This window comes from Pituophis catenifer, unplaced genomic scaffold (genome assembly GCF_029215685.1).
Source record: "Pituophis catenifer annectens isolate HBS135680 unplaced genomic scaffold, rPitCat1.0.hap2 SCAF_9, whole genome shotgun sequence".
NCBI lineage: Eukaryota > Metazoa > Chordata > Lepidosauria > Squamata > Colubridae > Pituophis > Pituophis catenifer.
The window spans coordinates 883,348-953,811 of record NW_027256889.1 but is presented as its reverse complement, the minus strand read 5'-3'; the positions used below and the strand labels follow the sequence as shown (position 1 = coordinate 953,811).

General features: G+C 50.9%; 1 protein-coding gene across 1 annotated transcript; it reads left to right on the top strand.

Moving 5' to 3' along the window:
• Positions 1-22,679: 22,679 nt before the first annotated feature.
• Positions 22,680-56,068, top strand: LRFN1 (leucine rich repeat and fibronectin type III domain containing 1). The gene is made up of 3 exons (XM_070949594.1): positions 22,680-22,730; positions 51,210-52,616; positions 55,189-56,068. Exons 2-3 carry the CDS (start codon positions 51,241-51,243, stop codon positions 56,066-56,068), a joined length of 2,256 nt encoding a protein of 751 aa, XP_070805695.1. The 5' UTR covers positions 22,680-22,730; positions 51,210-51,240.
• Positions 56,069-70,464: the final 14,396 nt, after the last annotated feature.

The following is a 70,464-nucleotide window of genomic DNA, read 5'->3' as shown; positions in this document are numbered from 1 at the left end:
TTTGCTGGGTTCTGTGCCTTATGAATGCGGAAGGAAGCTCCTTCCGTAGATTTTGACATGCACTTTGTCAGCATGTTTCGCATTGCAAGAAGCAGCTGTGCATTTTCAGATAACAATGAAGGCGTCTTCACACGAACACTGGATTCAGTCACTGGATTCACTGGAGTTGGAAATCAGAGTCTGAATAAACATTTTCTTGTGGTGATTCTTATCCCTCTTTAGTGCCCAAATGACCTGAAGTTATTTTCAAAAGTTTTAATTGGAATCTCTGCCTCAGGAATCTGTAGCCCCTTTTAGGTAGCCACGGATTCATCCTTCGTGGTTTGGGTGTTGCATTAAACCAGGATTTTTATCATGTTTGTTGAACACAGGGTGATGTCTTCAGGCTTGGAGTTCCCGGGCAACCGATTTTGACGGCTCCAGTTATACATGCCAGTTGCCAAGCCTCGGGATTTTGATCAGGTGACCACGGGGAGGCTGCCACGGTCGTAAAGGTGAAAAAATGCTCCCAAGTCACTTTTTTTCAGTGCCGTGCTAACTTCAGTCACGAAATGAACGGTTGTAAGTCAAGGACTGCCTGTTTTTACATGGTTTTATATCCCTTTGTGGTGTGTTGTCCAGAGTCACCTTTGGCGAGGTGGGCTATATAGGATAGGATAGGATAGGATAGGATAGGATAGGATAGGATAGGATAGGATAACAGAGTTGGAAGGGACCTTGGAGGTCTTCTAGTCCAACCCCCTGCTTAGACAGGAAACCCCCTAGCATATAAATTTGATCAAATCAATCAATCAATCAATCAAATCTCCAGGGCCAGACCCACAGGGTGACCCTCTGTGCGTTACTCCCAGCCCCTGTTCTGCTTCCTCTGGAGAGCTGGAGACGTTTTTAAGTTAGGAGGATCTGCGTTGGGGATCCGCTTTTCTTCGCTGTGAGAAGTGGGGGAAAAGCAGAGATCCGGAATCCGGATTGAAACCGCCTCTCGAAGCGGCAAAGCGCAGCAAAGCGCACCTGTCCGGCGCGAAGCCGGAGCAAGCCCTCCGCCCCGCCCCGTGTCCAATCGTCTTCCGCTCCGCCTGCCTCATTTGCATAGGCAAACCGACCGCGTGAATATTCCGCAGGTGAGCGGCTTTGCAATCAATTGCGGAGCGCGAGTCCCCGCGTAACTTTACACGCCCGTTTATCGGACGGCACGCGGCGGGGCTAATGAAGCGCCGGCTAAGGAATTTTGGTCCTTATAAGCCAAATAAGGCTTGAGCGTCGTTGGAGGACGACGCTCAAAAGGGCGGAAAAAGGGAGATTAAAGATGAACAGAGTTGGGAGGGACCTTGTAGGTCATCTAGTCCAGCCCCATCTAGTCTTTTTTGGAAGGACCCTGGATTTTGGGGAAGAAGAAGAAGAAGAGAAAGAGGGATTTGGTTCGGGGAAAAGACAGTGGATCACCTGTGGTTAATTCTGGGACTCTCTCCCGCCAAAATGGGGCCCGGACTGAGGGTAAGCCACTTCAGAGCCAGGATAGGGCTTGAGAAGAGGGGATGGGGATGATAGGGAGCTTAATGCTGATGATGCCCACGGAGCTGGTTGGGAATGCCTCTCAAGGCTGGGAACTTGAAGATGTGTGGACTTCAACTCCCAGAATTCCCTAGCCAGCCTCACTATATACTCTTAACTTTCCTTTTGCATCCATTTTCCACTTGGTGAGGACTCTCCCTGCACTTTCCTTCTCTTGCCTGTCTCCACATCAGGATTAATTGGATGCTTCTCCGGTGGTAGCTGAGCCTGGGGCGTTTCCCCTGATCCTTCTGGATATGCCAGGACTGCAACTCCCAGAATTCCTAGGCAAAAGGGACAGTACTAGAGGGGGAATCCTGGGAGCTGCAAACCCAGCATACCCGAAGGGCTCCAGGTTGGGGAAAGAGCACTGCCTTCTTCACCTCCACCAAGTAAAGGTACTGAAGAAGTAGCTCCAATCTTTGTGTAGGCTGTGGTCATGTTATTGACATGGATTGCCTTAAGTGGCACCCCAAGATGGCTGTTGGGATGGTGCCCCTGGGGTTTTGCCTTTGTGTGGGTGCGTGGTGGGAGAGGGAGGGAGAAAAAGAAGAAGGAAAGGAAAAGAAAAGAAAAGAAGAAAAGAAAAAAAGGAAAGAAAGAAAGAAAGAAAAGTCTAGCTTTGAGGGTTCCGTTTGAAGTGGCTGAAACAGAATTCCCCCAGAGTTTCATTCTTGCCTCTTGCAAGATCCATGGTCAAGGATTCTGACCGGCTGCCCTTCCAAACGTGACCCAGCTGGAAAAAAATCCGCGGGGAGGGGCTCACATGAAGCCAAGCTGGAGCTGCCCTTGGAAGACGGAAAGGCTCCTTTCCTCCCTGCAGGGCGAGTGTGGGAGGCTTGCAGTGTAGTCCAGGCACGGATGGAAGGGCTGGGCGTCAGCATGATGTGAAACCTATGTGGATGTGCCTGTGTGTGTGTGTGCGCGTTGTTGCACCTGGAGACCCCACTGTTGCTGGGTGGCTCAGGAGCGTTTACCCTGCAAAGTTGCAGGCTCCCCCCCCACCCCCACTTTTGGGTGTGCAAAGAAGGTTGCACAAGAGGGGGATGGGTTCCTTTTTGCTGCAGAAGGCAGAGCTGTTCCAGATTTCACACTTCTGGGGCGTGTTATTCTCCTCCTCTTGATTAAGCGAGAGTTGTTTTGGGGGCTGGATCAGGGCCACAGTTTGGTTTCTTCCTTAATTCTGTGGTGCAACTCCTCCTCCTGGAGGGGGTGGGTAGGAAATGAGAACCACAAGTATCTCTGTGTGTCTGTGTAGCATTTCCTCCCAAGCAGACTAAATTAGGCAAGACCGAATGAGCCCGCAAGATGGGGACAACCCTTCCGTGTCCACGTTTTAGGTTTGCAAACCCCAAACCCCACTTGGTCCCCGCGATTCCCAAAGCAGAGCTGGGGAAGGTAGACTGGCAAGGGAACCAGGGGGTCACAGGATAACGGAGCTGGAAGGGACCTTAGAGGCCTACTAGTCCAACCCCCTGCTCAAGCAGGAAATACCGTTTTCAGACAAATGGCTGTCCCAGTGAAGTTTCCCCCCCCCCTAGTTACATAGACGTCATCATCCCACTCTTCGGTGGGGAGGGAGGGAGGGAGGGAGGGCCTGGGCGATCGAGGGCCTGTGTGCCTCCTCCAGAGGACCATTCACCACTGAAGGTCTTCTTTCTCGCAAGGTGGCCCCCTAGCAAGGGGTTGGAGGAGGGTGTGCTCCTGTAGGGTGTCTGTCATCGGAAGTGAAGTGCATTTCTTCTGGAGTCTCCCCTGCTGGTACTTTCTCTGCAAAAGAGAGTGACAGCCGTTCTTTCCGCTTAATGTGGTGAGACTAATTGGTTCCACAGGCCTTACCCCAGAGGAGTGATTGGGGAACGGGGCAGGAATTAACACCGATTAAATCTACAACGCTGAGGCTGGTCCAGCTTTTAAAGCAGAGTTGCTCAAAGTGGGCCACTTGAAGATGGGTGGGCTTCAACTCCCAGAATTCCCCAGCCAGCCTGCTTTAAGACTGGTGGTGTCAGTAAGGAAAGGTCTAGGATCGCTTGTAGAGGATTTATGATCGCAGCCTGTACAACAAGAATCTGGTCAGCTAACGGTCAGAACTAAATTGGCACTGGATAAGAGTTAATGGAATTCAAGGGGCTTTGGACTTTTGTGGGAACGCAAGGATTCCAAACTGATAACACCTTTAACTTCACCCCTCTAACTCTGCCTCCTCTTCTCCTACAGGAGGACTTCAACTCCCAGAATTCCCCAGCCATCCTGCTATTCTCTTATATAAAATGTTTGCCGTGCTGAGAGTCTCACAGGTATTATAAGTATCCAGGTTTTACATTTTTAGTATGGCATAAGTAACAAAATGATGTTTAAAATCCGCATCAACCTTTCCTTTATGGTAGCACAAATATCCATGGCACCCAAATCTCGAGTCACGTCCTTCTAACCCCAAAAGTCTGTTTCTCAGCAACGTCCATTCTTCCCTCCATACTAAATCGCAAGCTGCAAAGTATAATTTCAAATTGAGTAAATCCAATCCATTTTTTTTCTCTTTTACTTTTTGCAACACCATATATTTAACTCACGTTTTTTTCCCCTGCCACACAATTTCAATATATCTTTCTGCCATTGTTTAATTGGTACATTAGATGTCAAAACGGGTATTGTCTGAAGCAAAAAAAATAACGTTCTAGGCAAAACATTTGTCTTAATCATGGAAACTCTCCCCAGCGATGACAATTGTGTTTGCTCCCATCTTAACATATCTTTTTAAAATTTCATTTCAAGTCTTAACATAATTATTTTGAAATAAGAACAATTCATATTTGCATATTAATACCCAAGCATTGGATCTTCTTCTCAACCTTAAAACCCATTTTATTCATCAATTCTGTTTGATCTTGTATCTTTCAATTTTTTTGCCAACATCTTTGTCTTCTATTTGTTAAAACCTCTTAAAACCCGCTAATGCACCAAATTCTTTAAGTTTTCCCATTAATATTTAAATTCCCTTTAAAGAATCTTCTAAAACCAGCAGCAGGTCATCTGCAAAAGCCTTTAGTTTACAAGTCTCTTGTTAAATCTTTATAGCCTTAATCCTCTATTCTTATTATATCTCTATTCAATATTTCTAGAACTAAAATAAACAAAAGAATAGACAATGGGTAACCCTTCTTGTTCCTTTTTGTATCTCACGTGGTTTAGTTAAATCCCCATTAACCCTAATCCTTCTGTGAAATGTATATTGTGTATTTTATCCATTTTATAACCTCTCCAAGTTTATATCTCCCAAATTTTTTAATAAAACAATCCAATTCAAATTATCAAAAGCTTTTTCTGCATCTAAAAACTTAATACAACTTGTTTTTATGTGGCTGTTTCCAATATTCCGGAATATTGGACACAATTTTAACATTACCTTTTAATCATATTTGAATTAAAAACTTTAATGATCTTCATAAATAAATTCTTGTAAAATTCTTTTCAATCTATCAACTACCATCCTTGTGAGCAATTTATAATTGTTACTAAGGAATGATGTTGCTTTATAACTTTTTGTACTGTCTGTTGTGACCTCGGCTTACTGAGTCATTACAAGACACAATTAGTCCCCCAAAAAACCTATTTTATTGTAACAGCTGAGAATTATGTTCATTCCCAGCTGAGTCCAAATTAGTTGCAAAAAAAGTCCTTCGGAAGAAGTCCTTTGGGATAATCACCAATCTTTATCTTCTTTGACACCCTGCCAAAGGCCTTAGTTGGCAAAGCCCCACGGAGTTCAGAAACAAACAAGAGATGCCAACTGGAAACAGAGTTAGCAACGTTGCTTTCCTGCAAAAGGCCCAAGTGCCTTTTTTTCCTCTTTTAAGCCTTATGGGAGGGGCCAATCATCTCCTGGCCTTACTCCCGAGTTGTCCCTTTTGCTTTAGCTGCTCTTGCCTTCTGGCAGCTCTGTACATGCATGCACTAGAAACAGGCTCCTCCCGTTCCTCTGCCTCTCTGCTGTCCGCCTCTGGAGGCTCCGGAGTCCGCGCATCGCTCCCAGATGGCCCTGGCCCCATCTCTGCCTCCAACACAGAGCCCTCATCTGGGCCTTCCCCAGACTCCAGGACTGGCCCATGTTCCTCCCCAGCCTCCTCACTGTCCGACTCCGCTACCAGCTCCGCAGGCTGCTGGCGGACCACAACACTGTCCTTTTTTGAGCACTAATGCAAAATTTGTGTCTTTCGAAGTCTCAGGCATCTTTCCTCCCTGTAAAATAAAATTCTTCATGTTTTGCAAAGCTTGTAAAAGTTCATCCTTAAAGCGTTTATAGTAAAAACCTGAAAATTGATTTGATCCAGGCACTTTTCCTCATTTAATAATTTTTATAGCTCCAGAAACTGTTATTATTATAGATTTATTCATAATCTTGTTTCTCTGAAATTTTTGGTAATCTTTGTTTTTTTCAAATATGCATCTATTTTTCCCATGTCCTCTATACAGATGGGAATAATACTGATGAAATGCTTTTCGTATTGCTGTATTGCTTGTTAATCCAGTCTCCCTCTTGTTCACTATTTCCTTCCTCCCTTCTTTCTTCCTTTCTCTCTTTCCTCTCTCCATCTCTGTCTCCCTCCTCCCTCCCTTTCTTTTTTCTCTCTTTCCTTCTTCCCTTCCTCCCTCCATCTCTTTCTTTTCTTTCTTCCTTCCTTTCCTTCGTCCCTCCCTCCCTCCCTCTCACTCTCCCTGGCCGACTCCCTGGGGCCCTTGGGGCCCTCTGCTCCTTGCTGGCCCTTGGCAGATTTCCAAGGCAGGCCAGGCTTTGCATGCCCCCTCCGCCCCTTCCTGCCTGGCCCACATTCTCCCTGGCAGCAAGAGGACTGACAGTTCAGGTGTTGTTTGGGGGAGGGAACTCCCACATGGTTCCTGCTAGTCAGCCCAGCAGGATGCCAAGCCAGAAAGGGTCTGGGGGCTGCGGTCTGCCTTTCCTTCCACCCCGAGCTCTTTATCAGAGGGCAGCATCCATCCAGATGGAAATAAATCCGTGAATACTCCTCCCCCCTCTCCCAAACTATTCTCCTGTCTTCTCTGGAGAGGCTGTGAAGAGCTGAGCGAGTCTATCGCAGAATCTGGGTCAGGGACTGGCTCCGTCTCTGCCGAGATGCTTTGGAGAAGCTGCACGTTGCTTCAGGGAGAATCGCTTGTGCTTGCTGAGCCTGGAATGAAAGGGAGAGCCGTGGAGGACAGGGGAAGCAAGGGGGCCTCTGAGCACAGGCAGAGGGCCTCTCTGGCAGCTGAGGAGCAGATGTCACTGTCAGACCTGCCCCAACGTAGACATTTAGGAAAGAAAGACCCTTGACTCCATTCGGTTGAAGTAATAGGTTCTTTTACTAAAGTTAAGCGGTTGCAGCAAAAGTAAAGCTAGTTCTGAAGGTTCCCGCATAAAGGTTACCTTTTCCCTCCCTTTTTACTGGCCCTCCCCTCCTTGGCCATCAGTGTCCAATAGGATGCCTTTATGATGTTTTGGGCTCGGAACTTGCTGCCTCTCAATGCAGTTTCATATTCAGTTCCCAGGCCAGTTGTCCTTGGAGGCTGGTTTATTTCGGTTTGGCACCTCTGGTTCTTGTCAAGGTGTCTCCCCTCCCACCATTTGCCTTCTCATTCCCAGGCCCACATCTTACTACCCCAAATTCCTTCCCCCTCCCTTGCGATTTATGGCAGGATGGCAGCGAAGCGAAGGAGCTGGAGAGGGCAGCCACGTTCTGTCTCTGACAGAGCTCCTGCGGGTAGGAGACCCTTAAGATGCAATGACCCCGTGGTCACCTGGGGTTGTTGTGGGTTGCACCTTCCAGAAAAGTCTCGGGGACACTTCGCTTGCGACATATACAGCCTCGCCTTGCACCATTGTGTTTAGCCGTCCTCTCTAGCTCGCTGCCCCTCTGCGTGCTATTTATTTAAGATGGAAGATTTTTTTTTTTACAAAATGGAAAGGAAAGGGTACATATCCACACCTGAACCTTATCCACACATCACACTAAGACTAAGCCATCATTTGTTTAACTAAGGTTTACTGAATACATTATGGTTTGGCTGGTTTCATCCAATGCGCCAGGCAGGTAAAGTACGGTTCTCTAAATCGGACTGCACAGCCGGCTAAACAGAAGACAAACAGCCACTTTGAAGGAGCAAATCTAATCATGCGGAGGATTGGGGGATCCTGTAAACTTTAGCTCCGAGCTGCAGCCCATCAGGTGCCGTTCCATTCACCTTTAAAGCCCCTCGTGGCTTGGGACCAGCTCACCTGAGGGATTCTCTCTCCCCTGTCAGGCATAAGAGCCTTGGTGGCGCAGCAGACTAAAGTGCTGTTCAGTAGCACCAGCTGCCTGCAATTACTGCAAGTTCAAATCTCACCAGGCTCAAGGTTGACTCAGCCTTCCCTCCTTCCGAGGTAGGTAAAATGAGGACCCGGATTGTAGGGGCAATAAGCTGACTTTGTATAAAAAAAGAACACCGCTTGGGGGGGGGTGGGCGAAAGCCCTACTAAGCAGGTATATACAAAAGTATGAAGGCTATTGCTTAACACATTGTAAGCCTCTCTGAATCTCCGGAGAAAGGGCGGCATATAAATCAAATCAATCAATCAATCAATCAATCAATCAATCAATCAATAGCAACCAGAACAGCTCATAAAAGGCTAAAGTAAGCAACTGTATTATTCTCGACCTGAGTTACAAAAATATTCCCAAATTGCTCATCTTCTCCTGGGAATGACCAGATAAGGATCCATGGGTTTTGTGGGGTGGTTACGTTTATGCCTCTTTCAGCTGCGCAAGGATTCTAAGCTAGGCCCTCACTTGGTGCCTCCTTCCAGCCTAACTGGCACTTTCCCAACAAATACCTGTCTGATTCAGCCAGGCAGGACAGGCAGGCTCTGGGTCTCCTCCTAGGGCTGGAAGGGGCCTTGGGGGTCTTCTAGTCCAGGCCCCCTCTCGAGCGGGAGACCCTCTATTACTCCAGACAAATGGCTGTCCAGCCTTTTCTTGAAAATCTCCAAGGACCCCGGGCTTCATAGCTGTGAGCTATCAAAAGTGTGTGGAGGAGAGGAGATTGTTCGATTAGTTTCATAGATGGGGGGAATGTGGTACCTTCTTCCCCCAGCAATCCATTCCAGATAGTTCAACCTCAGCTGGCAGCCTTGACTTCTGCTCGCCTCCCTGTGGACCGGTGGAGTTGCAAAGCAAGGGGGAGGCAGGGGGCTTTCTCCGGCCAGACTTGAGGAACCTTTAACCTCTCCTATTCAGCTGCCTTTTTTTTATGGCTGAACGTCGACACAAAGCATTGTGCGAATTCAGCTGCTCCCGCTGAGGAAGGCGCTCCGGTGATTTGATCCTCCGGCCCTTTCTTGACACTCTTTGCTTTTGCAAAAAAAAAAAAAAAAAAGCCACTTGGAGGCTTTCAATTGCCGGAAGAGACAGGGTCTTTCTGTCCACCTCCCCCCACCCCCCACCTCTTCTTTCTGCCAGCTGAAAAGCAGAGAGCCCGGAAGGAGGGCCGTCTTTTCATGAGTGGAATTCCACAGGGAAGGCAGGTGGCCCTATAATAGAGGGGCTGGGATTCCTTTGGCACCTCAAAAGCTCAGAGAGAGAGAGAGAGAGAGGGAGCGCTTTTCGACAGAGATGTTCAAATTTCCAGATATTGATCGGGTTTATTGTGTTCGCAGCCCCAGCGCCATTCTTGGGGATGAGAGTGGGGGGGGGACAAAAGGCAGGCCGAGTGGAATAATGCTGCAGAAGCCGTTTCCAACCAAGAGCTTTAGAAATGCCGAAGGGATGCGATTAGTTCTGAGCATCAGTGGGGCCCTCTCTGGCTTGATGGCTGCTCTTTTACATTAATTGCAGGTAGTCCTTGACTTACGAATACTCATTTAGTGACCGGACTTACAACGGAACTGGAAAAAGTGACTGATGACTGTTATTCACACTTACAACGGTTGCATTGGCCTGGGGTTACGTGATCCCCTTTTGCGACCTTCAGCAAAGTCAATGGGGGAGCCGGATTCACTGAACAACCATGAGACTATCTTAACAACCGCAGTGATTCACTTAATAACGGTGTCAAGAAAGATCACCAAAATAGGAGAAAATTCAGGTATCAACTGTCTCGCTAAGTAACAGAAATTTTGGGCTCAGTTGTGGTTGTAAGTCAAGGAGTACCTATAAATGAACTGATTTGCCAATTCAGTCTAGAGATTGTTTTCTTAGCCTGGTTTCTTCTTACAAATAAACAAAATGAACCCAGTGCCAAAGTGTCATGTTAAGAAAATCGGAGTAATTGAGGGCAGGAAGCAAGGAAAACGTTTTCAAGATGTTTAAATCCCCAGGAAGAGTTGTGTGCAGGTGAGCGAGCGCAAAAGAGATGGGAAATTTGCACCCTTGCAATCATCATCTACGGTCAATTGAAGTAAGAAGACCTGATTGATCATCGCTTCCCCTTCTGTTTATCTCTGGATTATTTTGATTTGGTGTCAAACATGAAATCTCCTAAGTGGGCAAAACTGTCAGATGAAATTATTAGCTAACTAGAGTTGCACGCCAATTCTCCAATATTATTTGAGACGTTGGAGACTCGGGGTGGGCTGTTTTTTTCTCCCCCTTTGGTAAACATCCTGATTTTTGCCCTCCAGAAATTCATGTCAGCTCCGAATAGGCCTAACTAGCCAAGATAAATATTGACATGTAATACAGCTGGATGTTAGACACGCAGTGTCTGCCAAGGATTCCTATCTGTTGGACATCTGGCAAGACCTCCATAGGAGAGTTGGCAGGAGGGGAGGGGGGTTAATTTCAGCCTTCCTTTTAATCCGTTTAGATGGCTCGTGCAGACCCGGCCCATGCCGGGTGACCCACGGTGGGGCATCCCTGGAGCTCTCAGAATAACAGAGCACCCCCATCCTGTCTGCAGAGTGCAACCCTCCCCCCCCAACCTTCTACTAGAAGGGTGAATCCATCAATTCCCCAGCCCTCCAGCAGGTGGCGCTGTCCTGCTTCCCTCCATCCCACGCTCTGGCTAAGGTTACCTAATTAACCTGCTGGGGGGTCCTGGAACAGCCTTGCAAAGCAGGCTGCAGCCTGACAGGTGAAGCAAGACTGGGAAAGTCTAGAACTGGGTGTAACCTGGTTTTTTTTGGGGGGGGGAAGAAACGGAAGAGGCACAAGAGGGACTGGTGTTCTTCCTCTTTAAGAAAGGAAGGAGCTGATTTTCCAACAGCTGCCCAGGCTGCTCTCCCCCTCGCCCTCCCCCCCCCAGTAGACAATGGGAAAATAATACCTGAGAGAGAGAGAGATGACCTTGATTGCTAATTACAGCCCAGAGGCTGAGATTGGATGCTAATTGGCTCCACTCTCAGGGAAGCTGCAGGCAGATGAAAAGGCCCCTTTGTGCAGGCTCTCCTGTTCCATCAAAGGCCCATCGGTGGATTTGCTCCCCTGCTTTCCCCACCACTTTCTCTGGGCTTTGGGGAAGGGGCCTAGGAGGACCCTTTGGCTACCTCCGGGATAAAAAGGGAGTGTATTACGGTCCCCATAAAGGAGAAGATTTGTAGCTCAGGGTTGAAATGAGGGGCCCTTGGTGCTCTCTGAGCTGGGTGGTTTTCTTCCAGACATTTCATGACCCAACTAGGGAACATCTCAGTGCTAGTGCATTATGGTCAGTGGGCAGCATCAAAGGGGCTTTCCAGGGATTAGAAACCCCCACCGTCCTCCACCTCTACCTGTGATGGGGGACCCAGGGGGCTGAGGAAGGTGGCCACAGGAAGGCTGGGGGGGGACCCAAAGAGGCCCCCTTCTCCCAGCTGAAAGGTTGCCAATTGTTGGTGAAATAAATTGCAAATCAAATCGGTTCACCTCGAGAGCACACATCTACGGAGCGACCGGTCTGGGTAGCCGTGATTGCCGCCTGTCAGGACCGATATTGTCAGATTTCCAGCCAGGCACGGCAATGCATCTTCCCAGACTCTCAAGCTCTATTCAGGAGGGAGATAATCGTGGGAACTTTTAAGACTTTGATAAGGTTAGATAAGAGGCTTCATTGCAGTCAAGACAGAAGACGTTCCTGCTGCACCAGGCAGGAGTCGAGGCCCAGGGTGGGTGTCAGGCCCTGAGCCTTTCCCTCCTCCTGCTTTCAGATCCAGGGACTCGGGGGTCCCTTTTCCCCACCTCAAGGGAGAAAAGCCCCACACCCTCTTTTCATTCTGGGGTGCAGAAGAGTCCCTGCACCCTGGATTCAGCTGTTGCTGAAAAAATTCAGGAAGGCTGCAGCTCCAAATAGCAGCAGCCAAAGAATCGCTTTGCAGAGTGAGATGAGTGGCATATAAATTTAATAAAGAATTAAACTTACAATTGCTAAAGGAAGCACACCGCCAACTGGAAAAGATGCTTTACAGATGGGGAAAATCCCTCTCCCACCATCGCTTTTGCCTTCCCTGAGCATCATCAGGCGCCCCGAATCAGAGCAGACCCTCCTTGGGGTCCATTTCCCACCCCCCCACCCCAATATGCTCTTTCCTTTACAGGGATTGTGTCAGTCTAACATTGAGGAGTTGGTGTCCAGAACCTCCTGCCCAGATCTAAGTCCTTCCCCAAACTGACCGTCAGGATTTTAGGTACGTTACTGATTATAAAGAGACCTCTGACAGGGAGAGTTGTGGGTCACAAAGAAGCCAATTCCCTGCTCCAGAGTTTTACAATCTTAAGAGGCTGGGTCAGTTGCTGTTTTTCTCTCCTTCACCCTTAGTCCTGCATCCACACAATACCCTAACACCCAGGTCAGCTTTATTTGCAAAGAGAGTCTGCATGCACCTGCAAGTGTTTTACGCATGCTTTTAAACCATGGTTTGTTTATTCACTGTTTCATGAATAAGCTCCAATAGACTGGATGAGGATTTTCTTTTTCAGCCAAGAATCATGGCCTAAAATCTCAGGTTCACATATTACACAGGTAACCCAGGCAAACGACCTTCCTGGGCTTCCTAGATAAAAAAGAGATTTCCGATGGCCTTTCGGGCTGATTGGAAAACATATTTTGCCTTTTTCGTCTTAAGTTGTTTGGCAAAAAGGACGAATATGAGTATCTGTTTATGCGTGGGTGGGTTTGGTTACCTTTCAATTTGCTACTTTTTAATAAAATATTTTCACTCCTTGGATATTTATTAAGCACGAGGCGTGTGTGCCTGCAAACTGTTTCTTTATGAGCTAATATTTTAAGTTAATAGCAAATCTGATTAATAATTATTACCGGTTGCTAGGCCTCCATAAATAGGCAGGGACCATACGGTATAAAACAAATGAGTTTTTTTTTTTTACCTTTTCTTTAAAGTTTGGAAAATACGGTTTCTCATGAAAAATGTTTCTTCCACATGTCAAGAATAAAACCTACTGAGGTCTCCCTCCCCCACCCCCATAGGTATTGCTGACGTTTCTCCTTTGTTTTTGTACCTTTTTCTTTTTTTAAAAAAACCCTTTTCTTGCTAATATTTTCCCTTTATCCCAATAGCTATAATTTTTTCCCCTCTTACATCCTGTATGTCCTACGCCACACCTTCAGCATGTTTGATTTATGACGCCTACGCCCAGAATTAATGCCCTTCGGGGTACTGTGTTTCTTGTCTGTGCTAATACAGGTAATCCTCAACTTACAACAGTTCACTTAGTGACCATTCAAAGGTAGAACGGCATTGGAAAAGTGACCGATGACCTTTCTTCACTCCCAGGACCCTTGCAGCATCCCCAGGGCCACGGCGGCACATTCGGGTGCTTGACAGCTGACTCAATGTTTATGACGGCTGAAGGGTCCCGGGGTCACTTTTGCTACCTTCTGAAAAGCAAAGTCGAGGGGGAATCCAGTTCCACTTAACAACCGGGTTAGTGACTTATTGACTGCAGTGATTCACTGAGCAACTCTGGCAAGAAAAGTCATAAAATGGGGCAAAACTCACGTAACGGATTTCTCAGCAGCATCAATTGTGGTCATAAGTCGAGGGCCACCTGTACCTGATAGTGAGGTGGGGGAAACAGGCTGGATAAATAATAAAAAGAGTCTGTTTCCCTTTTTTCCTGGTTTTCATTCCTGAAGGCAGCCCATAAATCTGCGGGTTTTTCATCCTCCAGAGCGAGGCTGCCATATATCTGGGGGAGTTAATTGCGCAACCTTCTGCCGATCGATACTTGATTGATCAAAGAAATGGCAGGGACGGCGTCAAAGAACAGAGGAATAAAATCCCAGCCCGGGTCTCGTGGGGAGGAGAAAGGAGGGAGCGTGTCCTATTAGCACAGTGGAAACCTCAGGAATTGCTGTGCTAATGCCGAGAGGAACAAGGTGTCGTAGAGAGTTTGCAGAGTTAAGCAGGTTAGAATTGATGGGATGGAACTGCTGGATTCGCACAACACGCCCGGCTGGGCTAAGAGGCGCTTGGCTTCTTTACCGCTCAGTGGGATGTGGGAACCCACCCAGGTATTGTCTGGGTATCAGTGGTGAACCAGCTTTCAGGTTAAGCTAGCTAGACCGTGGATTCCTGGTTTGGAGGGAGCAAGTGATGGGGAGAGAAGGATTCGGGAGGGGGGGTTGTTTCAAGCAAGGATGAGGGTTTTCCGAGTTGTGGGCACCCGATCTAGAAATACAAGTGTTGCTTGTCCACTGTGTTGGATTAAGAATGGGGGTTTGATGGTAACTTTTTGAAAAGTTGAGGACAAACCAGGGGTAGCTTCTTTTTAATTTCCTTTCAGGCTGGCCAACTGATTAAGTATTGCTCACGCTTGGCAACTTTCACTCCCAGCTGGCTGGGGAATTCTGGGAGTTGAAGGCCACCCTTCTTGAAGTTGCCAAGGTTGGGAACCACTGGACTAGACAGAGGGATCAGACTCCCCCCACTTGGGGTACCCCCAGTTCCCCCCAGTCCTAATGAATTTCCTTTGGCCAAGCTGGGCCCTATCACAGGCCTCTGAGGCTCAAGGCAGGGTTGCCCCTTCCCCACTGCCTTAAGAGCCCCCAACCGGGCAATGCTTCAGAGCTCTCTCTCCCCCCACTGTTAGAGGTCTCTAAGAGGCTTAGTCCATGGCCCCCAACCCAGAAATAAAGAGAAATTTCCTGACAGTGAGAACAACTAATCAGTGGAACAACTTCCCTCCAGAAGCTGTGGGGGCTCTCTCACTGGAGGCTTTTAGGGAAGAGACCAGACAGCCATTGGTCTGGAATAGTGTAGACCAACGATGGCTCACCTTTTCCAGACCCAGTGCCCAAAGCCCAAACCCACAAAATGCAATACCCGTGCGGCCGACCCACATGCACCCTGTGCATGTGGGTGCACCTCCGACATGATCCCCGTCCATGTGCATGCACGTGCACCCCACATGCGGCCCGCCACCCATGCATGCGTGCGGGGTGGGACGTATGCACCCCACATGTGCGGCAGAGACTCGAAGACCCGCTGGCCGGTGGGAGGTGCACACATGCATGGCGGAGCTGAGCTGGGATGACGGCTCGTGTGCCCACAGAGAGGGCACTGTGTGCCCCCTCTGGCACATGCACCATAGATTCACCATGGGTATAGACTCTCCTTGAGCAGGGGGTTGGACTAGAAGACCTCCAAGGTCCCTTTCCAACTCTTGTTATTTTGTTAATATTTTTGGCTGAAAGGCAAGATTTGGGCTGCGAGGGCTCCAGCATCACGGACCCACGGGGTATCCCACCTCCCATCTCTGCCCTCCAGTTGGGCACCTCCCTTGCAGGTCTGGGTCCCAGGGGGAAAGAGTGGGTCAGAGATGGGGCTCTTCTTCCTGCCCAGGGGTGATCCACGGCTACAGGGCTACAGAACAAGGTGGAAATGTTTGCATCCATCATCTCCAGACAGCTTAAAGAAACCCGTCTAGCCCCACCAGAAATCTATTTAAATCGATGTTACTGCGAAATCAATATTATGGATAAGATGTAGGATGTTTTATAGAGCTGGGAACAGCTTGTAAGCTGCTTGTGAAGAAGGCAGCACGATGGGCCCTTGACCACGCGGGGGAATCCACGGGGGGGGTGCGGGGAGGGTGGTCAGAAAAGTCAAGATGGAGGAATCCGAATGAAATCAAGGCTCTGCCCGTGCTTAGGCAGCTCTGATGACGTTACCTACTTTGGGTCCTGAAACGTCTGCAAGGAAACAAAGGAACTGGAGACCCTATAACTCTCCTGGCTGGGGAATTCTGGGAGTTGAAGTCCACATGTCTTAGAGTTGCCAAGGTTGGGCGCTTGTGCCTTCTATCATTCCGGACAAACGGTCGTCCAGCCTGTTCTTGACAACTGCCAGTGACGGAGTTGTGGGTCTGAGCTCCAGCTCTTGAGCCGTAAAACCGATTTTCATGGGCACCTGAGGGGCTGCCGAAACAGCTTTTAAAAGCAAAGTGCCAGCCACACAGCCTCACAAATCAGACACTAATGGCTGGGCGAGGGAGGGAAGGAGAGTGGTGGGGGGGAAACACGGCTTCCGACTGGCCTGTGTTGCAAACGCTGTTGCATCATTCATAAATCCTCCGTATTTAATGAGTCCTCTGCTGGAGCTGCGTTTGCCTTTTCCAGCAGAAGCAGCAGTCTGAGGAACGGGGGTTGGGGGGGTGCATGTGGGGCTGGCAAAGCAGCCGGTGGTCAGCTCCACACACCCCAGGGGTACCCACGGAGCAGATTAAGAGCCCTGCAGTCACGGCAGCAGCAGTGCTGATGCAAGAGAGCTTTGCCAGCAGGCTGGGCTACCCGGACATTGCGGGCATCCATGAGGGCAGGGGGACGTGCGCCATGATACTAGGAAGAATGGGGGGGCAGAGAGAGGGGGGCAGGGGCCCTTGCAGGAGACAGGCAGCTTTCTGGGCTCCGGATGTAGCTGGATAGTGCCCGATGGCCTGCTTTGCACACTGGAAAGATTCCTAAGTAACAGAATAAGAGAGTTGGAAGGGAGCTTGGGGGTCTTCTAGTCCAGCCCCCTACACAAACTGGAGACCCCACCCCATTTCAGACAAATTCTGAAAAGCCTCCAGTGATGAAGCACCCACAATTTCTGGAGGGGACCTGTCCCACTGAATAAGAGAGTTGGAAGGGACCTTGGAGGTCTTCTAGTCCAACCCCTCCTCAGGCAGGAAACTCTACTGCACTGATGGAGTTGCTCGACGGTGAGCTGAGAGGCTTATAAATTTAATAAATAAGTGAAATAATTAGAAATAAAATAGCTATCACGTGAGTTCTTGCTATAGAAAAGCAGGAGGGAATTTCTCTTCCCCCCACCCCCCCTCTCACTATTGACTCTCTCTTTGTTCTGCCCTTCTTCCACTGGGACACCCACGTTGCCATCCTAAAGAAGTTCAGGATCTCAGCTGGGTTTTGCCCAAGGCAGATGCTCTCCTCATTTGGCCTGGGCTGGGCTGGTAATGCTGCACAAATAGAGACCAGATGGGGCTGGGGAATTCCTCCCAGAGCTTTCCAGATGTGCTGGATGCCAGCTGCCAAAATGCCTGGCCAGCCTGCAAGACCGGAACCAGGCTGAGAAGACTCTGACCTCCACATGCCAGCAGCTGGAAAAAGGAGCAACAAAGCTGAAGGGGCTCTGGCTTTTATCAGGATCAGATCATTTCATTTATGTGTAAAATTTATAGGCCGTCTATCCAGGTAACTCTCAGCAGCTTAAACTCATCACTGATAAAAACTTTTTTAAAAATTCAAAAACCACTGAAGAACTGGCTGTGAAATCTTTGGCCCTCCTCTGCTCGAGCCCCTCCAGCCAAGGGGGGCATGCCCACCACCCCAAAAACAGGCCTGTATTGGGGGACTGTATGACCCAGCCCCCCTCAGCCCTTGCAAGTCAGGTCCAAAGGCGCAGCCTGGCTTTGCGGCAGGAGAATTGGAGTCCCAAGAAGCTCATAGGCAGAACGAGGGAGAGCGTGCCAGGCGACAGGAGCCCTCGCCCACCGTGGAAGGGCACCAGGGAAATCTTGGTGGGTCATTATCCCAGGCCGCTGAGCACGTGACCAGATTTTAAGGCAAAATGTTTGTGGAATGGTTCATTCTCGGGGGTCCATTGGCAGAAACGGGGCTTTCGGGAGAGGAAGAAGGGCTGCTGACTGCAGTTGAGACGGCTTCGTCTCCTGAACCGTAGACTTGTCTGGAGAGGATCTTCTCTCGGCCCCACATTTTGGCTTCATTGGCCCAGCCCCTGTCGTTCCGAGGTAGGCTGTGCTTGCCCCTGGAGCCTCCATTCCGTGATTCTAACTGGAGATCTATGAACTGTCACATTCAGCAGCCTTTTGAGAGCTAGCAGCTTGAATGCAGGTGTCCATTCTGTCAAAGAGGACACATGGACACACACACACACACACACACACACACACAGAGAGAGAGAGAGAGAGAGAAAGAAAGAGAGAGAGAAATTGCCTTGATCCTTGTCTTCTCCTGTTCTTGCATTCAGCACCGCTGCTTCTCTCTCCCCGCAGGTGTCTTCCCTCTTAGATCAAATTTCCGCAGGAGCTCAGGAGGTGCTCAGTGCTAAAGCCATCTCCTTCAAAAGGCAACGAGAAGGGATACTACCGCTTTACACCGTGCTGGCGAGGCCACATTCGGAACACTGCATCCAAATCTGGCCACCACAATACAAAAAGGATGTTGAGAGCCTGGAATGTTTGCGGAGAAGAACAATAAGGATGATTAGGGGACTGGAGGCTAAAACATACGAAGAACGGTTGCAGCAACTGGGTGTGTCCAGCCTATCAAAGAGAAGGACTAGGGGTGACATGGTACGGTAGCACTGTTCCAGTATTTGAGGGGCTGCCACGAAGAAGAGGGAGGGGGGCCACCTATTCTCCAGAGCACCTGAAGGCAGGATGGAAACTGATCAAGGAGAGGAGCTACCTGCAACTAAGGAGGAATTTCCTGACAGTGAGGACAATTAATCAGTTGAAAGGCTTGTTGTTGTCTTTCTTGTGGGTGCTCCATCACTTGAGATTTTCAAGAAAAGATTGGGCAGCCATTTGACCAGAATGGTAGAGGGTCTCCTGCCTTGAGCAAAGGGGTTGGACTAGAAGACCTCTAAGGTCCCTTCCAGCCAGTGGTGAAATGTAAAATTTGTTACTACCGGTTCTGTGGGCGTGGCTTGGTGGTGGTGGGTAATGTGACTGGGTGGGCATGGCCAACTTTTTTTTTTACTTTTGAAAGCATTTTTTCTACAACCTCAAGAGGTTGTAGAAAAAATGCTTTTAAAAGGCTCTGATGATCCCAGCTGAGCCGCACGATCATCAGAGGCTTTTTTTTTTTTTTTTACTTTTAAAAGCATTTTTTTCGGCGGCTCAGCTGGGCATGGGGGGGGCAGGGATTTTTGCTACCGATTCTCTGAACCACTCTCTGCCATCGCTACCGGATCAGGCAATCTGGTCGGAACCGGGAGCATTTCACCCCTGCTTCCTGCCCTAAAATTCGATGAAGGGCCTGTCTTCTGGAGCACCAGGAAAAGGATGGAAGGCTTGGGTGATGACACTCTCCCTGCGTCTCCTTTGAGCAGGTGTCTCAGCACACCTGCAAATGCCTCTTGCTCATTTGCATGGAGGCCGGCCTGCAGGGTGGCCAGGTGAGGCCTTCTGCCTTTGCCCCATTCCCTGGGATGGGCATTTTCTGGGTGGGGGCCCCGGAGGACAGAGTGATCGCTAAGCATCGTCTTCTTGTTGCTTCAGGACCAGGGACAGCTCAAGGCCAGCCCTGCCTGGCTCTCTCTCCCCGTGCTTGTTCAGATTCTGGTTTCACTCTTGGGTTCCTCATCCCGTGCAATCGAAAGAGGCTTCTTGGCCTCATGGATGAGACCCCCGACCCCTCCCCTGCTTCTCTCTCTCTCCAGGTCTTTCGGCCTCCAGCTCCCATCCCTGCAACCCAGCACTGCAAAAGTCAAGAGAGCCGCTGGGATCCCTTGAGTCTATCCTGCCCCTCCTGTTCCTTTCACACAACACACGTGGAAAAGGGGCAGGACTCTAACCACGTGACCCCGGCTGCTCTCGTGATTTTTCTTACTCCCCCTGTGGACACCCCTATTAATGCCGGCATTCTTTATCCCTAGGAAGAGAGTTGTAAGGCTCAGTCATCTGGCACCTCTCCAGATGTCGCAAGCATGCCTCCTGGAGGATGCATCCAGAGGTGCAACAGGCAGCCCCCTTTCTGGACACTCCCTCGCGTTTCCTTCTCCTGGCTGGCCCAGGCAGCTTTCGGAGGGGTCTTTTTACCTTGAAACCCCCTCCAATTTACAATGACGCTCTGATTATAAACCTCACAGGTGCTTAACTGCAAGCTTTTGGAGTGAAATTGGCTGTAAACTGGCCTGCATTTGATAACTGGACCCCAGGACTTGAAATGCTAACGGCAAAGAATTTGATTAAAGTTAAGAACTGGATTTTAAAAATTGATCAGTAAAATCAATAAAGTAAAGTAAATTGTGGGAGGTTGCAAGCCTGATATCAGTTAAGCCAGGGGTGTCAAACCTTGGCATCTTTAGGACCTGTGGACTTCAACTCCCAGAATTCCCCAGCCGGCATGTTAAAATATAGTTTGAAAAAGGCAAGATGGGTTCACTTTTTTTTTTACAATGTAGCTAAAAAGCCAGCTGAGCTTTGAAGATACCATGGCTGCAATCTCTGCAGACATCCCTGAGCATTAGTTAAGGAAAAGGGCCTCTTAGCAGGAGGAACTGACCGGCTGCAGGTCTAAATGTGATCTGCATGTTTGTTTAGGAGAATAAAAGAGCCCTAAGAATAAATGCAAAAAGTTGCCATCCTTTGCGCTTTCTTTCCTGGCTTATGGGACTTTCGACACATGGAGGGAAATTCTCAGAGGTGAGATTGCAATTTGCCACCCTGCATAAAGGTACCCTCTCTGCCCCCCACCCTTAGACCCCAAGCTGGTCTCCAGCTATTCAGAAGCCTCTTTTGGGAGAGGACTGAGCACAGCGCCCCCTGGCGGCCCACAGGAGGCAGCCCTGTGCCCTTCACCTGTGCCCCTCTCCAAGCTGGTATGGTTCTTCTCTTCCCAGAAACCTAAACAGAGGATGGGCAGCTGGTCACAGGGGGGGCCGGGAGAAGGTCCGAGCTCTGAAGAGGAAGCTCCCCCCACAGTTGAAACTCCCCCCCTTGCCTGGGGAAGTGGCCACCCCCAAATGCAAGCCAGAGAGCTGTGCTGATGGCCGAGCCTGCTGCCTAATTGCTCACTTCCCCATCCCATCGCATTATTCATCCCAATTATTCCTTTTCGCTTTATTTATTATGAAATTTATTTGCCGCCCATCTCTCATCCAACGATCCTGGGCGGCTTACATCATTAAAAAAATGAAAATCCTCAATTATAAATAACCCCAGCGAATAAAATCATTTATACAAGATGGCAAAGGGGGGTGGGCAGAAGGTGGGATTAGATTTTAATGAGTCCACCACCTTCAGCATGGAAACTCCCCCACTGGGTCCCCAAGCCAAATGATTCCTTCGCTGTTCGGGTGGGTTTCTCCATGGGGCCAGGAGGCCTGAGCTGCTTTTCCAGGGGGTGCCTCTGCCCCCTCCCCCCACCAACTCCCTGGGCAGTTCAGAGAGGGAGCTGTTGCATTCTGCAGGATGCCTTTCCTCTGATGGAGCAGCTGCCCTGCCGCCCTGGGTGGAATTCCTCTAAGGCAGCTTCAAGTCCCTGTCCCTCCCCCTCCTCCCCAGCCGAGTCAGCAAGAGGGACTTCCACCAGCTTGGAGCCCCTCTGAGTCTGCCTTGGATTTATGGGCCGTCCAGAATGGAAGCATTGATCTTTGTCAGCTGCAACACATCATTTTGTAGCCTGCGTCCATATTTCTGGCCCTGTCAATAATTCTGCCTCAGACATGTTGCAATCCCTCCTGGGCTCTTCTGGGTGACAGGATCCTTTGGGGTGGCATCCTTTAAGCAGGCACCGCTCCTGGCCTGGTCCTGGCAGGTTTGCCTGGGGCAGATTGATGGGGTCGGGGCCGCCAATGATCTGGAGAAGCGCTCAGGGGTTCGGTTGGCCCTGCAGCCTGACCCTCGGGCTGCTCAGCTCTTTGAAGTGGGTTTTGTCGCTGCGGGTGAGAAACATCTTTCAAAGGGAGGTTTTGTGGGTGACTGTGGCACAGGGGGAAACCTCTGGAGGACCCTATTGGGCCCAGAAGGAGGGGAGCCAGGCCTTGGGGCTGAGCATCTTCCTGGCCCACCTGAAGGTGGAGGGACCCCCATCCTGTGGCACATCAGAGACTCTCTGGGGAAGGTGCCCTCCAAAGCAGTTGGTTGCCAGAGGAACCCCAAGAATTTGGGGAAAGAGAGCCCCGCCTAGTCCAGCTGAAATGCTGGGGAAGGGTCCCCAGGGTAGGTGAGCTGGGCTGCTCAAGGCCAGAGGGCAGCAAGCCAGGCTGAGGGTCTCCAGCCTCCCCTTTGCCCCTCGCTCCTCTTTCCACCTTCCCCCCTTGGCCAGGCTTCCTTGGGGGAGGGGTCTGCTCCCCCAGCTTCCCTCCCTATTGGTTGCGGGATAGTTCCCAGGAACGGGGGGGGGGAGGGAGCCCTCCGGAATTTCAGCAGCTGGCCCGCCGCCTGCCGCCCCTCCCCCTCCCCTCCCCCGCTTCCCTCGGCCCGTTCCCCGCCCGGTGCAGCAGCTGCATCGCGAAAGCTTTGCCAGGGTGAGCGACCCACCGCCGCCTCCCCCGCCCCCTCCGCCATCTGCAGAAAAGGGGCCGGGCTCCCCCCTCCCCCCCCGCCCGCCGAAAAGGAAGGACTGGAGGCGAGGCGAGGCGGGCGCGGCGCTTCTGCAACCGGGCGCCCTCGCCGCTGCGCCCTGCCCGGCTCTCCAGCCCATCCGTGGGCGGCGCTTCCGCCGCGCTCCGCCTCTCCTCCCGCCGGCCCGGCCCGGCCCAGCCCAGCCCAGCCCGGGTTCTGCAGGGCTGCGAGGCGGCGCGGGCAGCGGCCCTTCCCGGAGCCCGAGCGCCCGGAGGCGGCGGCGGCCCCTTTCCGCCCGCGGGATGGCCGAGCCCAGCTGAGCCGCTGCCGGCCTCGCCTTTGTCTCCCCCGCCCCATGGAGCCCGCGGGGCGCCGGCCCGGAGGGGAGCCCTGAGCCGCCGAGGGCCCCGCCCGGACCCCGCAGGATGCCGCCGCCCCTCGGCTGAGAGGAGCCGCTCCCAGGTGGGTCTCCGTCCGGCGGGGGGGCTGCGCGGGGGGCTGGCCGGGCCGGGAGGGGGGTGCGCAAAGGCGGCGCGGCGGGGCTGGCCGGGCGCCCGTCCTCCTGCCTCTCCTCCGGCTCGGGGGACTCCGCCGCCCCGCGCCCCGGCTTCGTGCGGCTGGGCAGGTGGAGAAGCGGCCGCCCCCTCCCCCCCTCCCGATGCTGCTGGCACGGCTGAAGCGCCTCGCAGAGCGCCCGGTGGCGGCTCCCCCCCTTCCGAGAGGCAGCCCCCCCCCGATGTTGCAAGAGCCCCGCCGCAGCCGAGGGCGCCGGAAAGAGACTCGGCTCCCCCCCCCCCCGCCGCTGGATGGGAAGCAGCCCCGGCCTCGCCGCTGAGCCTTGGGCGGGAGGGAGCGGTTTGCCTGGGCCAGGAGACCCCCGCTGGGGAAATGGCCGGCCTCCCCCCATTCCGCCCCCCCACCCAGTTCAATCCCCCCCCCTTGTCTGGCTCTGCAGCTTCTCGCGTCCCTGCGGCTCCCGAGCAGAATTGCAGCGGGAAGGGGTATGCTGGTCCTGCTCCCCCCCTCCCCCACCTGCGCTCGCTCGCTCCTCTCTCTCTCCCTCTGCCCTCCGGGTGGATGCCCGAGGCTTTCGGAGAAGGGGGTCGCTTCTCTCGCCAAGACCTGACCCCCCTCCGGAAAGCCCCCCGCCCTGCGCCCTACTGACATTGGCACTGCCAACGCCGGGCGGGCACAGCACACAAGGAGGCACGTCTGCAGCGCCGCGTTTGCTTCCCCGCCTCCCCCACCAGCCGGTGGAAAAAAGACACCAAATAGGCAGGCTATTAAGAGCCCCGCAGGCGGTTCGGGATCGGTCCGGAGACCTTCAATCGGATTTTTGCTCGTGGGCTGCGCTGGAAGGGGAAGGAAGGGGAAAGGAGGGGCCAGGGACACCCAGAGCTCCCTCTTGGTCTGGCCAGACCCCCCCATCTCCCAGAATTCCCAGCGTAGTGAAAGGAGTTCTGAGCCTGCCACATCTGGAAAAGGGCAGGGCATCGTAGCTGCTGGTTGGTTTGGAGGTGGGGGTGCTCTGTGCAGACCGGGTTAAGTGGATCCCTCCCTAAACAAAGGAGTGATGGTGGTTGCCTCCCATGGACCCGGCTGCAATCTTTTGCCACCCAGGGGCACTCTGGGAGCTGCTGTGGTTTGCTCTTCTAAATTGTAGCTCTCCAGACCAGAGGTTTCAACCTCAGCAACTTTAAGATGGGTGGAATTCGACTCCCAGAATTCCCCAGTGGGCTCTCTCAAAGTTGTCCAGGTTAAAAAAACCTCAAATCCAGACCAGTTTTTCATCTGGAAGATTTGTGGGGAGGAATAAAATCCCACTCCTTTGGAGAGGCCCAGACCTACTGTAGCTATATTCAGATGTAGTAATAAACCAGGATTTTAAACCATCGTCTATAGACAACCCACAATAGCCTGCAACACTCCAGACCCAAAGAAATTGCAATATGCATTTAACATAAAAGACTTTTTCCTTTCTATTTTCTTCTCGTTTTGCTTGTATGGTCTTCAGGTTGATGAGTGACAATGAAAGCCACTAGAAAGCTCATATAATAATTTGAAAGTGTTTTCATACCCCTGAGATAAAAAGAAAGTTGCCTCTTTTGCAAACACGGATGTAATAAAAGAAAGCGGCTATATTACATTCACGGAATTTACATAAGGGCCTCCCTAAAGAGCTCCCGGCAGCAGAGAAGGGGGGGGGAGGAGGGAGGGAAGGAAGGAAGGAGGAAGAAGGAAAAGGGAAGGGAAGAAGGAAAAGGGAAGGGAAGGAGGGAGGAAGGAAAACAGAAGGGAGGAGAGGGGGAGAAGGAAGGAAGGGGAAGGAGGGAGGGAGGGAGAAGGAAGGATGGAAGGGAGGAAAGGAAGGAGAAAGGGAAAGGAGGAAAAGGGGAGGAAGGGAAAGGAGGAAGGAAGGGAGGAGAGGGAGAGTAGGAAGGAAAGGGAGAGGGAAAGGAGTGAGGGGGAGAAGGAAGGATGGAAGGAAGGAGGGAGGGAGGAAAGGAAGGAGGAAGGAAAAGGGAAAGGAGGATGGGGGAGGGAGAAGGAAAGGAAGGAAGGAAGATGATTTTCCTTCTGGTAGCAAAAGACCCATCAGCCTGATTTCCTGAGGCAGAGAGTTCCATAGGCAGGGCCTTTGCTTGTCTTGCCCCCCTGCCAGGCCAGCTAGTAAGACGAAAGCCCCCCTTGAACCCTGGCCTGGATAGTCTCTTGATTCCAGGGTCCTGTCCTGGGGAGAGGGAGGCACGCCTAGTTTTCTTCACTCCTGCTTCTCCACACTCCACAGCTCGTGTTGCACACTTGAGTAACACAACGGGCTAGGCAGGGGCTGTTGTGCCCCCTTGTGGGGCTGTCCTTGTGCAAGGTGTGGGGAGTGTCATCCATCAGCATCAGGTCAGGAAGAGAAATACAGACAGTCCCCAACTTACAACCATTTGTGTAATGATCATTCAAAGCGACAACCTCACTGACAAAAGTGACAGGACCGGTTTTCACATTTTCACACCGTGCAGCAGCCCCCTTGGTCACGTGATCAAAATTCGGAGACTTGGCATGTACTTAGGAGGGTTGCACTGTCCCTGAGTCCCGTCATGGCCATTGGTCACTTTCCCAGCCGGCTTCCAACAAGGAAAGTCAGTGGGGAAGCCAGATTCACTTAACAACCGTATCAATCCTTTAACAGCTGTAGTGATTCTCTTAACAACTCTGGCAGAAAGGTCATAAAATGGGACAAAACTCACTTAACAATGACCTTTTTTTGCAGTGGAAATTTTGGGCACAGTTGTGGCGATAAGTTGAGGCCTTACCACTTGAGGGCCAGTCCACACTGTTGCCTTGGTCAGTTTGCTGAGAAGCTAATGGCCAGGATGCCTGTTGCATTTTTTCCTGGGCTGCAATGAAAAGGAGGCAGCTCCTAATGGTCCATGGAGTCCTTGGAGCTCTCTGAGCTGAGTTGTTTCCTTGCAGATGTTTCATGACCCAACTAGGGAACATCATCAGTGCTAGAAGGAAGAGGTCTGCGGAGAGGAGGAGCAGGAGGAGGACTGTGGGGTCCTTAGTGCGCTCTGAGTTGGTGATTTTCTTGCAGATGTTCTATGACCCAACTAGGGATGTTGCTCCTCCTGCTGGTGACCTAACAGGTGCCTGGTGGGCTCTTTGCTTTCTCCGACCTCCAGATGGGTGGGGTGGGGGTGAATGTCTGAGCCCTGGGGAAGAGGCCCAGAGATGAGCTGCTTCTACGCCTGATTGGGAGTGCTGCCGTCCGTCTGCCTGATAAAGGATCCCCTGCAGCAAATACATCAGTCCTCAATCTGCTTGTTCAGGAGCAACTGCTCTGCAAACCCAGGAGGAAGGGAGGCTGCCCCAAAGAGAGCCGGCTGGTCTTCCTGCAGGAAGGGGGGGGCAGGGGGGAGAGGTGAGGCCTGGGGGGAAAATGGCTACAACCCGGCTCTTCCCGCATCTGCTGGTCAAGGACCAGCTTTTTGTGGCAGAATTGGGGCAGGCAGGTAGCTGCAGGAAGGCTCCGTCCATTATCTCCTCTCCATGGTTATTCTCTCCCCCCCCCACAGCCGCTACAGACGGTTCCGTAGGGAATTCTCTGCCAGCGTTTGGACAGGCGGCCCCGTCTTCCTTTCCACTTGAGCCCCCAATTCCCTGCACTGTCGAGCGCAGGGAAGCAGTGGCAGCCAGGTGTGTCCAGGAGTGGAGCCCTGGGGGGGGTTCTCTTGCAACCTCTTGTCGGTGTGGCCAGGGGATGCTTTGGGGGAAGAAGGGGGGGGGGCGAGGGCCGTGTTGGGCATGAGGGCCGCAAGGGCTCGGTTGGACTGGCGCCTCCTCTGGGGAGAGAAGGGAACAGGGTCCCCGTTGGAGACCTAGAGAGCCGTGGGGTCAAACGGAACCTCTTTGCACATTCCTGCCCAGCTTTGCTTCGTGGGTTGATTGAAATCTTTGTCCGTGTTTGATGTTTTTGGCTGGTTTTGGGGATGGCCTCGGCTTGCAGCCCCTCAGAGGCATGAGATCAAAACCTCAGCGAGGCTGTTTAGGATCGCCAACCGCACAGCTGGGGCTCTGAGGCTGCCAATCTGCTGTTGGTCTTCTGGTCTGCAGAAAAATCCCTGTGTTGGGGGTTGACCCCCCCCCCCCACTTCCCCAGAATTGCCACAAAGCTGGAGAGGCCTGGATGTCCCTGCCCAAAATGACATTATTATAGACATTATTATGTCTATTATTTAACCAAAGGCAGAAGGCTCTGCATGGACCCAGATTCTGGCAACCCTGAAACCTGGATTTGGGTTTGCACAGCCCTCACTCTGAACTAACAAAATACAGGCAGTCCTTGACTTACAACCGTTCATTTAGTGACCATTCCAAGTTGCAATGACACTGAAAAAAGTAACTTATGACTGTTTTCCACAGTTACAACCTTTGAACATCTCCACAGTCTGGACACATATTTTGAGAAACGTTGGGCTCAAATGTCGTCGTAAGTCGAGGACTACCCTGTAGAGCTGCTGGGCCTGTAAGGGACATGGTGGTTTGCTGACTTGTGTGACTGAGGTGTGCAACCTGCCAAGCCCTCCTTCCTCCTGATAAAACAGGTCTACTCGGCTGCAAAATCTGGAGCAGCCTCTTCTGAATCGTGTGACATTTTGTGATTTTATCAGGATCTATCCTTTTTTGAATTAACCTCCTGCAACGGCTGCCCAGAGTTGCTTTGAAATGAGATGGGTGGCAAATAAATTTAATTAATCATGATGATGATGATGATAATAATAATAATAATAATTCCAGAAGTCCAGGAAAAGGACTCCGTTGTTCTTTCCAACCCACTTAGGGTGATTTCAGTAACAAACCTGAGATCCTAGGATGAGAATCATGTCTACGTCTTAACAATAAGAGAACAACAGAGTAACAGAGTTGGAAGGGGCCTCGGAGGTCTTCTAGTCCAGCCTCCTGCTCAAGCAGGAGGCCCTATACTGTTTCAAACAGGTGGCTGCCCAGTCTCTTCTTAAAAGCCTCCAGTGGATGGAGAACCCACAACTTCTGGTGGCAAGCTGTTCCACTGGTTAATTGTCCTCCTTGTTAGGAAGTTTCTCCTTAATTCCAGGTTGCTTCTCTCCTTGGTTAGTTTAGACTCCAAAGACTGTTGGTCCGGGTGAAAAGCGGAACCTGTAACTGGGGCAGCCCACTTCTCCCCAGAGAGGTGGCAGGTGTGTGCGCCCCCCATAACAATTTTAGGCCTGGCTGCCAGAAGCAGGAAGGGGCAGGCTTGGGTGGGGGGTTGAGTGCATTTTGCTATCCCGCGTGCGGCTGTTTCGTGCGTGTCTAAAATGGGTGCTGCTCTTTGGGGGGGAAAAATGGGGGGCATGTGAGGAGGAGATTAAAACAGAGCAGAGCTGCTATTCCTGATGTCCCGATGTGGATCCTGACCCGTGTGATGCGGGGGGCGCGTCTCTGCCGGTGCCAAAGCAGCCGCGCTCGGCATTCTGCGCATCTGAGAGGGACGGTTGGTGCTGGCACTGGGAAACGCAGGGCTTTGCCAAGGGGCAAGGGGAGGAGGAGCGGGGAGGAGGGCTGGACACAAGGCCCCTTCCAGGATTGGCTACTGCCCCCCCTTCCTCTCCCCCTCCCCAAATTGGAGAGCAGGTGGGAAACCCACATCAGAGGGCAGCTCCGAGGGTTGTTTTGCAGTCTGCCTAAGCAGCAATTAGTCCTTGACGTACAACCCAGTCGTCATGCCAGTCGTTATTGTGACCACGCCCAATTTCACAAGCTTTTCTGCCGTGGTCCTTAACTGGAGCCATTTGTTGCTGGAAATGGTGTGACCCCAAAAGTCAAGCTGGTCACAAGGAGGAGAGAGAGGTCAAAGGTCTACCTGGACGGCCGAGAGGCAGGACTTTGATGGCACATCACAGCGGTCATCTCTCTTGGACCACATCCCGGTCTCACGGGGGGGTCCTGCCAGCCCAGGACGGTGTCGGTGGGGCTGGGGAGCTTGGTCCAGGCACTCCGGCAAAGAAGCGTCAGAGTAGGCTGAAGTGGGAGTGGGCTCGCCACAGCCCTCCCACTGCCCTTTCTGGCCACCCTGCCCCCCTCCCCCATCTGCAGAGTGGGGCTTCCAGGGGTGGATGGAAGGTTGGAGGTGGGCTTACTTGGCCCCTCCCTCCTCGGCTTCCCTGGTTCTGCCAGAAGCTGAGCTGAGGCCTCCAGGATGGGCATCATCCAGGCTGGCAGCCGGATGTCCAGGTTTGCCACTCTGGAGCTGTTAGAGGGGATTCTGCCTGGCAGCTCTTCGGCTTTCCACATATCCGTCCTGCAGGTCTCTCTCTCGTCTTTTGGCCTTAAAGTTGGGGTTGGACCCAAATGCAATTAATTCTCTGGGCTTTAAGAGCGAGAGGCCTGGTTAAAAAGTAGGCCACTTTCCCTTCCCACCACGTCCTCCTAGGAAGAGGATCAGCTCGCTTTCTTTACAAACATGAAATCTCTTCAGTTCCCAGACACAGGCCACATTTTCTGCTATTAAATGTGATTTGATATCCCCTGGGCATGACAGAGCCACAGACCAGGCTGCCTGACCTCCTGGGCAGGGAAATTTCCTTCCTTCCTTTCTCTTTCTCTTTTTCCTTCCTCTTTTCTTCCTCCTTCCCTCCCTCCCTCTTCCTTCCTTCCTTCCTTCCTTCCTTCCTTTTCTCACTATTCTCCCTCCTATTCCCTCCTCATCTCCCTTCCCCTTTCTCTTTTCCCTCCCTCCCTCCCTGAGCAGAGCCTTTGAAGAGCAGCTCAACCCCTCCCTGGACCCACCGGCTGTCCTGCCATTGCAGGTGATTCTTGAGGAGGCCAGCCTGGCACAGCTTTGCAGCCCCTCCCCTGATGGGGGCCTTGCGAAGCAGAGCAGAGCCAACAAAAGCCCCCTCCCCCACCTTTGCCTTGCAGAGGGGCTCTGCTCCCCTCCCTGCTCTCCCCCACCCCGTGACTGAGGGGAGGGGAAGGCCTCCAGCTGGGATGCAGCCCTGGGGAAGGGGGTGGCTTCTTCTCTGACCCCTCCCCCAAAGACAGGGGTTCCACAGTCCGTGGATCTTCCCTTCCCTTCCGGGGCTGCTTGCCTTCCAGGCCCCTTCCTGGTTTTTGCGTGGCTTGCACAAGGGGGCGTCCAGACAAACGTAAGCCGCAGTTGTGTAAGATGTGCAAGTGAACAAAGAGGCTGCTTACTGGCACCTCTTCCCAGGAACCTTGGAGCATTTGAGTGGCAGATTCTCCTTCCTGGGTCTTCCTGGTGCCCTGCGGGGATGGTGAGCCCTGGAAAGCCCCAGCTGCTTGTGGTTGGGGGGCTGCAGAGGCTGAGGTGGTGTGGGGGTTGCCTCTATGTTCCTCCCCCTGCGCACACGCACACACACACGGACCCACACACACCTCCAGCCACCGAGAGCAAAGGCCGGGGGGGGGCTGGCAGAGGCTTCTCAGAGCAAAGCGAGGCCTTGGATCGGCAGCCGCAGCTGAGCTGGCCAGGCAGACATAAATCAGGGCTGGAGACAAACTCCTTGCAAAGAGTCCGCCTGGCTCTCCTCGGAGCCCCCTGTAGCTCTGCAGGGCCCCTTGGGGGGGGGCGTCTCCAGACATGCAGATGTGAGGATAAGTGCAGATGTTACATCAAGGCCCGGAGGAGAGTCTGGCTTGCTCGGTAGCCCCAGGATCGGGCTGAGGAGGCCGAGAAAACCTGGGGGGGGGGGAACCAAAGGTGCCTTTCCAAAACCAGATTTTCTTTGTTTCTCCTTGAAGACGTTTCGCTCCTCATCCAAGAAGCTTCTTCAGTGCTGACTGAATGGAGGAGGATGGAAGGATTTGTATTTCTTGCAGTCATCTGGTCGTTAGTATTCTCTCTGAGAGTTGTTGAGGCCACTTGGAGGTTTATCTCTGCCCTCGGGATCACCTGAATATTGCCATAGACATTTGGGGGGTTGGGGGAAGAACTGGGCCACTCAGACTGCAGGGTGGGAATCTGTATTTCTGAATCCTGCATTATTGCATGAGGTGAACCGAGAAGAAAAGGAGGGGAATTCATGCAACCTATGTAATAAGTTCTCTTGGGCATGACGTTCTTGTTTCTGAAGTGACAGGCAGGGGTGACTTACAGCAAGAATGGTCCAACGGAAGAGAATATTTGCAGCTCAGGGTTGAAATGCGGGGTCCTTGGTGCTCCCTGACCTTGGTGATTTTCTTGCAGACGTTTCGTGACCTCACTGGGTAACATCATCAGTGCTAGAAGGGAGGAGGACCGTGGAGTCCTTGGTGCTCTCTGAGCTTGGTGGTTTTTTTGCAGACCCTTCACTACCCAACTAGGTAACCTCATCAGTGCTAGAAGGGCGCGGAGGGGTTGCAAAGGATAAGGGGCAGGAGAAGTAGGAGGAGCCATGCTGGCTGGGGAATTCTGGGAGTTGAAGTCCACAGATCTTAGAGTTGCCAAGGTTGGACCACGAGTCTTTCTCTCCTGTCCCAGATGTGGGTTACCCTGATCTACAGGGCTCCCCAAGTGCAAATTGATCTTTTTTTTAATCCACCAAGCTTTGCCTGGCAGTTTCCAGATGTGCTTGGGAGTCTAACCCAACCTTTCCAGGATGGGCACCTTGCCAGCTGGCTGGCCTGCTGCAACTCCTCCCCCCACCCAAATATCCGGAAGGCCCCAGGTTGGCAAACATCTGTTTATTTAAGCGGGAGAGGCATGAAAGGAAGAAGCTGAGTCGGGGGCCTTGGGTTGAAAGCTTATTTTCGTTGCCTCTGCTCTTATCAGTTGCTTCCTAAAGAATTCCATTTGATTTTCTCCTTAGTAGGTTTTAAACAGGTATGTTGGCAAAGAGACCCTGGGCACCTTGGATATTTGGCATTCCTGCTTATTCCCAGCTCAGTTTGCTGCGTTTTAGTTAGATTCTGAAAGTCTTTTCTAGGGTGAGGAAGGGGCACATTAACAGATGAAGTATGTTGATAAGTGTGTAAATAAATATATTTGTAAATACCAGGTAGCTATCTATCTGTGTGTTTAAAGAACAGATACACACACACACACACACACATTCATCATTTAGCTATAATGCACAAAAGTTGGTTTTGTTAGTATTGTCCTCAGTCAGACGTGAGGCAGTTATTTATCAATGAGTTTTACTTCCCCAGTGAAGAATAAAACCTTCCTAGTTTCCACCCCTTTGTTTTCCTTTCTGCTTCTGTAATTTTGCACATCTCTTCAGCTGCCCTTGCTTTATCCTCTGTACAAATGCTAACTTTAGGGCTTGTGTATAATTATTTCTATTTATCAAATTTATTTGCTGCCCATCTTGCCATAAGACTATATTTGTCTAACTGAAAAATCACAAGAAGCTTTTGCTAAAATTGGGTTTTACATTTTGTAAGAGGGATTCTGGACCTCGAGTCGTGCTGAGTTCCAGCCTTCACTCTGTCCGAGACTGACGATACCAGCCTACCTCGTAGGGTTGTCCTGAAAATAGGTTGATAGGGTCACGCTATCCTCCGGAGCACCTGAAGGCAGGACAAGAAGCAACAGATGGAAACGAATCAAGGAGAGAAGCAACCTGGAACTAAGGACAGTGAGAACAATTAACCAGTGGAACTACTTGCCTCCAGAAGTTCTGGGTACTCCAAGGAGTGCTTTTAAGAAGAGATTGGGCCACCGTCTGTCTGAAATGGTATAGAGTCTCCTGCCTGAGCTGGGGGTTGGACTAGAAGACCTCCAAGGTCCCTTCGAGCCCTGTTATTCTGTTAATAGCTAGGAAGCCCTTCGGTTGCTCCGTGAACTCAATATGCTCCTATTTAGCATCCTCTCCGATGTTGTTGTTTCCATTCCCTCTCTGGCATCTTGTACGGATAAAGACCAGCTGACTGGTTGCTTCTTTCTGCTAGGCCCCCAGTTTTAAATCCTTCTTAAAATTGGATTTCTGCCTGTTTCTGAGCATTAATCTACTCTCCGCCCCCTGCAAAAAAAGGCAAGAATAAATAGCGGATGATGAGAATAGAAGGGTTGCCTTAAGGATGATGGGGGGAGGAGGGGGGCTCTTTGAGCAATGTTTTTAGTAACTAGGAGACCCTTTGATTAATGCTTCCAGTCCTTTGAAGCAAGGAGAGAAGTTCTCCAGGAGGAATGGGGAGTCTGATAAGAACTGGTTCCCACTTGCTCAAGACTGAAAAAGGCTGTATGAAAAGTTGAACTAGTACCAGCTCACCTCAGGCTGTCCTCAAACTTATGACCACAGTTGAGCCCAAAATTTCTATTGCTCAATGAGACAAGGGAATTTTGCCTCATGTTATGACCCTTCTGGCCACCGTTAAGTGAGTCACTGCAATGGTTAAATTACTGACAAAGTTCTTAAGTGAATCTGGATTCCCCCATTGACTTTGCTTGTCAGAAGGTTGCAAAAGGGACCATGTGACCTTGGACCAGAGGGGGGTCTCAGCAGGTTCTGACCAGTTCTGGAGAACCGGCAGTAAAAATTCTGACCGCCCCCGCCCCCATCTATTCTCTGCCTCCCAAGCCCCGGAAATGGGGATTTTGCAGTATCCTTCCCCTGCCACGCCCACCAAGCCACGCCCACAGAACCGGTAGAGAAAAATGTGAAACCGCCACTGCCTTGGACGTTGCAACCGTCATAAGTGTGAGTCAGTTGCCAAGCCTCTGAATGTTGATCACGTGATCATGGGGAGGCTGCAACAGACATAAGTGTGAAAACCGGTCATAAGTCACTATTTTCGTTGTAACTTTGAACGGTCACTCAACAGAACCGCTTTAAGTCAAGGACTATAGACCCTAATTATAATGTAAAAAAAACCAGGCCTCCTGAATAGTTGAAGTCCAGCCCTAAAATCACCAATTTTATGAATGAGAGAAAAATCACTTTTCAATTCAATTCGAGCGTATGGGACTTAGATAATATGTTTTGCGCAAGGGCCGATGTGATCTTGTTAATGCATCATCTGGAGAATATTATGGGATGCTACGAAGTGTAACCTGTGATGCAGATTGCGTCGGCAGTTGGTCAAATCGTGTCAACCAAGTCTAATACCCCAATAATATCAAGCTGGCTGGGGAATTCTGGGAGTTGAAGTCCAGACCTCTTACAGTTACTAAAATTGAAAAATACTGCTCTAAGTATTAAGCTCCCGTCCCTAGGAGGGCTACCCCCTCCATCACCGTGATTTCAGCAGGACACTGACCACATGCTCTTTTCTAGCAAGACCCCCACCCCCAGAGTTCTCCCTGCTCTGCAGCACAGCAACATGGGATCATGAACACCTGCCTGGAGGGAATCCTTACACTTGGTAGGCAATAACCTTGCCTTCACCGCCCCTCCTTCGCCATTCCCCAGGCCGAGGGAGGGGGGAACAGAGAAGGGAAGAGCAGAGACCACGCATCAGAGGGCTGCCAGTCTCGGGGTGGGTGGGTGGGGTACCTTTTTTTTTTTTTTAATTTGATTTATATGCCGCCCTTCTCCGGAGACTCAGGGTGGCTTACAATGTGCTCAGCAATAGCCTTCATCCTTTTGTATATTTATACAAAGTCAGCTTATTGCCCCCACAATCTGGGTCCTCAATTTACCTACCTTAGAAAGGATGGAAGGCTGAGTCAACCTTGAGCCTTGGCGAGATTCGAACCAGCAGTAATTGCAGGCAGCTGGTCTTAATAACCAGCTTAATAACAGGATGCCTTAGACCACTGTACTACCAAGGCTCTTAAACCTTTTGCCCCAGGTTTCGGGGCTGCCAGCTCAAATTGGATTACCATAGCCTTTGATCAATGAATTCATTAATTGCAGGTCAAAGGTTGTGGTTTTAAAAGAGTGGCTGGAAAAGAAGAGCCCCCCCCTCCCCAGCAGTACGGAGGGTGTTGTATTTGGGGTGGGCACGACTGAGAAGTATTAGGGACAGGTTGCAAATAGGATGAAATAATCATGAAATGATTATTAAAGGCAATCAGCCAGTCACAGATCATGGATGTGCACTAATTAGGAGGATTCAGTGGCCTCCAGTTTTTCTCTTTTCTGTTGTTCCCCCCCCAAAGCTGTGCTGAGGACCCCGAATGCAGCCCCCAAGGAAAGACGCCTTCTGCAAGGCCCAAAATCCTGGGGATGGAGAGCCAAGGTCGTTTGGCATCTGTTTACTGCATCATGAATTTGACTCAGGCGCGTGACAAAGCAGCCAGCCGGCTCCTTCCCACCACCTCGGAGGAGGAGAACGTACCCTCCGCGTGCCTGCGTGGTCTCTTCCCGAGGTTGCCCACCTGCCCGGGTTGTGTGATTGTCAACAAGAAGCAAAGGAAAGGTCTCCAAAGGGGGGGGGGGTTCCTCTCTTGCAGGGCTCCAGTGTCTTTGCCCCACCCATGGACCGCGCCAAGGAGGGCCTGTGGTCTTGAGGACGTAGAATGGGCACAGCTGGCATTTGCATTTGCATTTGCCTTCAGAGGAAGGGCTCTCCTTGGGCTTCCCTCTCTTCTTCCCTCTCCCTTCCTCCCCCCCTCTCTCTCTCCCACTCTCTCCTTCTTCCTCCCTCTTTCACTCCTTTCCTCTCCCTCCCTTCTCTCTCCCTTCTCTTCCTCTCTCTCCCTCTCCTCCCTCCTTCTCTTTCTCTGTCCCTCCCGCTCCTCCTCCTTTTCCCTCTTTCCCTCTCTTCTTTCCCCTGCCTCCTTCCCTCCCTCTCTCTGATGTGGGTCGCCTTCAGGTGTAATCTGGATGAGCCTGGTTTTCTTATGGTGCAGGATGCACAGCAAGGCCTGGGACCGGGAAACAGATTTGCCGAAGACGACGCCCTGCAGATTTCAACTTTCAATTTCACACACACACACACACACACACACACACACACACACACACACACACACGAGTGGTTGCAGATTTCCACTTCTCTGTCCCCCCCTCCCCCCCAGTCTTCTGTCTGTCTGTTCTGCGAAGAGGTTAGAAGCTGGAAGGCAGCGCTGTAATTACCTCTAACAGGAAAATAGCCGGTCTCGGCGCTAATGTCAGCTCTCCGCCGGTTGTTCTTGGAGAGGGATCGTCCGCAGGGGCAGTGGAAGGCCAAGAGGGTGGCTGGGCCCTTCGTGCCCCTTGTTCCAGTCAGTGACCCCCCTTCTCTCTCTGACGAGCTCTCCCCCGGCTAAGTCCAGCACTGGCTTTCCAGATCAGGCCTGGAGGCAAAATCTTTGGGCGCTTGTGAGATTTTCAGGGGCTGCTTGGACTAAATGGGTTAGGGGGTCATTTTTAATTCTCCGCTTCTCCCATATGGATGGTCTTGGCGGGGTGGGGAAAGACTTTTATTCACCATTTTCGTCTAGGGCGGGAGACCTCGTGGCACAACAAAACCAAGGGGCACCATCCCTACGCAGCTCTGGCTCATCTCTGGTCCCTGTGCAGGTTCTTTCCCGTGGATGGAATGAGAGTCTGGGGTCCTTCATCTGGTTGAGTGACCCCGTCCTCTCCCCAACCTGAGACCAATCGGAGCCCCCAACTCAAATTCCCAACCGGGAGGGCTTTAGAAACGGCCAATCCTGGATCCTCAAGGTCAGCTTCCTGTCTTCAGGGTGTTTCCAAACTCGGCTGGATCAACCTCGCAGGGTTGTTGTGAGGAGGGAAATGAGCAGAGAGGACAAAGATCGTTTGGGCCAGCTGCCTTCCTGCAGAGAGGAAGGAAGCCAAGGCATGGGGGGGGGGGGGTTTGATGTAATAAGCGCCCACCGAGAACGATGCCAACTCTGAGCCTGGGGAAGGGTGCGTGGAGAATCAACCCTGCTAGCTGTCTCCGTGATAACAGGCTTGCAAAGGGCTTTTCCATTATCCTGTTGGCAGCAAGGAAGAGGAGGGTCTCAGGAGGGGGCTTCCCAGCTGGTGGGCTTGCAAACCAAGCTAGCATTGGAAAAGAGGCCCCAGCATTGTAAGGGGTCATTCCTGAGATTGTGGGATTGTCTTATTGAGACGGTCCCTGCATTGTGTGCCTCTTAAAATGGTGGCTGGCTGGGGAATTCGGGGAGCTTCACCTTTGGTAGCATGCTGGCTTATAACAAATGCTTGTGCTCTGGAATATTCTGCCCCTCCCCTTTAATGTTTAGCCTTTTAACGGCCCTCTTTTTTTATGTCACTCACCTTTATTATTATTATTTTGTAAATAATTCAAGCCGGCAAATACACACAATGCTGCTTCCTCCTCCTATTTCCCCCAAAACAACAACCCTGCAAGTGGGCCCAAGGTCACCCAGTCAGTTTTCATGCCTAAAGTGGGACTAGAACTCCCAGTCTCCTGGGGATTGGCACTAAGTCACCCAGCCGGCTTCCCCGCCTAAGGCAGGACTAGAACTCACGGCCACCTGGCTTGTAATTAGGTGCCCGAACTGACCAGCTTCCTTAAGGAATTAATGTTGTTATTAATGCAGCTACAAAGTGGGATACTCTATCCAGTTTTATGAGCTTGTGTTAATTGTTACTTTTGATTCAACTATTGATTAGCAACCTTTGATTAGGCAATTATTGGCTGTTATGTCTGTTTCACAGGATGAGACAGAAAAAGCTGGGCTGCTTTCATCTTCCAAAGGCAGGGACAAGTTTCAAAACCCATCGCTACTGGTTCGTGTGTGGGCACTTGTGCGCATGCGATGCTTCTGTGCATGTGCAGAAGTGTCTGGGTGGGTGGGCGGAGCCTCCTGCCGCTGCCAGTTCGCCCGATCCGGGGTGAGCCGGTAGCAGCCCTTCCGCTGTCCAAGGGTGGAGAGAGCTGCAGAGCCCCCCGTGGGCAGCAAAGGCACCCAAGCTGCCTCCAGACAACCAACGCAGGCTTGGTCTCCCTCCAAGGGCCACACTGGGGTCTTGACTGGGCAATACGTCGGGCCCCCTCGGAAGGGATCGGGGGGTGCTTCTGGCCTCCGGCTTTGGCTCCGTCTTCCCTCGAGCGTGAGACCCCGGAGGGGATCTGAGTCTGGCTGATAAGCCGGCACAGAGGCGTCTCTTCTTCCAGCATCTCAGGGCTGGCATGGAAGTGGCCGTCCCCAGCCAGACAGGCGGGCAGCGAGATAGCCTTCCTTCACTCGCTCGCTCGCCCGACCGCCCGGCTGCGGCTGAAGGGCAGGAGGCGGGGCTTGGAGCAGGCCATAAATCTGGGCAGCCGGTGGTCAAGATAAGGCAGCCGGCAGAGAAGAGCCCGGCAGAGGAAGTGGACTGTGGCACCCCTGGCCAGAGATCCTGGCTTGCAAGCAGAGAAGGGGCTTCCAGGAAAGGCAGCCCTGGAAAAGGAGGACAGGTGCTTACAACCACCATTGAGCCACAAATTTCCATCAGTAAGAGCAACATTTTTTAAAGTGAGATTAGCCCCATTTTACAACCTTTCCAGCCACAGTTGTTGGGAATGGCTGCAGTTGTTAAATTGGTAAAATGGTCGTTAAGTGAAGCTGGCTTCCCTGTTGACTTTGCTCGTCCAAAGGTCGCAAAACGGGATCACGTGACCCCGGGACACTGTGACCGTCATAAATGGGAGTCAGTTGCCAAGCCTCTGAATTTTGACCTCCTGACCACCAGGTGCTGCAAAGGTCATAAAGGTGAAAAACGGCCATAAGTCCATTTCTTCAGTGCTGTTGTAATTTTGAACGGTCGTTAAATGAATTGCTGTAAGTCAAGGATTCCCTGTACAGTAGCCGAGGTCGTCCTCAGCAAACGAACAGAATGAAGCCCTAATTTTTCCTTGCTAAGCAAGCAGTCCTCCACTTAGAATAGTTCACTTAGTGACCATTCAAAGTTACAACGGCACCAAAAAAACTTGGGAACATTTTCCACACTTCTGACAGCTGCAGCATCCCCAGGGACAGGCGATCAGAATTTGACTCGTACTTATGACGATTGCGATGTCCCAAGGTCATGTGATCCCTTTTTTTTTTTTTTTTTTAAATTTATATGCCGCCCTTCTCCGGAGACTCAGGGCGGCTTACAATGCGCTAAGCAATACCCTTCATTCTTTTGTATATTTATACAAAGTCAGCTTATTGCCCCCACAAACTGGGTCCTCAATTTACCTACCTTAGAAAGGATGGAAGGCTGAGTCAACCTTGAGCCTGGTGAGATTCGAACCTGCAGTAATTGGAGGCAGCTGGTCTTAATAACAGGGTGCTTTAGACCACTGTACTACCAAGGCTCTTTTTTTTTTGTGACCACCTGATAAGCAAAGTCAATGGGGAAGGCAGACTCACTTAACGACCGGGTGATTGATTTAATAACTGCCGTGATTCACTTGACGTGTGGCAAGAAAGGTCGTAAAATGGTGCAAACCTCGCTTAACAACTGTTTCACTTATTTTGGGCTCAATTGTGGTCGCAAGTTGAGGACTACCTGTATGTACACACAGCATCTGGTCTTACCAAGGTTGGCAGGCGGTGGTTGCAGTGGGACCATCCCTGCTGTTTTCAAGCCAACCACCAAACTCGGAGAGCACCGAAGACTCCGCCGTTCAACCAGAGTTGCATCGATTCTCTCCTCTTGGCCCCCTTTTCAGTCTCCAAACTGGCCCTGGATGCCAAACACCTGCCACAATCCGAGGCTGGCGGTGTGCTTGGCATTACCAGAGGTGGGGATCCTCCGATTGTGCCCAGGAATCCGTTGGCATCTTGCGTAGCTCATGACCATCAGCTGCGTCTTCGGAGGCCTCGGAGGTGGCGCGGCTGGACTCGGCTGCTTCACACCTGCGCTTTCATCCCTGGCGGCATTTGCGGGTTTGACACGCTCCATCGCACAACGGAGCACGGTGGCTTTTCGGTGGGCCTGGGAAGCCGCCTCTGCTTGGGACCTGCCTTCCCCCAGCCTCTCCCTCCGCAGCTGCTGCGCCCAGACAGCTCGCGATGTGCTGGATGGGCCTGCCAGACACCTGCATGATCACGGCATGTTCCCTGGCTGCACGCCTGCAGGAGCAGGAGCCGCAGCAGCAGCAGCAGAAGCCGCCACAGTCTTGCAGCCGTGAGCGGAGCTGCGGATCGATAGCGCACTCGTTGCTGGTTGAGCTGCCATCGAGACAGGTGGGCAGGCAGCAAAAGGGGAGAGCGGCAGGAAACGGCCTCTTTTTCTGCACAGTACAGGCACCCAACATTTCATTTAGTGACCGTTCAAAGTTGCAACAGCCCCCTCCCGGACCCTCCTCTTCCTTGTGGCCAACAGATGCAATTAAAAAAATACTAGATTGTGCAGATCATGAAAGATAAAAGATGAAGAAGGTACGGAATATTTTCAAACATGGGACTTGTTTTATCAGTGGTTGGACAATAGAAGTAGAAATTAGAAACTGGAAAAATACTATTATGTATGCATTATATTATTATATTATATATTATTATGTAAGCCAATTGACCCAGACAATATGCTGTTCATAAAGCTCTTATGTAATAAAATAATTTTTTTTTTAAAAAAAGATAGTGACTTATGACCATTTTCAACACTTACGACCATTGCAACGTCCCCACGGTCACGTGGCCAGAATTCGGATGCTTGGCAACTGATTCCTATTTTTTGATGGTCGTAGTGTCCCAGGGACATGGGATCCCCTTTTGTGACCTTCTGACCAGCAAAGTTAATGGGGAATTGTGGTCATAAGTTGAGGACTACCATTACAGTGGGGGAGAGGCTGAACTGGGATAGAGGGGAACCCGGGGGGACTCTGATCATCTCCTACCACGGGTCTCCTAGCTGTAGTAATGGGTAAGTATTCAGGAAACAGGGGTCCCTCTTTCTCGTGGTATTAAAATAGCAAATCTTGCAGTGGTTAGAAAGGCTGAGATTCCAAAGGCAGAAAAGGGGTCCTTTTGTTGGGGATGATGGGAGCTGCAGCTGAGCTGCCCTTGGGTGCTTTTGGGGTGCACCTCTCTTCAGCTTTAGCCGGTAAAGGAAGTCCTTATGATCACAATTGAGCCCAACATTTCTGTTACTAAGTTGTTCAGTGAGTTTGTCCCCATTTTACGACCTTTCTTGCCACAGTGGTTCAGTGAATCACACGGTCGTTAAGTGAATCTGGCTTCCCCCATTGACTTTCCTGGTCAGACAGTCACAGAAGGGGGTCACGTGACCCAGGGACACGGCAGCCATCATAAATAGGAGTCAGTTGCCAGGCGTCCGAATTTTGATCACATGACCACGGAAAGCTACAACAGTCATAAGTGAGAAAAACGGTCCCTTTTTTCAGTGCTGTTGTCACTTTGAACCATCAGTTGTAAATCGAGGATTGCTGTAGCCAGTTCCTTGATGCCCTGTGGCAACTCGAATCCTTTCCCAGGAGACCAGAGTTTTGAAAAGCCCGACAACTGAGATGCCCCCAGGGTCCGGAGGCCAGTTGGCAAGGAGGCCGTTGCTTGGACTTCCAACCTCCGGGGTCCTGTCTGAAGACCTCCCTGCTCTGGGGCTGCCTTCCGATTTGCTCTTCATCCTTTCCCAGGTCGCTGATGATTTCCGCTCTTTCGGGTGTCTGTGGATGATCTGCTTTGTTGACATAACTTCTTAAAAAGGCAGGATGTGTGTGGATGAAATATAGTTTGCAATCGACACCGGGAAAGCAAATAGAGATGAAATGAACAATGCAGCCAAGGATCTGAAAGGAGCATCTGGCCACTCAGGATAAGAGCCGCTTGCTTTAAACACAAATAACCCAGGAGATCAGGGGCTGCTGGACTGCTGAAGGGGGAAGATCGGGAAAAGAAGCATGTGCTCTTTTTGTCTGGGGATTAACTCTGCAAAATGAGGGCCGATATTTCTGGATTAACTAGCATTTTCTTTTTCCTTTCCTTCCCTTCTGCTTTCCCTTCCCTTCATTCTTCCTCCCTCTCTCCCTCCTCGAAGACAAATTCCTTGTGTGTTCAATCACACTTGGCCAATAAAGAATTTCTATTCTATTCTATTCTATTCTATTCTATTCTATTCTATTCTATTCTATTCTATTCTATTCTATTCTATTCTATTCTATTCCTTCCAACTCTGTTATTCTATTCTATTCTATTCTATTCTATTCTATTCTATTCTATTCTATTCTATTCTATTCCTTCCAACTCTGTTATTCTATTCTATTCTATTCTATTCTATTCTATTCTATTCTATTCTATTCTATTCCATTCCATTCCATTCCATTCCATTCCATTCCATTCCATTCCTCTATTTTATTCTCCCTTTTGCAACTACAAATTCCATCAATGGGTTCTGAATCTTGCAGGCAATTCCTAAACTGCAAATACTTAAAAGTATAGCCAAGAAAAGGAGGAAGGATTTAGGACTGTCCTTCCATGTCAGACAGCTGGAAAGCATTGTCCCAAGTAGGTCCTTCAGCCTTGCCAAAGAAAAGCCTTGAAATCTGCAGGGACAGTCCTGCCTCCCTCCTTTCTGGACGTTCCTGGGGGACGGACGTCATGGGGCTGGAGAGAGGGCAGAGACAGAGGATTGAAAACACCAAGGCCCGGCTGGGAAGGAGGTCAGCGAGGGTCGTCTCCGGTCCAGATAGTGGCCAGTCAGAGAATAAGCGACTGACAATTTATGGGGACTGCAGCACAAAGGATGTTTGAAGAGGCCCCAGCAAGCCAGCCAAGCAGCCGTAATTATCTATGATAATGGAGGACATTATTCAGTTCCATGAGAGAGAAAGTTCAGCGATTGGCAGAGGACGCGGGAGAACTTTTCAAGAAGCGATGCCCTTTGTCCATTGTTCAGCTGTAGGAGTGAGCGGGGGGGGGGGGAACCAGCAGTGATTCTTCTTGCAAAAAAACAGAATAAACAGGGAAAGTGTAGCATTTACACACACACACACACACACACACACACACACACACACACACACACACACACACGTTAGGGGGGAAGCACCTTTTGCACAAGAATCGTATCCTGTTTGAGAACGGAAGGATGAATGCAGAAAAGTTTCTGCCTTGCAAAGGTCCCTTTTCCTGTGGGGCTTCTGCACAGAACTCTAACCCTCAATCGGGTTGCTTCAGAGACCCCCTGGGAGCCTCAAGCCTAGCAGGGCAGTCACTGGGGCGGGGCTGGGGGGCTGCACTTTAGATCTGACTCAGTGGACACCCCAAGAGGACACGGCTGCCCTCAACAGCCTTTCTCTGGGATGGGAAAAGCAAACGGCTGGAAAGAGGGGAGGAGAAGGAAACCAGGGCTGGGCTGGCTCTGAATCCTAGGATCTCCGAGGTCTTCTAGTCCAACCCCCTGGCCAAGATCATAGAATGAATCACAGAAACATAAGGCTGGATGGGGCCTTGGAGGTCTTCTAGTCCAGCCCCCTCTGCAAGGCAGGAGATCTTAACCATCCTGGGCAAATGATGGTCCAATCTTTTCTTGAAACTGGCCAGCAGGGATGATGGGCATGGGAACTTGGCAGCTTTGTGGCCGCTCCAAACCTCAGGACCCTCCCCCCAAGAGCAGGGCAGGGAGGTTTCTGGGCAGGTGGGCAATTTTGACAAGCACTTGGGGGTCCCATTTTCAAAGGGCTGCCGTGACAGATGCAGCCAGGCCAAATCCCTCCTGAATGGACGGTAAGCTGGCAGACCAACAAGATCTGCCCCTCCCCAACCATCTTCATAGCCCCCTACTCTTCTGGACAGACAACCTTCCAGGCAGGGCTGAGCATAACAGCTCCCCCCCCCAATCCTTTGAATCTTCTAAGGATGTCTAGGAGATGTTGTGGGATGAGGCAAGGGGGTGGGTGGGAGGAGCACTGGAGCTTGCAGGCCCCTTGGTGGGTGACTCCCCCCCTCGTCTTTCTCCGCCAGAAGCCCCTGATCTCATTTTGTTTGAGGCTCCTTTGCCAACCGGTAACCTTTCCTCCTTGCAAGTCTCCGAGGAGAAAAGTTATTTTTAGAGATTTTTAACAGCCCTTTTTGGTGTGTTATTTATTTATTTGCTCAAGGGAGGGGTGAGAAACTGCTGCATTTCTTGGAGGGGGGGATTGTTGCCTTTAAGAAGTGCTGCTGCTACTGCCTGGCATTTCTCGGGGGGGTGGGCACACAGGAACATCCCATCCCTTCCAAGTTGGCATCCTTTCCCTGCGGGGCGAGTGCACCCAGGTACCGAGCAATCTGGCCATGATGCTTGTAAACCAGAGTTAATGTCTCTGGGATGTGGGGGTGTAGCTGCCGGTTGTGACGAGTCAATCAACTGTGTTTGGAAAACCAGGGCTTAAGCGTGGTGTGTGAACTCAGTTGCTCCGCTAGGTGCAGCATGGTGCCCGGTGGCTCTACGTCTCCCAACTCTTGGGAAGTAGAGAGAGGGAAGGTAAGGGGTTCTGGAGGCCTTGCTGAAACTGGAGTGACACGGCAGGCGCTTGCAAGCGGCTTTTGGGTTTTGTAGTGTGGAGGGATCTGGCTGGCTGGCTGACTGACGTCCAGGGTTTCTGGCAAACTCCTCAGAGGAACGGGAGAACCAGGCGCTTCTGGTCACACTCAGAAAAGGTGCCAGCTGCTGCCAAGGGCTGGCAAGGCAAGCGGCTGGCCTGCCAGTTTCTTTGGAAGAGAGACGGCCTTTTGGCTGCCTGGCTTAGAATACGGGTAGTCCTCCACTTACAAAAATTCATTTAGTGACCGTTCAAAGTTTCAACAGCACTGAAAAATGTGACATCAGTTTTTCCCACCTACAACCCTTGCAGCCTCCCCATGATCACATGATCCAAATTCAGACGCTTGGCAACTGACTCATACTTACGACGGTTGCAGTGTCCCAGGGTCACGTGATCCCCTTTTGCGACTTTCTGACCAGCCAAGTGCCATGGGGAAGCCGGGTTCATTTAACCAACCATTTGACTAACTGAACTGCAGGGATTCACTTAAGAACCGTGGCAAGGGAGGTTGTAAACTGCTTGTAAAAAAAACACACGAATGTCTCGCTTACCAATGGAAATTTTGCGCTCAATTGTGGTCATAAGTTGAGGACTAGCTACAGTTGTGCGAACGCGGATTGTGGCCTCTGGCCTTTTCCTTCAGACTGATTTGCAACCAGATTAAGCTCATTTTATGAAGGGGGGGAGGAGAAAAATGCAGCTTCTTAAGGGTGTTTTTTGTTTGTTTGATCTTTGCCACTGTCTCTGGGGCTGCTTTAATCTCTTTTAATGGATATATTTTTAACTTGTTCTGCTTCTTATGCTGTAAATTACCCGAAGAACCTGGAGGCGTAAAAATACTTCAACTAGATAAATAATATAATATGAAAAATGATGAGTGGCAAAGGGCTGGCGTCTGATGGATCCAGGTGGAGATGAAGTTGATTTTTTCTGGGTGGGGTTAATCCCGCCTGGCTGAAGGTTGCCAGACCCTCCCAGTGGGGGGCCTTAGAGCTGTTGGGGAGGTGTCAGCAGGAGCCAATTTCCTCTGAGGCTGCAGCTGGAAACAGCTGCAGAAAAAGGGATGGGAGACCACAGGGCTAGGAAAGGAGCCCAAAAAGAGGCTGTACCCTGAGAAGAGTCAAGCCCAGGAACTGAGAGGGGATCCCAAAAGGAAGCACAGAGAAATGTGATGAGAGTGTTCTGTGTTTCTCCACCTTGGCAATGTTCAGATGTGTGGACTTCAACTCCCAGAATTCCCCAGCCAACAAAGGTTGAAATCCATACATTTGAACGTGGCCAAGGTTAAGAAATGCTGGTTCAGCCCCCAACATCTGTCTGTACCTGGTATGTTTCTCTGTATATGCAAAGTGTCTCCTTAATACCCAGGAGGAAATGCATAAAATCCCCATGCACAACAACCCATTCTGATTTAACAGACCTTTGGTTTTAACAGACACCCTTTCCCCACTATTGGTCCATTAAATCAGAAGGTTACAGTAACTCACAGGAAGCTGATTTCTCTCATTTGCAGAATTGGGCAATGAACTTTGCTGCTCCCGCCTCTGGGATCTGAATCCTCATTGGAGGAACCATATTTTTCCTCCCCCCACCTCCAGTGGCTCTTTTTCGAGGAATCCAGCACAAGCAAATTAAATCTGTTCTCTCCCTCTCTCACTCCTGCATCACCACCTCCAGTCTTATTGCTGATGCCAGGTATCAGGGCTACCCCCAGCCTCTGCTTTGCCTGTTACCCCCACCCCAGTCTAACCCTAATTTCTGACTTAAACACACACACGCACACTACGCTGCCTCTCCTTTGCCCAGTTGCTGGGCAGACTTAAATCTGGAAAAGCATTTTTGCATCTCATTCTGCAAAGAGTCGATGCCCGCGCCTTATCTCCCCCCTCCCATGGCCCCCCTTCCCTTTAAGAGGCTAGAGATGGCTGGGAGACAAGGAGAGAGAAATTGTGCTCGATTGCAAGACATGGAAACGATGTTGAGAGACACTCAGACAGGCGCGGTTGAAAAGAGAGAATGGAGCTGCAGCTGCTGCTGCTCGGAAGATCTTCCCCTCCACTCTTTCAGCAACATCTGTCGAGCGTCTCTAGAGCCCAGTCCAGGGATGAGTACATTGGGGGAGAAGGCACGACCCCTGGGAAGAACCTGGCTGAGTTTGGGGAGGGGTGAAGCCACACAAGAGGTATCATTATTGACTTTCATCTCAGGAATAAGCAAAGTCTGGTCCAGCAGTGCTCAACCTTGGCATCTTTCAGAGGGGTGGACTTCCACTCCCAGAATTCTTTGCTTTGCTGGCTGGGGAATTCTGGGAGTTGCAGTCCACACCTCTGAAAGCTGCCAAGGTTGAGAAAGACTGACTATAGATGGATTTTTGCTCCGGTTACTCAGGAAGAAATGAACCCAATTGCGAGGCCCGGGGGATACATGGGCCAGTTTATAGGCTGCCTTTTTTCTCTCCTGCAGCCAGTCCCGTCTCTTAGAGCCCTGGCCACGGGTGGGAAGAGCCCCCGTGGATGACCCAGGGCCCCCCTGTTAAGACTTGTGTTCTCTTAGAGCAGGATTAGTGTTTCATTACAACAATTCAGCACCTTCAGACTGGCTGGGAGTTGGGACTCTGCACAACTGGCAGGCTGAGGGCTCCAGAGGTTCCTTCTGGGCGCCTTCTCAGTTCCTTGTCTCAGGGTTCAGCTTGAGGAAGTTTCAGCCCCCACCCCACGGCAACATCCTCCTTTTAGTTCAAAATGTCAGCATGGAGAATTTCAAACCTGATTTCAGTTCAGGTAGTCCTTGACTTACAGCCATTCGTTTAGTGACCGAAGTTACAGCAGCACTGAAGAAAGTGACTTCTGACTGGTTTTCATGCTTATGACCATTGCAGCCCCCCCCTGGTCATGTGATCAAAATTCAGATGCTTGGCAATGGACTCATATGTATGACTTCTACAGTGTCCATGGAGTCATGTGATCACGTCTAACCTTCCCAGTTGACTGCCAACAAGCAAAGTCAATAGAGCAAACCAGATTCGCTTAACGACCACATAATCCAGTCCTCAATGTACGACCAGAATTGAGCCCCTGCATTTCATGGCTAAGTAAGGCACTTGTTAAGCAAGTCTCCCTTAACAACTGCCTGGCTTAACAGCTGCCTTACTTAGCCATGGAAATGCTGGGCTCAACTGTGGTCGTAAGTCGAGGACTGCCTATATCGCAATGCATGTACAATGGTGGCCAAGGTTGCCATCCTTTTGGGAGGATTCTGGCCTGGCAGGGTTTGCCTGCAGTCTGAAATTCTGCGGCAGCCTCTGATGGGTTCCCTGCCAGATGTTCTGGATCAGGGGTCCCCAAACCTTGGCCATTTTAAGACTTGTGGACTTCAATTCCCAGAGTTCCTTTGCTGGCTGGGGAATTCTGGGAGTTGAAGTCCTCAAGTCTTAAAGTTGCCAAGGTTGGAGACGTCTGTTCTGGATGATGCAGGAGTGAAAGAAGCTCTCCAAACATCTGGACCGGCCAAACCAAATTGAAGATTGTTTTCCAAGGCAAAAGTGAGACTTGTGAGTCACTCTGTCGCACCAAGCCATGGTTTGATCCGGCTTGTTAAGGCTGCCTTCAAGAAGGCTGAGCAGAGGTTCTGGAACCTCCGGGGAATATTCAATCTAAATAAAGCTAAAAGTGCTAATTATTCCCCGTCGGGAGGCGCAGAGGGGGCACCAGGCCTCCTGCCCCGTCTGGCACCCACTTGGCATTGTTCGCGCCACCGGTGCTCATGACTCCTTCCTTCCTTGGGCGTCTGGGCCCATCTGGGGACCCGCAGCTGTGGTAGCTGCACCAGTGCCGGTTTGAAAGATTTGAGGCCTGTGGTGCCCGTGGGCAGAGGGAGAGCCTGGGCTTTTGGCCTCCAGTTGGCACAGGCGGCTATGCCACTTGGGGGCCCAGAATTGGCGCTTTATTTTGATTGGATGCTTTACTTTTGCAGACAGGTGGACAGATTCGCCACCTGGGCTGGTGGGCACCAAGGTTGGCAAGGGCCCACCCTCGAGTTCGAATGCCCTCCCTGCCCCAAGAAGTCCCTGGGGCTGGAAGGTGCGTGACCCACCGGCCACCAGGGTTCACCAGGAACACCCCTGTGCTCGGAGGACCTCCCCCCCCCCGGAAGAGGCTTCCTCCCTCCTCGCTCTTGGTGCCCATTTGCTTCCTTTTCTCCATGGCTTCCTGCGGGGGGGGGGTGGGGGGGCTTTAAAAACGATTCTTACTGCTATTTCCTCCCCGGCTTCTGCCCAATGATTGCCGTCACTCCGTCAGCCCACGCGGGAGAAAACCCCGCAAGGCGCCTTTAGCAGCCGCTGAGCCGGGTTCCGGGAGGAGCTGTCCAGTGCTGACGGAGGGGGGGCCTTGGAGCCTAACCCCCTCCCAGGGACGACGTGCACCACCGGCCCATCCCCACCCGCTGGAGCCCCTCCCGGCGGCTTTTCCCGCAGGCTGCGGGGGCGGGAAGGCGGTGCGCGGCTCCGGCTTTAATCCGGAGCGTAATGAATGCGGCTCTTGTTTACCTGGGCGCCGCGCTCCCCCATTACACGGGGTGACCCCCCCTCTAAGCCTCGCGCTTTTCCACGCGCTTTACGCGAACAGCGTAGCGTGGGTCAGCCGCTCGGCGTCTCCCTGGACTGCAGGAGCCTGGCAAACATGCCAATCAATCCGGCGGGTCTTTTTCGGGGAGGGGGGCTTGCATTCGGCGCCTTAATTCTCAGCTAGGGGCCGGCAGGTGGAGGTGCAGCCCAGCCCGAAGGGTTTGCAGAGTGCAAAGTTTTCCCTCTTGGTTTATTAATTCTGCAATTTACCCAACACTTCAAATCTTCCTGGGTTTGGGCCATTCCTCCAGCATCCACACCAGGGCAAAAAAGTCAAGATGGATGCAGTCAAGGATCCCTGCTCTTGCTGTGCATTCTGGGGGTTGGCTTCAGCAGTTGTGGTTATGTCTGCCATCGGCTTTTGCTTCCTAGTTGGGTCATGAAACATCTGCAAGAAAACCGCCAAATTCAGAGACCCCACAATCCTTTTGGGATGATATGCTGATGATCCCCTGCCCAAATTGCACCAATCTTAGGAGAATCAAGAGGTTTTTAGCGATAATGGGAGGAATGGCCTGGTCCTGGCCACGGTTGATCTCCTCCGAAGGGTGCTTGTCTCAGCTGTGACCCAGGGCACACGGGCGCATGCGTGGAAACACCAAACTGGTGCCAGCAACTGCAGAAAGCTCGTTCCCTGGTGTGCAGTGTGCGTTAAAAGGGGCAGAGTTTCATTGGCGTAGTTTGTGCCTTTAAAAACAGATGAGGTTTTCCCTCTTTGCAACCTTTCAAAATAATTTTGAAAAGCTATTTATTCTCCTCAAGATTTTATGGTACCCCTTAGTGAAAACCACATTTTTTTAATGTAAAAGTTTGGCTTGGTTTAAGCGTAATTTTTTTTTTATTAGTTATTAAGTTGTTAATAGCCCTGTCGCTTGATTATTGATATACTAGGAAGACAATCAGCTGTCTTGAGAGGGCTTTTCTCTTCTCTAAGCATGGTTAAATAAACATAAGCGTTACCTTCACTTGGTTTCTCCCTCCCATCGTCAGCTTTGAAAACGCCTCTCTTAATAGCCCTGGGATCTATTCTTCCAAATTTCTTCATTAGCCATACCTGGAGAATGTCAAAAACAAAATGAGCTCCCCAGAACGGAGAAGAAGCAAATCCTTGTTAAAGCCCAATAAAAAAACCCTGGTGCGTAAAAATCCTGCAAAAATACCTGATATTTAATGACTTCGTCCATCACTTCTGCAAAGGAAATTATTTTTGAAAATATCACTGGATTGAGTCGGATTTCTCTTTTCTTAAAAAAAAAAAAGCTATTGGTTGATTTCTCAGTGATAATCAACAGAAGGACATAAAGCTTTCTTAAAATTAATTCCAGATGTGGATCCCAATCAGATGGCTTTTGACACTGCCGTGTTTGTACCGTCTGTAACTGTCAGGTCTGTTGTCTGTCTGTCTGTTGTTGGTTTGACAACTGCTTCCTAGCTGTCAGTCAGGGATGGACGTCTGGATGGCGCCTGTGTCAAGGAGGTGGCACCAGGGACCTGGCCTCCAGATGAATTGCGCTTTCCATCCCATAATGCCCACCCATCTAGCTTAGTGCTTTGCTTGTCAAATACCCACACAAGTGTGCAAGACAGGTAATGGCCACTCTTGCTCTCCAGCAACTGATGAACTACAAGAAGTCCTTGACTTAAGACAACAAATGAGCCCAACATTTCTGTTTCTAAGCGAGACAGTTGTTAAGTAAGTTTTGCCCCATTTTACGACTTTTCTTGCCACAGTTATTAAGTGAATTACTGCAGTTGTTAAGTGAGTAACACGGTTGTGAAGTGAATTTGCTGGTCAGAAGGGGATCACATGACCCCGGGACACTGCACCCGTCATAAGTCCAAGACTGTTGCCAAGTGTCCAGGTTGTGATCATGTGACCATGGGGATGCTGCAGCGGTCGTAATTGTGAAAAACAGTCATAAATCAATTTTTTCAGTGCGGTTGTAACTTTGAACGGTCACTAAATAAATGGTTGTAACTTGAGGACTACCCATATTCAGAGAGATGCTGCCTTTTTCATACAACTGCAGGTAGTTCAGTGTGTCTGTATCGGGCATGAAAGGCCAGGCCCACAAGTGAAGGTTCAAATAAGCTACTCTATTGCTACAAGGCTTTGCGCAGGAATCTCCTCAGTTAATGGTCAGACCTGGTTAGAATTGAGGGCCAACAGCACTGAATGGAGGTTGGACTTAGGCCACTTGTGGCTACGTGGGGGTTCTAGGCTGATCCCTTTTTTGTCCCCCCCCCCCCCAGGTTCTTCCACACCTCCTCCTACAGTCTAATCCCCTTTTAAAGCCTTCCGGCGCTCTTGCGTTCCTACGGGTAGCAGCGAATTCTCTAAAATTGGGGCTAAGGACAGCTGGCTTTCATTTTATCCCAAATCCTTTGAAGTCAGGACAGCCCTGGCAAGCTCTGAGACGCGTGACCTGGGCAGAGATGCAGTCAAACCACGTTTATGATCTTTTGCTGCTTAATTTTGTCCTCAGGGCCTCCCCAGGTACGGAGTGTGCCAGTATCATGGAAAAGCTTTTCTTGCCTCTTCTGATGCTTGGCACCATGGCGAAAGCTCAGCACTGTCCCGGCCGCTGCATCTGCCAGAACATCTCCCCGACGTTGACCATGCTGTGTGCCAAGACGGGCCTCCTGTTTGTGCCGGCCACCATTGACCGGCGCACGGTGGAGCTGCGCCTGACGGACAACTTCATCACTGTCATCCGCCGGAAGGACTTCTCCAACATGACCAACTTGGTGCACCTCACCCTCTCACGCAACACCATCAGCCAGATCTTGCCCTACGCCTTCGCCGACCTGCGTGCCTTACGGGCCCTCCACATGAACAGCAACCGGCTGGCCGTCCTGAAGCACGAGCATTTCCGGGGACTGACCAACCTCCGGCACCTCATCCTGGGGAACAACCAGATCAGCCACATCGAGGCCTCCTGCTTTGATGAGTTCCTCTCCACGGTGGAAGACCTGGACCTCTCCTACAACAACCTGGAGGCCCTGCCGTGGGAGGCCATTGGCCAGATGGTGAGCCTCAACACCCTCACCCTGGACCACAACCTCATCGACCACATTGCGGAGGGCACTTTCTCCCAGCTCCAGAAGCTGGTCAGGTTGGACATGACCTCCAACCGGCTGCAGAAGCTGCCTCCGGACAACCTCTTCTTGAGGGCTGAAGTCTTGGCCAACGTCCGTGGGACTCACCCGTCCACCTTGACCATCAGCTTTGGAGGCAACCCACTGCACTGCAACTGTGAGCTCCTCTGGTTGCGGAGGCTCACGCGGGAGGACGACCTGGAGACCTGCGCCTCCCCGGAACACCTGATGGACAAGTATTTTTGGTCAATCCCCGAGGAGGAGTTCATCTGCGAGCCGCCCCTCATCACCCGCCAGTATTCCAGCAAGGCCTTCATCATGGAAGGCCAGGGGGTCAGCCTGAAGTGCAAGGCTGTGGGGGATCCGGAACCTTCCATCCATTGGATCGCGCCCGACGGCAAACTAATTCACAACACCACCCGGGCCACCGTCTACGAGAACGGCACGCTGGACATCTTCATCACCACCTTGAAGGACAACGGGATCTTCACCTGCATCGCCTCCAACGCGGCCGGGGAGGCCACCGCCCCCGTGGAAGTCTGCATCGTTCCTCTGCCCTTGCTGGTCAACAACACTGGCCACATGAAAGAGCCGGACCCGGGCTCCTCCGACATCACCACCTCCGCTAAATCGGGCTCCAACGAAACCAAGAATCACCAGGACAGGAAGATCATAGCGGCGGAACTGACCTCCACTTCCGTGGTCATCCACTGGCCGTCCGAACGGCACATCCCGGGTATCCGGATGTACCAGATCCAGTATAACAGCTCCTTGGATGACTCTTTGGTCTACAGGTGAGTAAGAAGGGGCAGCCTTATAGTAAACACAGGTAGTCCTCGACTTACGACCACAATTGAGCCCAAAATGTCCCTTGCTAAGCAAGTTGTTAAGTGAATCTAGCTTCCCCGTTGACTTGAGTTGTCAGAAGGTTGCAAAAGGGGATCATGTGACCCCTGGACACTGCAACCGTCATAAATATGAGTCAGCGGCCAGGTGCCTGAGTTTTGATCACCTGACTCTGGGGATGCTGCAATGGTCGTAAATGTGAACAACCAATGATACGTCCCTTTTTTCAGTGCCATGGTAACTTTGAAAGGTCACTAAAGGGATGGTTGTAAGTCCAGGACTGCCTCTGGGCTGTTTGGTCCTGGGTGCAAGGCCCTACGGCTTCCTATCTCACCCCTCCCCAGCTGGACGGGGGCCGAGCCAGGGTGGGATGCCCAGTTTTGCATGTCTTCTAGGTAAATCGCAGCCCTGCCAGGCGAAGAGGCGGGTGGGGGAGGGGGAGAGAGAGTTTCTGTCTGTGGTCTCAGGTGGGAGATAAAGGGAAAGAGGCGTGGAAGGGAAGGATGGGAACAAGTGTGCTGCACGTGTAGAACTAATGAGTGTGAATTCGTGCCGGAGTCTTGCCTGTAAGGGAGAACGAAGAAGAGGAGGAAGCAGGCTGGCAGAGAAACAACAGCAGTTTCCGGGTTCGGTGGTCCTTCGTGAGGGTCCCTCTCTCAGTGAGGAGGGAATGCCAGCTGCCAAGGGCTTTGGAGAGGGTGCTGGGTGAAGCAGCTGTTTTGGGAACAACCTAGCAGTGCTGTAACCCCTCAGAGGAGGCATTCACCCTCCCTCCCTCCCTCCCACTCTCTCTCCCTCTTTCCTTCTCTCTCTCCCCCTCCCTCCTTCTCTCTCCCTCTCCTTCTCTCCCTCCAATCCCTCTCTCTCTCTCTCTCTCTCCTTTCTTCCCTGAAAAAAACATTCCTGACTCACTTTCTGCAAGAGAAATTGGGTCGGTCTCTGCACTCAAAGTGTCCCAACCTGGGGTGGGGGGGGGAAAGATTGCCCACCCTGAGAGCAATTGCTGATGTGGAAGCGAATCCCCTTGAGGTGCTCTGGGTTCAAGGCAACTCAGTCTGAAAAGGAAGACCTTGGGACCCCAATGATGGGGAAGTTTGGGTGCAAGAAGAGAAATGAGATGCTTTCTCTGGCTGATGAATCTGCAATGGGACAATTGGCCGCAGTGGCATCACCCCAGCCCCCCAGCCCCACCCTGTGCCCTTCCCCTTGCTCCAGAGCAGAAAGTGGGGGCTGGGTCAGGTGGGACCTGGGTGGGCCTTTCCTTCCGTCCCAGTCAGCTGCCCATCCTGGCTGCCAACAGGGTAGCTGCCAAGATCAGGCCCATTTGTCTTTCCTCCGTGTGGACTCTGCCCCACGTGGTTTGCTCCCCAGCCAAGCTGTGCTGTGTTCCCCTCCCCACCCCCCACGGAAGATTGCAGCTGTTGGTTATATGGTGCTCTGATTCCTGGCTAATTGCCTCCTGCTCCCCCCTCCCCCGTTTGCTAATTGACTGCTTGGCAGAAGTGCCATCCTCTCGCACAGGGGGCACCACGGCCCCCTCCCCCAACTCTGCTTCCCAGATCTTCTCCTGGACCTTGGCCTGTTGAGGCGCTGGGCATCTCTGCCAGGAGGGCGTCTGGGGCAGAAGGGGAGAAGGGAACTCTTGGGGGGGGTCTTCCTAGGAGGCAGGTGGGAAGATCTGTTTGCTGGAGAAAGCCAGAAAGGGGCCTGGACTTCAGCTCAAATCTTGGTCTCATTCTTCTGCCCCAGAGCAGGACTGTCTGTCTTTCTCTGTCCGTTCATCAATCCATCCACCTAACTAGTCTATCATCTGTCTGTCTGTCTTATCTATCTACCTGTCCACCTATCCTACCTATCATCCATCTGTCATCTATCAAATCGATCAAATTTAGACACTGCCCACCTCACTCCCCGAGCAGTTTACAAATACAAATGATAGTAACCATACAAAAAGAAATAAGATTAAAATCAGAATTAAAACAGAGTGTAAAATAAAAGAAGACCAAAGCTAAAAGGGAAGATTTTTTTAAAAAAAGAGGAGCACCCATAAATCCCCCCCCCCCGAGTTATGTGCCACTCTCCGACCCCCAGGGCACAGCCAAGAGAGGGTTGGACGGACTTCATTTCTATACAAGAAGCACAAGAGACAATGGGTAGCAAGTTTCTAGGCCTTGGGAAGGGCATCTGCTCTGTGGTCCTAGGGCCAGAAGGAAGTCAAGTGACCTTCCAAGAACCAAATGGCCAGAAGCAACTGAGACCCTCCCCAATTCTCTTGTCAAATCCAGGTGTTGTCCCCAACAAGGCTGGGGAAGATGGGAACTGTCTTTCAACAGGCACATCGGTAGAAAGCAGCATGGGGAAGAAGGCAGATGTTGATTAAGACTGGCAGGAGACACCAAGGGGTGGGTGGCACGGAGGGAGACCTCAGACATCTGGCCTCCTTCCCCTGTGATTTAGGAGGCTTAGAACATGTGGTTGCTCCCCCCCCATGGTCTGACTCTCCTTCTCTGCCCCCCACAGGATGATTCCTTCATCCAGCAAGACCTTCTTGGTGAATGACTTGGCAGCCGGCCGGGAATATGACCTGTGCGTCTTGGCGGTGTACGACGATGGTGTGACGTCCCTCACGGCGACTCGGGTAGTGGGCTGCGTGCAATTCACCACCGAGGGGGAGAGTGCCCAGTGCCACTCGCTCCACACCCAGTTCCTGGGGGGCACCATGATCATCATCCTGGGGGGCATCATCGTGGCTTCGGTGCTGGTCTTCATCATCATCCTCATGATCCGGTACAAGGTCTACAGCGGCCAAGAGGAGCAGAAGAAGACCAAAGTCAGCAACGTCTACTCCCAGACCAACGGCAGCCATCCACAGCCCAGCGCCAGCACGTTGCCCCACTCGGCCTCCAAAGTCGGGGAGGACAAATACGAAACTCTCCAAGAGGTTGCTTCCAAGGATCCCCGGCTCGGCGGGGGGAGCAGGGGCAATGCCCCCCGTGGGCCAGATGTCCCCTTGACCGAGCCAGAGAAGAGGGCAGCTCGGATGAGCCCTGATCTCCAAACCGTGGCAGTCTTGACTTCCGAAGAAGGACAGCGGGAGGTCAGGAGGGCCGGCTCGTCGGTCTCCTTGTGCCTCCTCAGAGACCCCGGGGGGACCCCCCAGCTCCGGGCCAAACCAGGCAGCAGCGAGTCGGGGTCTTTCCCTCGTGAGCTGTCCAGGACTCGGCACCACCGCCATTCGTTCGACGGGGATTACTCGCTCTTCCAGAGTCACAGCTATCCCCGCCGCGCACGGACAAAACGACACATGTCCACCTCTCAGTTGAACTCGGAGGAATCTCCCTTGAGTCACAGGCGGGTTACTTTTGGCAGCACGGAATGGATGCTGGAAAGCACAGTCTGAGGTGGGGGGGTGGGGTGGGGGAGGCAGCACGGGGGCTGCCAGACGCACAAGTTTGGGGCACAGCAACCAAGGACGGAGGGGGAGGAAGGAGAGAAGTGGGAGACGAAATGCGAGGCGAATGGATCTCTTCCCTGGACAATGGCCGGAGGGCAGAATTTCGGCAGTGGTGCCTTAGCCGAGCCCCTCCCTAAAAGAAGAGCAGGCAAGGAGGGAATTGAGCAAGAGGGGGGGTTGCAGTGTCCAGTGGGAAGGGCTGGGCGGGAAGCCAAGGAGAGCCGCATATGCACAGCGGAGGAGAAGCGAAGCAAAGATTTCTCTTTATGCATTAATCACTGTTCCAATGAAAAAGGCGACGACAAGCCTAGATCCAGAGAGAAAAGAGCACAAAGCAGAGGTTGCATTCGGGTGGCGGGAGGGGAAGGAGGAGGGGGTGTTGCCCCAATGCCCTGCCCAAGATCTGGTGGTGAAACCCACTCGGTTACTCTATTTATTGTATCTGGCTGGTCTAGATCAAAAAAAAAGATACGTGTTTGATGTGTTCATTATCAGAAAAGTCATTTGAACTCTCGGACCCCCCCCTTCCTGTCCTGGTTTCCTCTTGTGGACCCCTCCCCTTTTCCCCAAACTCTGCTCCCCAGAACTCTACAAGGGTCCCTTCATTGATCTCCCCCTGAAATCCGGATAATCCTGGTTCCCCCATCCTCTCCATCCGTCCTTCTGCCCTCTCCTGAATCCCCAAAGTATTTCCCAGCACAAGACCCCCTTCCTGTCTTCCATCCGCCCTGATTCTCTTTGACCTCCCCTCCCCATTTCACCCCGTCATCCCTGCCTCCCCATACAAAATCCTGACGTTTCTCAAGGCCCAATTCTTCAACTATTGAACATCAGTTGTTCATCAACAACCTATACTGGCGACCCCTCCCCACCCCTGTACCCCCCCTTGTCTACCCCTCCCAGTTTTTCCTAGCACCCCCCAGTTCCCCCTCCCTCCATCACAGAGTGAGGCTGCTTTTTGGAGGTGATTAAATCTTTTGTGTGTGACCTGCAGCCCGTCTCATTATGTTTCTTCCTGGAGGGTGGGGTGGGGATGGGGTTCCTGGGGGGAATCTGAGATGGAGGGAGGGCTGGAGGGGAACGGGCGGCCTGGAAGGGGGGGGGCGACCAGATGAGGTGTGCCAGTGTGGCTGCAGAAAAAACTGACATGTTTTAATTTGAATGTAGCAAAATGATAAGGTGTGTTTTTGAATAGTCTAAACCAATATTTCTCAACCTTGGCTACTCTACGATGGTGGACTTCCCAGAATTCCCCATGGCTGGCTGGCTGGGGAATTCGAGGAGTTGAAGTCTATCCATCTTAGTTGCCAAGGTTGAGAAACACTGATCTCTCTCTCTCTCTCTCATCTATCTATCCATCTCTAATTTATATATCTATCTATTATCTGTCTATCTATCTCTCTATCTCCATCCATCGATCCATCATCTCTCTTTGTTGTTGTTAGTTGCGAAGTCGTATCCGACCCATTGCGACCCCATGGACAATGTTCCTCCAGACCTTCCTGTCCTCTACCATCCTCTGGAGTCCATTTAAGCTCACACCGACTGCTTCAGTGACTCCATCCAGCCATCTCATTCTCTGTTGTCCCCTTCTTCTTTTGCCCTCCCAGCATTAGGCTCTTCTCCGGTGAGTCCTTCCTTCTCATTAGGTGGCCAAAGTATTTGAGTTTCCTCTTCGGGATCTGGCCTTCTAAAGAGCAGTCAGGGTTGATCTCCTCTAGGACTGACCGGTTGGATCGCCTTGCAGTCCAAGGGACTCTCAGGAGTCTTCTCCAGCACCAGAGTTCAAAGGCCTCCATTCTTTGGCGCTCAGCCTTTCTCATGGTCCAACTTTCACAGCCATACATTGCAACTGGGAAAACCATCGCCTTGACTATACACACTTTTGTTGGCAGGGTGATATCTCTTCTTTTTGGTATGCTGTCTAGATTTGCCATGGCTTTCCTCCCCAGGAGCAAGCGTCTTTTGATTTCTTGGCTGCAGTCCCCATCTGCGGTGATCTTGGAGCCCAGGAAAATAAAATCTGTCACTACCTCCATTTCTTCCCCATCTATTTGCCAGGAATTGAGAGGGCCGGATGCCATGATCTTAGTTTTCATAATGTTAAGTTTCAAGCCAACTTTTGCACTCTCCTTCTTCACCCGCATCAAGAGGCTCTTTAATTCCTCTTCACTTTCTGCCATTAGAGTGGTATTATCTGCATATCTGAGGTTGTTATTTCTCCCTGCAATCTTAATTCCAACTTTTGATTCATCTAGCCCCACCTTCCTTATGATGAGCTCTGCATATAAGTTAAATAGGCAGGGCGACAGTATACAACCTTGCCGGACTCCTTTCCCAATTTTGAACCAATCAGTGGTTCCGTGTCCAGTTCTCACTGTTGCTTCTTGATCCACATATAGGTTCCTCAAGAGACAAATAAGAAGGTCTGGTTCTCCCATCTCTTTAAGAACTTGCCACAATTTGTTGTGATCCACACAATCAAAAGCTTTAGCATAGTCAATGAAGCAGATGTTTTTCTGGAACTCCCTCGCTTTCTCCATGATCCAGCGTATGATGGCAATTTGATCTCTAGTTCCTCTGCCTCTTCGAAATCCTGCCTGTACTTCTGGTAGTTCTCGATCCACATACTGCTGGAGCCTAGCTTGTAGGATTTTAAGCATAACCTTACTAGCATGTGAAATGAGTGCAATGGTGCGATAGTTTGAACATTCTTTGGCATTGCCTTTCTTTGGAGCTGGAATGTAAACTGACCTTTTTCAATTCTGTGGCCACTGTTGAGTTTTCCAAATTTGCTGGCAAATTGAGTGTAGCACTTTTACTGCATTGTCATTTAAGATTTTGAATAGCTCAGCTGGAATACTGTCACCGCCACTAGCTTTGTTGTTGCTCAGATTTCCTAAGGCCCATTTGACTTCACATTCTAGGATGTCTGGCTCAAGGTCCCTGACCACGCCATCGTGGTTATCAGGGACATTAAGCTCGTTCTTGTATAGTTCTTCTGTGTAATTTTGCTACCTCTTCTTAATCTCTTCTGCCTCTGTTAGGTCCCTGCCATTTTGGTCCTTTATCATGCCCTTCTTAGCATTAAACGTTCCCTTCATATCTCCAATTTTCTTGAAGAGATCTCTGGTCCTCCCTATTCTATTGTTTTCTTCTATTTCTTTGCACTGTTCATTTAAGAAGGCATTAGCTATTCTCTGGAATTCTGCATTCAATTGGGTGTATCTTTCTCTTTCTCCCTTACCTTTCGCTTCCCTTCTTTCCTTAGCTATTTGCAAAGTTTCCTCAGACAGCCATTTTGCTTTCTTGCCTTTCTTTTTCTTTGGGATGGTTTTAGTTGCTACCTCTTGTACAAGGTTGCGACCCTCTGTCCATAGTTCTTCAGGCACTCTGTCTATCAGATCTAATTCCTGAAATCTATTTGTCACCTCTACTGTATATTCACTAGGGATATGATTTAGTTCATACCTGAGTGGCCTAGTGCTTTTCCCTACTTTCTTCAATTTAAGCCTAAATTTTGCAACGAGAAGCTCATGATCTGAGCCACAGTCAGTTCCTGGTCTTGTTTTTACTGACTGAATAGAGCTTCTCCATCTTTGGCTGCAGAGCACATAATCAATCTGATTTCTGTGTTGATGTCCATGTGTAGAGTCATCTCTTGGGTTGTTGGAAAAGAGTGTCTGCTATGACCATTGTATTCTCTTGACAGAATTCTATCAGTCTGTGCACTGCTACATTTTGTACTCCAAGGCCAAACTTGCCTGTTATCCCGGTTATCTTTTGGCTTCCTACTTTAGCATTCCAATCCCCCATGATGATAAAGTCATCGTTTTTTGGTGATAATTCTATCAGGTGCTGTAGGGCTTCATAGAACCGGTCAATTTCATCCTCTTCAGCACCAGTGGTTGGGGCATAGACTTGGATTACTGTGATATTGAATGGTTTGCCTTGGATTCGAACTAAGATCATTCTGTCATTTTGGGGATTGTATCCCAGTATTGCTTTTCCTACTCTTTTATTGATTATGAAGGCTACTACATTTCTTCTGAGGGATTCTTGCCTGCAGTTGTATACCTGATGGTCATCTGAATTAAATTTACCCATTCCTGTCCATTTTAGTTCGCTGATTCCTAAGATGTCTATGTTCAGTCTTGTCATCTCTTGTTTGACCACGTCCAACTTGCCTTGATTCATGGATCTGACATTCCAGGTTCCTATGAAGTATAAATCTTTACAGCATCGGACTTTTCTTTCACCACCAGATGCATCCCCAGCTGAGCGTCCTTTGGGCTCATCTTCCAGCGTCATATCTTTTTGCCTTTTGGTACTGTCCGAAGGGTTTTCATGGCAAAGATACTGGAGTGGGTTGCCATTTCTTTCTCCAGTGGATCATGTTTTGCCAAAGCTCTCTGCTAAGACGTGTCCGTCTTGGGTGGCCCTGTACGGCATAGCTCATAGCTTCATTGAGCTACGCAAGCCCCTTCGCCATGACAAGGCAGTAGTCCATGAAGGGGATCATCTCTTTATCATCTCTCTATCATTTTTCTATATTTATCATCTATCTATCTATCTATCTATCTATCTATCTATCTATCTATTATCTATCTCTCTGTTATCTATCTCTCTGTTATCTATCTATCTCTATCTATCCATCATCTCTCTATCATCTATCTTTATCGTCTATCTGTCTATTTCTATCCATTCATCCATCCATCCATCCATCTTTCAATCCATCCATCATCTCTCTATCATCTCTCATTTCTCTATATTTACCATCTGTTATCTATCATTTATCTATTGTCTGTCTGTCCATCCATCCATCCATCCATCCATCCATCATCTCTCTATATTTATCATCTTTCTGTTATCTATCATCTATCTATTGTCTGTCTGTCTGTCTATATATTTATCTATAACTTTATCAATCTCTATCAATCTCTCTATCTCTCTCTCTCTATCCATCCACCATCCATCCATCCATCCATCATCTCTCTATCATCTTTCTATATTTATCATCTATCTGTTATCTATCATCTATCTATTGTCTGTCCATCCATCTGTCTGTCTGTCTGTCTATCTATCTATCTCAGTCTTTCCCAATCTTGGCTGCTCTATGATGGGTGGACTTTAACTCCTAGCTCTGCTGGCTGGGAAATTCTGGGAGCTGAAGTCCACCCATCATCGAGCAGCCAAGACTGGGAAACTCTGGTCTAAGCACTTGAAATAAACCGCTGATTGTGGATGCGTACAAGATAACCCTTATTTGCACCTCCCATGGATCGGAGGAATATTGGTGGAGGCTATCCATCAATGTTCAGGCCGTAATTACCCCCGAGGCCCCGATCAAATCCAGCTTGCGTGTTGCTGCCCCTTGACCCAGCTGTCTCCAGGAAGGAGGCTGAAGAGAAGCAGGAGATGCCTCTTTCCGATGCTCCTTCAGCCTGGTGGGGGTTTTGCAGAGCTCTTCCACAGTTCTGGGGGTCCCTGAATCTTTAAGATGCAGTCCTGCAGCTGAAAACGATGCCTCCCGATTATTAAAATCAGAAGAGCTGCTGAATTGACTCTCTCTGCTTCTCTGTAGAATCCTTGATTTAAAAACTCCCCTCGCAGCTTGTTCAGAGCAGTGGCTTCGTGCGCAATAAACGGGCAGTAAAAAGGAACTGCATATTTGGATATTAAGCCTTTGCAGCGCAACATTTCTGTCGTTAAGCAAGGCGGTGGTCAAGTGAGTTGTGCCCGAATTTTACGACCTTTTTTTGCATTGGTTGTTAAGTGAATCACATGGTTGTTAAGCAAGTCCGGCTTCCCCTCCTTGACTTTGCTTGTTGGAAGCCAGCTGGGAAGGTCGCAAATGGTGACGGTGGGGATGCTGCAGCGGTCGTTAAGTGTGAAAAGCGGTCTGAAGTCATTTTTTTCAGTGCTGTTGCAACGTTAAACTGTCACTAAATGAATGGCTGTAAGTCAAGGACTACCTGTAGAGAGAATCCTTCCCGGAGAGTAGAGCCCTGCTTTCCATGGAGTCCCTCCCTCCGCCCAGGGTCGCCCGTTGCTTCTCTCCTCCGCATTGCTGGTGTGTGTTTGTGAGCTGCTAATTACTCTCTGGAAATTCTTGTTCCTGCTGGCTCGGCAGCTTCTCCAGTGAAATGGGCCTTCCCTCCATCCCAGGGATCCGCCGGAGAGCAGAGGAGGGGAGGGCACTGCAGGAGGCATCCATCCTTAGAAAAAAGGGGGAAGCCGACAGCCTGGCTTTGAGGCGGTGGGGGGAGGGTCTTCGCCCTTCTGAGGGGTCTCCTCCTTTTCAGGGTTGAAGGGGAGACACAGACCAGGGTGAACCGAAAGGGGTTTGCAGCATCTCTCTGAGGGGGGGGGAATGCGGTTCAGAGGGAGGTAATTTCCTCCCTTCCGCTTTTCTCACGAGTAATGCCTAGCCCGGGGGGGGGTGGAGGGGGGGCATCTTTGCAAGCAAACAGTTGTCACAATCGCTGCACAAAAGGAGATGGTGAGAGGTAGGAAGCTGCTGAGCCCCTCCCTCCCTTTCGGATTCTGGCAAACCCCTTGGGGGGCAAAGGGAGGGTCCTGCCTCAATGACCCCTCTCCCCCTGCAGCTGGTGGCCCTGCCTGGGCCAAGCGGTGGTTCTGAAGCCCCCTGGCTGCTTGATCTGAACCCCCCCCCCACTTCTCTCAGCCTGGGTTGGCTTCTGCACATGCCAGGAAAGGCTTTGTATGTGTACAGTTAATTAACATCCTTTGTAAAGAGACCGGATGGAGCATTGTGGACGTTTCTGTCCTGCACTGAGCTCAATGCTGGTAGTCCTTGACTTACAACAGTTCATTTGGTGACTGTTCTCTCTCTCTCCCTCCTTCCCTCCCTCCTTTCTCTCTCTCTCTCTCTCTCTCTCTCCCCAACCCTCCTCATAGAGTTGTTGTGGTGGAGGAAATAGGAGGAAGAAGGTATGTTGGATAGATTCACTACCTTGAGCTATTTGCAAACCTAATAAAGGTGAGATGCAAATAAACATGAGATAAACAAACAACCAAATAAGAATCAGGAGCCCATGTGCAGCCTGATGCCATTCAAAATCCAACACACAGCCCTGCGAGGCAGGCCTGGAGGAAAGCAGGCATGCACAGAACAGCAAGAAAATAACAAGAAGGTTCCGGATTGTCCACAACTGAAGGACAAACCACCTTCCTCCTTAAAGGGTGGGATTCTGACACCCCAGTTCTAGGTTTGCTAACAATCAGCTTCAAGTCCCGTCCTGTTCCTCCCACCCACCCCCACCCCCTCACCCCAGTGATCCAGCCCCCCCAGGAGAGTCGCTGCAGGGTGGGCTAATCATTGCCTCTCCTCTGGGGGGGCTTCAGGAGAGGCTCCCCAGATCTCCAGGGGCTCCCCAGAAATGGCACCGGCTTCCTCAAGGGGAATGGCAGGGGGGGATGGGACCCCACAAGGCCCCACTTGCACTTTGGCATTCAAATGAGCTAATTGGTATGCTAATGAGGCCCCATAATGAGCTCCTGGGGGTGGCAATTTGCTTATTGTTATGCTGATGAGCAGGCAGAAAGAGTCCCTTGTTAGAGCAATTAGCTCGTTATGGCAAAAGGCTCATTATTATGCTAATGACACCATGCGGTAATTAACTTATACCAGCAAGTTTGTTATTATAATTAGTACCATGATTATTATTATTATCATTGCTGTTGCTTTAGTATGCCACTTTTGGACCCTCGCTGTTGGCATGTCGGTTCGCCAGGGTGGAGGGATGGGCTGAAGGCCTGGCATCTGCTAGTGGCCAGGGTCTCTCGGAGCATGTGCAGAGTTGCCCTCCTTGCTGCATCCTGAGTCACCACCCAGGGAATTACTTAGAGTTGAACTCCACAGGTCTTAAAGAGCCCAAGCTTGAGAAATACTCTCCCCTTGAATGTCTGTGGAGATTCTCAATCATGGTTGTCCCAAAGGTGCTTTTTCCAAAAAGGCAAATGAGGGTTGACATGACAGCCGTCTTCTGGTATTTGGGGGGCTGCCACAAAGAAGAGGAAGGGGTCTACCTATTGTCCAAAGCACCCGAAGGCAGGACAAGGAGCAACAGATGGAAACTCATCAAGGAGAGAAGCAACCTGGAATTAAGAAGAAATTTCTTTAATTGTAAAAGCAATTAATCCAGAAGCTCTGGGCGCTCCAAGACTGGAGGTTTTTAAGAAGAGATTGAACAACAATCGGTCTGAAATGGTCGAGGGTTTCCTGCCTGAGCTGGGGGTTGGACTAGAAGACCTCCAAGGTCCTTTCAACTCAGTGATTCTGTTATTCTTTCTGGGTGTTTTCTTTGAAAACGTTTCGCTTCCCGTCCAAGAACTGTCTACTGAAGAAGAAGCTGCAGAAACGTCTACAAAAGCTACAGTAGAAGCTTCTTGGGTGAGAAGCGAAACGTTTTCAAAGAAAACACCCAGAAAGTCCAGTTGCGTTTTCAAAAAGATAAATCACATTTGGGTGATTGCTTTTTAGGTGTCACCTCAGATCTTCTTGGCAAGACCAACTCTGCTTCTGGATGCTTTAGGAAGGTCCGTTGCTCAGCGTCTCTTTGGACCAGGAGATCCTCTCAAATTCCATCCTGAGCCAGGAGAGCCTCCTACCCCATCATCCACTCTTGCTTATGGGCTGCAGAAGGTCTCCAGAGAGACCCTGCCTGGGCTGAGCAACCATTCACCTTCCAAACTCGCCATCCCCACCCACTTCCTGTTCTCCGGAACCTTCGGGGGGGGGGAGTTCAGGATTTATCGCAAATATCCCCTGCTTGAACAGCTTTCAATTTCGACTCGGCTGATGATCTCGTGAACGAGGAAGAAAAACAAGGAGGAGGGAGGGAGGGAGGGAGGGAGGAGGAGTGACACTTAGAAGAACAAAGTCAATCAATTTGCAGGCAATGCGCAACACGCTCAGTGCGTCTCCGGCAGCTGGAACACGCAGGCAGCCCAGGGGGGGCTTCTCACATGCAGGCGTTGGGAGGGGGGCTGGGAAAGGGGTGTCCCAAGCCAGTCTCCATCAGCCCCCCAGTTCCTCCAGGGCAGAAAAACATGGAATTTCCCACTTGTCATTGATGATTCCAGGAAGACCGGTTTTTTTTTTTAATTGCTGTTGCATCAGACTCAGCTTGAGAACATCTGCAACCGAATGGAGCTTTGGATTTATTCTTCCCAGCCAGGAAGTTTTGTTTGTCTGCATCGCGTCTGGGTTGGGTGTGTTGAGGGCGGCTGGCTCTGGCCCCCTAAGATTTTTCCATAAACATTTGGTGGCCCCGATTCCTGGTTTGCATTCTCTTCCTGCCTTCTAAGGAGACCAAGGACCCTTGCTCATTAAGTTGCCTCCTTCGGTTCTGCCAACCCTGTCCGTTTGTCCCACCCACCCCCGGACCCCTTGCTTTCCAGATGTAATGTCTGGATTGCAGTTCCCATCAGCCACAGCCAGGCTGATAACACACCCCCAACTCATCTGGGGAAACTTGGGGTGATCTGGAGAGCTTGTGGAGAGCACTGGCCCTCCGTCTGCTCTCTCTAAGCTGCTGCCCCCTTCAAGGAGATGTCATTGGAGCACCCTCCATTTTCCTCCCAGCCCTGAGACCTCAAGATGGCTCAGGCAGAAACCACAAACCCTTGAAAATGCTGCCTTTGGCAGAGAAAGGCTAATTCATCCTTTGGGAGGATTTTCTGGAAACACTGGTTGGAGAGAGCAGAAAATGGTCTTCGCAACCTTGTCCTGGTCTCTCTTCAAAGGGAAGGCTGGGGAAAAAAGTTCTTAGCAGCCCCCAGATTGGGAAGCTATCATCACAGAGATATGTGTGGACTCTGCAGGATGCAAAATGATATGGCAAAGCTGCCCGGTGCCCAGCCCAGAGCAAAAACTGCGGCACCCAGAGAGCCCCAAGGCTGCTACCAAGCTCTTTATGTGATGGTGGTGGAAAGCAGTAAAAGACACAGGTGGGGAACCGCCTTGCTCATAATATTCAATTAAATGTCATTGCAGAGGAAAAATCAGATTTAGGTCTCATCCTGGGCCCTTCCCAGACTTGGGAAGAGTCCCCAGCAAGACTCTGCAAAGCCCAGGAGAAGCCTAGAAAATCTCTTTCTCCCCCCCTCCTTTCCAAATCCAGCAGTTCTTGGAGAAAACCAGCTTCAGCTCAGGTACCCCCTCAGCCCCCGGCAACCAGACCCCAGCCCTGACAGGTGTACCAAGTCATGATATTTTTGCAAAAAAGAAAAAAGAAAAGAAAATTAAATCCGAGGACCTTTTTCCAGCCTAGACTCTGAAACCCTGTAATTTACAAATTATTACAGCTTATTTTCTTGTCTCAATGAGGCCTGGCACTCCTGTGTCAGGTTTTTCTCTCTAAGTGCAGCTATTAGTCAGGTCAGGTGAAAATGAGAAGGCGGCTTTCCTTCTCCCCCCCACCCCCCTCCCCACAAAGCCCTTCCTTGTGATATCTGCCAAGAGAGGGGAGGGGGCGCCTCCGGTTCCTGGCTTCCTTGGGAGGACCTGAAGTGCAGAGAGCCAGGGGCTGCAGCTGTGCGTGCCAGGCTGCCCTACAAACCATCACCGTCCTCTCCTGAGTTTGAAAGGGAGCCGTATTGCTATGGTAACCTTGGGCAGGCAGCGAGAGGCAGATCCCGGGCGTTTTCCTAACCTGGCAGGGCAGGGCAGACGATGGGCAGAGATGGAGCCAGCTAGCCCCCACCCAGCCCCCACCCCCCAGCAGTGGCCAGGGCACAAAGGGGCAATGCCAGCTGCAAAGAAAATGTTGAGACTCTAGAAAGGGTACAGAGAAAAGCAACAAAGATGATTAGGGGACTGGAGGCGAGAACATACAAAGAACGGTTGCAGGGTATGTTTAGTCTAATGAAAAGAAGGACTACGGGTGACATGATAGCGGGATTCCAGTATTTGAGGGGCTGCCCCAAAGAAGAGGGGGCTCCACCTATCCTCCAGAGCACCAGAAGGCAGGACGAGAAGCAACGGATGGAAACCAATCAAGGAGAAAAGCCACCTAGAACGAAGGTTTTCAAAAAGATATTGGACAGCTAATTTTCCAGAAGGGCCTAGGGCAGTGGAGTCCAACCCTGGCAATTTCAAGACTTGTGGACTTCCACTCCCACGCAGGCTAGGGAGTTCTGGGAGTTGAAGTCCACAAATCTTAAAAGTTGCCAGGGTTGGACTCCGTTGCCCTATGCCACTCCGGACAACTGGTTGCCCAATCTCTTCTTAAAAGTCTCCAATGATGGAGCACCCCCAAATTCTGGAGGGAAGCCGTCCCACTGATGAATTGTTCTCCCTGTCAGGAGATTCCAGGTTGCTTCTCTCCTTGATCAGGCTACCTTCTCAGGAGCTGGAGAAGTTAGTGGGACTCAGACCTAAAGGAGGGGGAAACTGAGAAGGGCCCCAGGAGGGAGGAGAGCAGATCCTGCAGACCCCCCACAAAGGACAGGCAAGCCCAACCAGTCGTCCCCCCTTCCCTGCGGCTGGATGGAGAGTTTGATGCATGCAAGACACCGTATTGCCTCCCCCTCCCCCCCCCCACTCTGCCCTGTCTTGTTCTCTCAAAGGAAAAGAGAGCGAGGACAGCTTGATGGGGTTGCCAAAGCCGATCAATCAGAGGAGGAAGCTTCGGTGATGGTTCCATGACGGGAATGCAGGAAAGCTGCCATTAAAGATCAAATTCGCTGCCAGCCTTGGCCTCTCTTGGAGACACCAGGAGGAGGCAAGCAGAGGCTGCGAAAGGGCAGGTGCCCCCTTCCTGGGGAAGAGCTGGTTGCCAGGAAGAGCCAGCCCCCCGCCACCCCGAATTGTGGGCACTGAAAGTACAGGTAGTCCTCGACTTACGACCACCATTGGGCCCTAAATTGCTGTTGCTAAGCGAGACAATTGTTAAGTGAGCTTGCCCTATTTTACGACCTTCTTGCCACAGTTGTTAAATGGCTGCAATTTTTAAGTTAGTTAACATGGTCCTTAAGTGAATCTGGCTTCCCCACGGACTCCACTTGTCAGGAGGTCATAAAAGGGGATCACGTGACCTCGGGACACTGCAACAGTCATAAATGTGAGTCAGTCGCTAAATGTCAGAATTTTGATCATGTGACCCTGGGGATGCTGCAACTGTCGTAAGTGTGAAGAACGGTCATAAGTAACTTTTTTCAGTACCGTTGTAACTTTGAACGGTCACTAAACAAACGGTTGTAAGTCAAAAGGGCTGCTCTCACCACGGAGCATTATCCCCCGAGATTTGGGGGTCTCCAACTCTTAAGTGGGTCCTCCCTGGACTCCAGAGCCCATGGAGAGAAGAGGGTCAGCAATGAATGTCCCCCATTCGGAGCTGGCCATCTTCCAAGAGCCCGAGGAAATCATTGAAAAAGCAAAAATACAGTCGAGTCTGTATTTTAATTAATCAGCCTCTGTCTGTCCCCACCAAGTTCTCTGCAGCCGAGGCCACCAGTTCTGAGCCTTTCTGTCCCTCCCACATCCAGGCCTCACCTGGCCCTCCAGTCCCGGCTCAGGGCTAATTAATTATTGATTTGTTCCGGCTAAAATAGCCAGCCGATCAATGGCGCAAAAAAGCAGGGAAATGAAGGCTTTTTCACTTCCTCTCCTGACCCCAAAGCGTTTTGGAAAGAGCCACAAAAGCAGAAATGCCACTTCTGGCTTTGCTAAGGACCCGAATTAGTTTGTCCTTCGGGGGTCTGTGGGGCTCAGGCTCCCCGGGGGTTCCCACCTCTCAGCCCCTGATTTTCAAGACTGAATATGGCCAAGTACTGAGTGGATAAGGGGGGGGGGAGTTGTCGTTTAAACTAGGGGTGTCCAACTTCAATAACTTTAAGACTTGTGGACTTCAACTCCCAGAATTCCCCAGCCAGCAGAGCAACTTTATGACCCAACTACATAACATAATCAATGCTCGGTGGGGTTTGCTCTCTGTTCATATACAGTCCCTTCTAGCATTGATGGTGTTACCTAGCTGGGTAATGAAATGGCTGCAAGCAAATCACGAAGCCCAGAGATCACCAAGGACCCCCAGTCCTCCTCCTCCTCCCCCTGTGCGAAAGGGCTATAGGTGACAGGGAAAGAGATGCTTAAAATCCACAATTATTTGCTTCAGAAACTGCACCTGCATATCAGTGGGGACCCTGGCATGAGGCTGGGAGGAGTTGTTTTTAGTATACACAAAGAAGAGGGGTCAACCTATTCTCCAAAACGCCTGAGGGCAGGACAAGAAACAATGGTTGGAAACTCATCAAGGAGAGGAGCAACCTGGAATGACTTCCTGACAGTGAGGACAATTAACCAGTGGGACTGCCTGCCACCAGAAGTTGTGGGTGCGCCAACACTGGAGGTTTTTAAGAAGACTTGGACAGACACTTGTCTGCAGTAGTATAGGGTCTCCTGCTGGAGTAGGGGGCTGGAGTAGAAGACCTCCAAGATCCCTTCCAGCTCATTCATTCTGTTCTATTCCTTTCTCACTGCCCTGCAATATGCCCAGGCCAGACTTTGAGAACATCCAGACAATTAAACACACATCAGTTTGGTCTGTTGACATGCCTTGGCCAACAGCACCCTCTAGTGGCAAGCCCTGAGACGTGGCTGGGACTCCATAGCTGTCCTGAATTGACAGTGGGTGGGCTATAAAAGGAGTCCAACTTTCTGTGGTTTTGACCTTTTTTTTTTTTATAACTTGTATTGATTTGCCGAATTGCAGATTGCGGTTATATGTTTTATTTATTTTTATGTTTGCCTTGAAGGCACTTTTTTAAAATGAATTTGCTGCTTGGGCATTTTTAATTATGGATCTTGGTCCATTCCAGAGGCGATTTTAGGGAACAATTTAGCTTTTTCATGATAAAATAGGCAAGGCAGCCAGGAGGGGCCTCATGCATATTTTTTGAGAAGACTTTTGCTTAACCAGCGGCTTCGACATTCAGTGTCTTGTTGTAACTTTTAAAGCCATTTTTTTCAAATTTGGTAACCTGAAGAAGTGTGAACTCCCAGAATTGAAGGCCACTTATCTTAAAGTGGCCAAGTTTGAAAAACACTGTTTTAAACAAAGTCACACACACACACACACACACACACACACACACACACAGAAGACTTTGCCTCATTTTAACGCCCTTTCTTCCCACAGTTGTTGCATGAATTGTTGCACTTAACAATGCACTTAAGTTAGTAACACGGTTATTAAGTGAGCCTGGCTTCCCCATTGACTTTGCTTGTCAGCAACGGTCATAAAAGGGGAACACATAACTGTCCTAGATATGAACCAGTTAGCAAGCGTCTGAATTTTGATCATGTGACCATGGGG

Coding starts and splice junctions, on each gene's coding strand:
- LRFN1 (XM_070949594.1), top strand. CDS start 51,241: ATGGAAAAGCTTTTCTTGCCTCTTCTGATGCTTGGCACCATGGCGAAA. Junction 52,617..55,188: donor GATGACTCTTTGGTCTACAG/GTGAGTAAGAAG, acceptor TGCCCCCCACAG/GATGATTCCTTCATCCAGCA.